This window comes from Pteropus vampyrus, unplaced genomic scaffold (genome assembly GCF_000151845.1).
Source record: "Pteropus vampyrus isolate Shadow unplaced genomic scaffold, Pvam_2.0 Scaffold1000003238, whole genome shotgun sequence".
NCBI lineage: Eukaryota > Metazoa > Chordata > Mammalia > Chiroptera > Pteropodidae > Pteropus > Pteropus vampyrus.
Genome location: NW_011917640.1, coordinates 1 through 72,089, shown reverse-complemented (window position 1 = coordinate 72,089; position 72,089 = coordinate 1). Strand labels below are relative to the sequence as shown.

The following is a 72,089-nucleotide window of genomic DNA, read 5'->3' as shown; positions in this document are numbered from 1 at the left end:
CGCTTCTCCAGGCTCAAGGCGCACTCCATGGCCCCCAGGCCGTTCTCCCATTCCTGTGGCTCAGGTTTCCTGATGTTGCGCAGGCGGATGCGGCCTCCACGCTGGTTCTGCAGCCACAGCAGCTTCTCCGCGGACTCCCTCTCCTTGCTCGACTGCTGCAGGAAGAACTGGCCGAAGTGCTTCAGGGCCACGTCCTCGCGGTCGAAGTGGAAGGCCATGGACTCGTACACGTAGGAGGCGTAGAGCTCCAGGTTGACCTGGTTGTTGATGGCGGCCTCACAGTCGGGGTGGTAGTTCTGGCGCACACACGGCGACGGCGATGGCGATGGCGGTGGCGGCGGCGGCTTCGGCGGCGGCGGCGGCGGCGGGGTCGTCATGGTTGGCGGCGCTGGCGCGGGGGGCACGAAGGCCGAGGCAGCCGGGAAGCAGGAGCTGCCGGGTGGGCGGCAGCGGAGGCGGGGCCTCTGGGCGTCCCAGGGGTGGGCGACCAGGGCGGCCAGAGAAGACCTGCTGAGGTATTAGGCCGCGCTGGCCGTTAGCTCTGAAACGGGCCGGAAGAGGAAAACCGTTACTCCAGCGTCGCGGGGGCGGGGGGAGGAGGGGGCTCTGAGCGGGCCGCGTGTCATCGACGTGTTCCGGGTTCCATCGGAGCCTGGGTGGGGCAGGGAGAGTCTGCCCTGAGCGCCTGACATCTAATGAGTTTTCAGTTTTTCGATAATATTTCTGTTTCGCTAGAACTTTATCTGTCCTCTAATTGTCTCCAGCTATAGAAAACGTTTAATATTTTATAAATCCATTTTCTTCCCTTAAAATCGTGAGAATGTGAATTTCGATTTTTGACAAACTTCCCTCCCGTTTCCTGTATCGTGTCTGGGTTTCCCACACACTTCGCCCCCGAAATCGTTCTGGATTGTTTTTTCATTTTTATTAATCTTTTCTTCTCTTTTCTTTCTTTTCTCTTCTTTCTTTTTTTTTTCTTTTTCCATCGTCACCTTAGATTTTACTTTCCCCATATATCGGGCAAAACTTTGTTCATTTATATTTGTGGATAAAGGACTCGCTCGATCAGCCTAGGTAATTAGTACGATCTGACCTAGAGCTGTGACGTCGCTTTCACTAGTAGGCATCTGCTTAAAGCGGGAGGGCAGAAAGTGTCCGTTATTTAGGGCCATTCTCCTTTGGGGGTACGCGGCATGGAGCCTACAGGTAAGACAGGGACGCTTCCTGTCGCCAAAATAAATATGATATTTCTGACATTGGGAGACTAGTGTTTTTCCCTTCTACGTAGATGTGTCCTATTGTTTCCCTTCTGTGCAGGTCTGCAGTCGTCTTAAAGTCATCCGCTGTCTTTGGGGTGTACTTTGGGGAGATTAAAGGGGTCAAATGCCACAAGCGCTTAGGGGTGGCGGAGGGTCAGAGCAGGGTAGGGTAAAACAGATCTGCTGTTCACAGAGTAGCTCTTTAATCTCACAGTCGAGCAAGGACCCTCCACAGTGTCGCAATTTTCATTTACTCTGTTCTTAGAGTTTCTCTGAACGTGATCAGGTTTTCCATGGCAGATGTTTCAAATTCTCCGAATTAACCAGTTTGCTAGCCTCCTCTTTTCCTACCTTTCAACAACTCCTCTCCATTTCCGGTCTCGCGATGGCACTCTTTCGTGTGCGCGCGCGCATGCACAGATAGTTTTTGTGTTCGGTTTACCAACATGATTCAATTGTTTTTTTAAAATAAAAATGAAAACGCCCACTTTCTGAATAGGCAATACATTTACACAGTTCGAAATCCACGGTGGTCTCCGCCGTCAACCATTGGATATTGTTTCTGATAACCAGGAGGAGAAACAGGATGAAAAAGAGGAAATCATACTCATGTTAAGAAAAAAGCATAGAGTCAGAATGAAGAAACTTTAGAGACATATTCTTTAGTTGCACGTTCTTTTTCCTAGTGCACATAGAGCATTTACCAAGATAGACCATATTCTAGGCCACAACGCAAGGTTCCGTAAATAGTAGTACATTATTCATACCATGAAAGGTACGTTCTCCGATGACAGTGAAATTGGATGAGAAATCGTTAACATAAAGATATCAGTAGAAACACCCAAATATTTGGAAGCTAATGATACATTTTCAAACAACCGAAGGCTCGAAGAAGATATCAAAGGGAAAGTAGAAATTATTTAGAATTGAATGAAAGCGACAACACAGCTTAACACTTGTGAGTTGTAAAGTAGTACTTGCGTGTTGATTCATAACATTAAATTCCTGTATGAGAACAGAAGAAATGTCTCACATCCATTATCTAAGCTTTTACCTCTTAAAAGTAGAAAAAGAAGACTAAAATACACCCAATTCAAGCAGAAGGAAGGAAATTATAAAGATATGAGCAGAAAACAGTGAAATAGAAAGCAAAGAAAACAATAGATTAAGTCAATGACATCGAAGTAGGTACTTTGAGAAAATCAAACAAACAAAAAGGTAAATCTTTAGGTAGGCCAATCATCGTGGGTGTGTGTGGGGGGAGGCGGGGTGTGGGGCGGGTGGTGAGGAGGGAGAGAGAGAGAGAAGACACAATTACCAGTTTCAGGAATGAGAGAGAAAACATCACTACGGATCCCACATTCAAAGGATGATAAGGGAATATAACTGTGATATGGGGTTATAAAGAAATATCCATTTTAGTTTTCATGCCCAGCTCCCGGCCAGAGGTCCTAAAACCCTTGTGATGTTCTAAGTGATAAGAGTAACAGAAGCATGTTTGGTTGCAATACTTGGTTTTTGTCCCCAGTTCCTGAAAGCTCTGGAGCGGTCAAGGTGAAAGGAGCATCTTTTGTTATTTGTAACAAACTCCTTTCAGCCACCCCTGAGTGCATGATAATGAGGCGACTTTTGGGAAGCCCCTAAAGATGGAGGGCTGGTTGCCAGGGGAACCAATCATGAGATTAGAGAGTTGGAGCTTTCAGTCCTTCATCCTGACTTTTGGAAGGGAGGGGAGCTGGAGGCTGAGTTAATCACAGATGGCCAGTGATTTTATTAATCACGCCGATTGTAATGTGGCCTCCATTAAAACCCTAATCAAAAGGGTTCAGAAAGCTTCTGGGTTGGTGAACATGGGGAGGTGCTGGGAGGGTGGATGCAACCAGGGAGGGCATGGATCCTCAATGCCCCTTGTCCCTAGACCTTGCCCTGCGCATCTCTTCCATGCGGCTGATCCTGAGTTGTATCCTGTTACAATAAACTAGTAAACTAGTAAGTAAACTGTTTTCCTGAGTTCTGTGAGCCTTTCTAGAATTTATCATACCTGAGGAGGTTAGAGGAACTTCCAGTCTCTAGCCTCTCGGTCAGAAGATAGACAGGTGAGAACCTAGACCTGCAATCGGTGCCTGAATTGGGGGGTCGGGGGCAACTGTATGGGACTGAGTCCTTCACCTGTGGGATCTGCGCAAAGTCTAGGTAGGTGGTGCCGTAGCTGAAGTTTCGGACTCCCCGTTGGTATCTAGAAAGATGGAGAATCAGTCGGTGTGAGGAGAAAAAAAAATACACATTTGTTGTCAGATGTGTTTTCTTCGGTGATAAACAACTGTATGCCAATAAACGCAACAACATAGGTGAAGTTAAACTGCGGGTTAAGCTAACATATGAACTTAGATAACAAAAAAAGTCTAACTAAAAGTGGTACTAAAAGAAATCGACATTGCTAAGTTGCGTACACACAGGGACCAAGAAGAAAAATATACCGTGAATGGCCCTGTATCTATCGCGTACCCTGCATTTTTACTTACTCGCCCCACAAAGAAAACTCCGGGCCCACATGGCTTTACCGAGGAACTCTGCTAAACATTTAAGTAATAAATAAGCAAAGTATACAAACTCTTTTAGAAAACTGAAGAGGAAGGAATATTTCCCAGCATATCCTATGAGGTCAGCATTACTCTCATACCAAAACCGGGCAAAACGTACAAGACAACTGCAAACCGGTATTCTTCATAAACATAGGTACAGATAATCTTAACAATGTTTTAGGAAATTGAGTCCAATAATGTACGCGAGAATAATATAGTATGATGAAGTGGGGTTCATCCCAGGAAAGCAAGGCTGGTTCAACATTCGAAAGTCAGTCAGCATAATTCATCATATTAACGGGCTAAAGAAAAATGTAATGTAAGCATCTCGATACATTCATAAAAAAAAAATAGACAAATTCAATTACCCATGCCTGGTTTTTAAAAACATCTTAGCAAACTAAGAATAGGAGAGAACATTCCCAACCTCATATAGGGCTTCTGTTGAAAACCTACACCCAGCATCATGCTTACTTGTAGAAGGTTGAATGATTTCCACCCTGTGATCAGCAACAAGGCAAGGATATCCACTCTTGCCACTCCTAATCAACATTGAACTGGAGGTCTTAGTGTGTGAAATTAGGCAAGACAAAGGAATAAGAGGCACGCAGATTGGAAATGAAGAAATAAAACGGTCTCTAGTGCAGGCAACATCATTGTCTACATAGAAAATCTTGAAGTGTGTATAAGGAAGCTGCCGGAACAAACAAATGAGTTTAATAAGATCTTAGAATATAAAGCCTACACACACACACGCACACGCGCGCACACACACACACACACACACACACACACATATCCTGTATATATTATATATATACATATATATATATATATATAAACCCCTCTTATTTCTGTATATTAGCAATATCTACGTGAAAAAGGAAAATACATAGCATTTAGAAGGGCACCCAGAAAAGCCCACATGAAATACTTAGCTGTAAATCTTATGAAGTGTGTGAAGTTACGTACATTGAAAAGTACAAAGTACTGATGAAAAACACTAAAGACCACCTCAACCAAAGGAGAGGTGTACTGTGTTCATGGATTAGAGTGCTCCACATTGTTATGTCAATGTCCACCAAAACTGATCCACATCTTCCGCACAATTCCAATGAAAATCCAAGCAGGACATTTTGTAGAAACAGGTAAGCTGACTATTAAATTAATGTGGAGTGGCGATAAAAGTAGAACAGCTAAAACAAATTTTGAAAAGAACAAAGTTGGTAGACTCACGCGGTCTGCTTTCAAGCCTTATTATACAACTACCATAATCAGACCAGCGTGGTACCGACAAAAATGTATATAGAGGTGAATGGAACAGGCATGAACCCACATCCGAACGGTCATTTAATTTCTGACGAAGGTGAAAAGGCGATTCAGTAAAGAAAGACATTCTTTTCAGCAAATGGTGTTGAACCAAGTCGACATCCCTATGCAAAATATAAACAAGCGAAATTCATCTCATCCAACACATAAAAATTAACTCCGGGTGGGCCATGCACCTAAATGTAAAACATGAAACCGTAAAACTTCTTGAGAAAGCGTAGGAGGCAATCTCTGAGATCTCGGGTGAGACAAATATGTATTAGACACTGCGCCAAAGCATGACCCATAAAAGAAGAAAATGATAAATTGGACTTCCTCAAAATTAAGAACTTATGATCTCAGAAAGGCACCATTAAGAGAATGAAAGGACGATGCACGGACCAGGAGAAAATATGTGTAAATCACATCTCTGATAAGGAACTTTTATCCAGAATATGTAAAGAATTCTCGATCATAAGGAAAAAAAAAGGGGGGGAAACACGGGAGTGCAAGACGTGAACGCACATTTCGCAAAATATATGGACGACAACTAAGCGTATGGAACGATGCTCAGAATCGTTAGTCACTAGAGAATTTCAAACCAAACCGCAATGAGATATCACTACACAATTATTAGCATGTCTAAACTTGAAACACTTAAAATAAGGATGCAGAACACCTGGAACTTCCGTATGTTGCTGGCGAGATTTAAAAACTGGGACAGCCACATTGGAATATGGTTTGGCAGTTTCTTATACAGTTCAACATACATTTACCATAGTACTCGTCGATCCTAGTCCCAGGTATTTATTTAACTGAAACGAAAACCTACATGCACACCAAAACCTCTATGTGGGTGTTTACGCCTGCTTTTTTGTAATTGCCACAGCCTGTATAAAGCAAATATCCTTCAACTGATGAATAGGATAAACCAACCATGTTATATCCATATAATGGAATTCCACTCCACAATCAAAAGGAATGAATTACTAACCCATGCAACGGCGTAGATGAATCGCTACCGGATTAGGTCAAGTGAAAGAAGGCAGACTCAAAAGGAAACACGCTGTGCGTTTTCATGTATACGACATTCTGGAAAAGGCAAAAGTATAGACACAGAAAGCAGATAAGTTTTCCGGATGTGGGAGGAGAGATTCACTGTCCGGGCACACAAGATGGGGGGCTTCTGGGAGTGACGGATCTGTTCTATATCTTGATCGTTGTGGTCGTTACACAACTGTGTGCTTTTGTCAAAACTCTCAGAACTGGACATTGAAAAATGTGAATGCCATCGAATGTAAATTTTACCTTGATTGGAAAACCAACTAAATCATAGCGACAAAAGAGAAGAAACTAGGCTTTTAGCCAGGGAAACACATACACACGCGCACACTCACATGTATAACCTAAGAGCACGTAGAGGACATATTCAAATAAGTATACCTTCATGTACGATAATATGAATGGCATCCATAGACGCCCTAGGAAGACATTAAACCCATGATAAACATTTGTAATGAAAATCGTACCTGTGCTGAAAACTTTCGGTAGTCTGGGTTAATTGTTCCTCATTTTCTAGATAAAAGTGTCATGTGATACAGACCGAAAAGCGCCTAACCTATTCCATCCACATCGAAATATGGATAAAGAATACTTTCACGGTGTACTTGTACCTTTTAAAATAATGTTGACCGCTTGAAATTTAGTGACATATAAAAAGCATTAATTTCGGTTTTAGACAAATGAAACAGTGACTGATGCACGTTTTGCAGTTTGATGACTTTTGTGTAGTCTTTTTGGCCTCATCTTCATCGTAAGTGGGGATTAATAGGCGGATTTGACGATCGTGTTTTGTTTTGATTTTGTTTGTTTGTTTTTTCTTTTCTGTTTATGTTTTGCCCTGCTTTTGTAGAGAAAATTAATCAATATTTCTTCTGGATAGGGGAAAAATCTGGAGCAGAAACTCAAACCTGTAGATAATTAAATCAGTGGCGCCTGTAGCATTTTGTAAAATTCGGGGTTAGCATATGGGCTAAACACGAATTAACTTAAAGGAAATCCTCGATCGTGCAAATTATTTTCATTTGCATGTGACTCCCGAATATATAGTACTCTTCATAGAAGATCGTTTTCATGGGGGAACTGCAGAGCATTTTAGACAATAGCCTTGTGCAAAGAACACCAGATCGGAGACAAGGAGCTACACAAGATTAATAGAGAAATCAAGCCCCAAGGAGACATAAGATTTGAAAAGTCCATTTGATAACTCTATACAGACTAAGGATGAGAAGAGCTAATGAGGACCTATCTACCGTTTGGCAGGCACTGAGCTGTGAACAAACTCTGTCTCTCTTGAACTTCAGAATAGCAAATCTATAAAAGGGGACCGTTTATATAAGTAAAATTGACAAGCATTATTGGTCCCATTTTACACATTGGGAAACCAAGATCCAACGGGGTAACTAAATCGCCTAAAGCCGTATAGCTAGTGGCAGAGCTAGAAGTAACTTCCAGTCTCCCTAATGCAAAATGACATTGGCCCTTAAAGATACAATTTTTTTTTTAAATCTCCATGACTATTTTATAACTACCAATGTGTACTTCTTAATCCCGCCCCCTTTTGGCCCGAGCCCCCAAACCCTCTCCCATCTGGTAACTCTCAAAATGTTCTCTGTATCTATGAGTTTGTTTCTGTTGTCTTTATTTTGTTTTTTAGATTCCAGACGTAAGTGAAGTCACGTGGCATTTGTCTTTGTCTGACTGACTCCACTCAGCACGATACCCTCTGTGTCTACGCATGTTGTCGCGGATGTAACGATTTCATTCTTTTCTTTATTATTTATTTATTTTAGATGGCTGAACAATATTCCATTGTGTATATGTAGCACCTCTTCTTTATCCATGCGCCTACCGATGGACACCCAGGTCGCCTCCATATATTGGCTATGGTAAATATTTACATGTGTTGTAAACAATGCTGCAATAAACGTATGGATTCACATGTCCCTTCAGAGTAGTTTTCTGGGTTTCCTTGGATAAATAACCGGAAGTGGGATGACTGGGTCCTTCTTTGTCTAGCGTCATAGCTTTTGTTTTAAAGTCTATTTGGTCTGGTATAAGTATTGCTACCCCGGCTTTTTTGTTGTCGTTGTCTCCATTTTCATGAGATATCTTTTTCCATCCCTTTACTTGACAGCCTGGGCGTGTCTTTCGATACGAAGCGAAAGAAAAAGAAAGAACAACCTAGAGAAGCAGGTCTATCATTTCCTTGGGAAATCTTTTTACTGAGAAATAATTTCTTTCTACCCATAGCCACGAAGACAAGGTAATGAGCTACCTCTTCTCCACATCGTGCAAGGAGAAGCCGGAGGGCACGCTGAGGTTAGGGACAGGCTGGTCTTGAGGTAAACTCTGAGCAGACACAGGTGGTCACATTGTGGAATGAGGCCACGGCCCAGGTGGGGCCAGCAGCTCCCTGCTGTTCCAACACCTCGACCCATCCTCTAACATTAGCTGCCCTGGGCTCGGGGCTGGCTGGGCCATGCTCTCTCTACGCTCTCATTCTGGTGAGCTCATCCGGTCCCATGACCTCAACGCCCTCTATAGTTGATGTCTCCCCTACGAGTATGGATTTCCAGACCCGAGATCCCACCTGAGCGCCAGATTCATTCTTCTGGCTACCTGCATGACGTTTGCACTTGGACGTCTAACGGGCATCTCAGATTTTACAGGACGTGCCTTACCCACCCATCTACCCAGCCGTACCCTCTGCAAACATCCCCAGATTGATAAATAGCACTACCACCAACCCGGTGTTGGAGACCGAACACTAGATCCTAGCTTGATTTCCCCGTTTCCCAATCCTCACCTCTGGTCCATAAGGAAATCTTGTCAACTCGTCCAATCCATCTGGAATTGGTCTACAGCTCTCGATTTCCTCAGTCCGGCCACCATCGCCTCTCACCTGGACCAGCTATAATATCTCCTAACTGGTTTCCCACCTTCAACTCTCCCCCACCCTCTACATTGTGCAAAGCCGTGAGTCACTGTCTTAACGCTGGGCTTGGTGGTGGTGGTGGTGGAGGAGTTATTCTACTTAATATTCAATATCAGAAATTTGAACTTCAGACTTGACCTTATCTTTATTCAACCCTTCTAATGAGGTATTTTGTGTGCTTTTGCTACCGTGTTACCATGGTGGGAAAGAAAAAAAAGAGAGAGAGAGAGAGTACAATTGAAGGGAAAACAAAAAGAGAAACAAAAACAAAAACCCGTATTTGGATGTTTTGTCAGGGCGATGAGCATGTCCGGCATGGCGACCTAGGAAGTCACTCCCATGTCTACGGGAAAGTCCACCTGACGCTCATGGCCCTTTATTGCTGTTGCCCAGGACGGGCTTATCAAAGAGGCCCTCTACTATTCAGACTTCCAAAGCCTTCATGTCGCTACCCAGCAGCGACAAACTAACATTTGCATCATTACGTGAGCTAAAATATTTCAGGCAAAGTCGGAAGACACCTTTTATTTTAATCCTGTCCAATCCCATTCTTCACTTCTTCCTTAGGGGCAACCGGTATCATGAATTCGATACCGCGTTCTTACACTTTAACTATGCACGAGCGCCCACATTCCCCAGGGCCTCAGACCACCTACCTCACCGCACCCCGATCTACCACATTGTTTGTAGGGAGACGATTGATTTTGTGTTTTCCAGGGTCCCACGGAATACCTTCTCCCTCCGTCCATGGAGATCCCGAGTCGGAGCAGAGACTCCTGGATACCAGCTTAAACCTTCGAAGGTGAGGGTTCCGCACACACCAATCAAGCACAGACCTTTATTTATTTAGGAAGCAGTAACTTTATTGGAAGAAAACAACTTGTGAACATTTCGCAAGGGCAATACCGCAAGATGAATGCTCGGCTTGGTCACCACCGGAAGTCGTGGCTGTGGGAAAGGCAGTCCAGGCTCAGTTCTTCTTGCCGCTGTCGCCCAGGGTGAGCTTGTCAAAGAGGTAGTCCGCCAGGCCAGCTTCCGGGGACCCCATCTTGCGCAGGTTGGTGATATGGTCCCCCAACTCTTTGATGAACTTCGCCTTCTCGTGCAGGTAGTGACGCGTCAGGAAGTCGCACAGGTGGGCGTCGTTCTTGTCGGTGGCCAGCCGGTGCAGATCAAGCAGGCTCTGGTTCACGCGCTTCTCCAGGCTCAAGGCGCACTCCATGGCCCCCAGGCCGTTCTCCCATTCCTGTGGCTCAGGTTTCCTGATGTTGCGCAGGCGGATGCGGCCTCCACGCTGGTTCTGCAGCCACAGCAGCTTCTCCGCGGACTCCCTCTCCTTGCTCGACTGCTGCAGGAAGAACTGGCCGAAGTGCTTCAGGGCCACGTCCTCGCGTTCGAAGTACAAGGCCATGGACTCGTACACGTAGGAGGCGTAGAGCTCCAGGTTGACCTGGTTGTTGATGGCGGCCTCACAGTCGGGGTGGTAGTTCTGGCGCACACACGGCGACGGCGATGGCGATGGCGGTGGCGGCGGCGGCGGCGGCGGCGGCGGCGGCGGCGGGGTCGTCATGGTTGGCGGCGCTGGCGCGGGGGGCACGAAGGCCGAGGCAGCCGGGAAGCAGGAGCTGCCGGGTGGGCGGCAGCGGAGGCGGGGCCTCTGGGCGTCCCAGGGGTGGGCGACCAGGGCGGCCAGAGAAGACCTGCTGAGGTATTAGGCCGCGCTGGCCGTTAGCTCTGAAACGGGCCGGAAGAGGAAAACCGTTACTCCAGCGTCGCGGGGGCGGGGGGAGGAGGGGGCTCTGAGCGGGCCGCGTGTCATCGACGTGTTCCGGGTTCCATCGGAGCCTGGGTGGGGCAGGGAGAGTCTGCCCTGAGCGCCTGACATCTAATGAGTTTTCAGTTTTTCGATAATATTTCTGTTTCGCTAGAACTTTATCTGTCCTCTAATTGTCTCCGGCTATAGAAAACGTTTAATATTTTATAGATCCATTTTCTTCCCTTAAAATCGTGAGAATGTGAATTTCGATTTTTGACAAACTTCCCTCCCGTTTCCTGTATCGTGTCTGGGTTTCCCACACACTTCGCCCCCGAAATCGTTCTGGATTGTTTTTTCATTTTTATTAATCTTTTCTTTTCTTTTCTTTCTTTTCTCTTTTTTCTTTTTTTTTCTTTTTCCATCGTCACCTTAGATTTTACTTTCCCCATATATCGGGCAAAACTTTGTTCATTTATATTTGTGGATAAAGGACTCGCTCGATCAGCCTAGGTAATTAGTACGATCTGACCTAGAGCTGTGACGTCGCTTTCACTAGTAGGCATCTGCTTAAAGCGGGAGGGCAGAAAGTGTCCGTTATTTAGGGCCATTCTCCTTTGGGGGTACGCGGCATGGAGCCTACAGGTAAGACAGGGACGCTTCCTGTCGCCAAAATAAATATGATATTTCTGACATTGGGAGACTAGTGTTTTTCCCTTCTACGTAGATGTGTCCTATTGTTTCCCTTCTGTGCAGGTCTGCAGTCGTCTTAAAGTCATCCGCTGTCTTTGGGGTGTACTTTGGGGAGATTAAAGGGGTCAAATGCCACAAGCGCTTAGGGGTGGCGGAGGGTCAGAGCAGGGTAGGGTAAAACAGATCTGCTGTTCACAGAGTAGCTCTTTAATCTCACAGTCGAGCAAGGACCCTCCACAGTGTCGCAATTTTCATTTACTCTGTTCTTAGAGTTTCTCTGAACGTGATCAGGTTTTCCATGGCAGATGTTTCAAATTCTCCGAATTAACCAGTTTGCTAGCCTCCTCTTTTCCTACCTTTCAACAACTCCTCTCCATTTCCGGTCTCGCGATGGCACTCTTTCGTGAGCGCGCGCGCATGCACAGATAGTTTTTGTGTTCGGTTTACCAACATGATTCAATTGTTTTTTTAAAATAAAAATGAAAACGCCCACTTTCTGAATAGGCAATACATTTACACAGTTCGAAATCCACGGTGGTCTCCGCCGTCAACCATTGGATATTGTTTCTGATAACCAGGAGGAGAAACAGGATGAAAAAGAGGAAATCATACTCATGTTAAGAAAAAAGCATAGAGTCAGAATGAAGAAACTTTAGAGACATATTCTTTAGTTGCACGTTCTTTTTCCTAGTGCACATAGAGCATTTACCAAGATAGACCATATTCTAGGCCACAACGCAAGGTTCCGTAAATAGTAGTACATTATTCATACCATGAAAGGTACGTTCTCCGATGACAGTGAAATTGGATGAGAAATCATTAACATAAAGATATCAGTAGAAACACCCAAATATTTGGAAGCTAATGATACATTTTCAAACAACCGAAGGCTCGAAGAAGATATCAAAGGGAAAGTAGAAATTATTTAGAATTGAATGAAAGCGAAAACACAGCTTAACACTTGTGAGTTGTAAAGTAGTACTTGCGTGTTGATTCATAACATTAAATTCCTGTATGAGAACAGAAGAAATGTCTCGCATCCATTATCTAAGCTTTTACCTCTTAAAAGTAGAAAAAGAAGACTAAAATACACCCAATTCAAGCAGAAGGAAGGAAATTATAAAGATATGAGCAGAAAACAGTGAAATAGAAAGCAAAGAAAACAATAGATTAAGTCAATGACATCGAAGTAGGTACTTTGAGAAAATCAAACAAACAAAAAGGTAAATCTTTAGGTAGGCCAAGCATCGTGGGTGTGTGGGGGGGGAGGCGGGGTGTGGGGCGGGTGGTGAGGAGGGAGAGAGAGAGAGAAGACACAATTACCAGTTTCAGGAATGAGAGAGAAAACATCACTACGGATCCCACATTCAAAGGATGATAAGGGAATATAACTGTGATATGGGGTTATAAAGAAATATCCATTTTAGTTTTCATGCCCAGCTCCCGGCCAGAGGTCCTAAAACCCTTGTGATGTTCTAAGTGATAAGAGTAACAGAAGCATGTTTGGTTGTAATACTTGGTTTTTGTCCCCAGTACCTGAAAGCTCTGGAGCGGTCAAGGTGAAAGAAGCATCTTTTGTTATTTGTAACAAACTCCTTTCAGCCACCCCTGAGTGCATGATAATGAGGCGACTTTTGGGAAGCCCCTAAAGATGGAGGGCTGGTTGCCAGGGGAACCAATCATGAGATTAGAGAGTTGGAGCTTTCAGTCCTTCATCCTGACTTTTGGAAGGGAGGGGAGCTGGAGGCTGAGTTAATCACAGATGGCCAGTGATTTTATTAATCACGCCGATTGTAATGTGGCCTCCATTAAAACCCTAATCAAAAGGGTTCAGAAAGCTTCTGGGTCGGTGAACATGGGGAGGTGCTGGGAGGGTGGATGCAACCAGGGAGGGCATGGATCCTCAATGCCCCTTGTCCCTAGACCTTGCCCTGCGCATCTCTTCCATGCGGCTGATCCTGAGTTGTATCCTGTTACAATAAACTAGTAAACTAGTAAGTAAACTGTTTTCCTGAGTTCTGTGAGCCTTTCTAGAATTTATCATACCTGAGGAGGTTAGAGGAACTTCCAGTCTCTAGCCTCTCGGTCAGAAGATAGACAGGTGAGAACCTAGACCTGCAATCGGTGCCTGAATTGGGGGGTCGGGGGCAACTGTATGGGACTGAGTCCTTCACCTGTGGGATCTGCGCAAAGTCTAGGTAGGTGGTGCCGTAGCTGAAGTTTCGGACTCCCTGTTGGTATCTAGAAAGATGGAGAATCAGTCGGTGTGAGGAGAAAAAAAAATACACATTTGTTGTCAGAAGTGTTTTCTTCGGTGATAAACAACTGTATGCCAATAAACGCAACAACATAGGTGAAGTTAAACTGCGGGTTAAGCTAACATATGAACTTAGATAACAAAAAAATTCTAACTAAAAGTGGTACTAAAAGAAATCGACATTGCTAAGTTGCGTACACACAGGTACCAAGAAGAAAAATATACCGTGAATGGCCCTGTATCTATCGCGTACCCTGCATTTTTACTTACTCGCCCCACAAAGAAAACTCCGGGCCCACATGGCTTTACCGAGGAACTCTGCTAAACATTTAAGTAATAAATAAGCAAAGTATACAAACTCTTTTAGAAAACTGAAGAGGAAGGAATATTTCCCAGCATATCCTATGAGGTCAGCATTACTCTCATACCAAAACCGGGCAAAACGTACAAGACAACTGCAAACCGGAATTCTTCATAAACATAGGTACAGATAATCTTAACAATGTTTTAGGAAATTGAGTCCAATAATGTACGCGAGAATAATATAGTATGATGAAGTGGGGTTCATCCCAGGAAAGCAAGGCTGGTTCAACATTCGAAAGTCAGTCAGCGTAATTCATCATATTAACGGGCTAAAGAAAAACGTAATGTAAGCATCTCGATACATTCATAAAAAAAAAATAGACAAATTCAATTACCCATGCCTGGTTTTTAAAAACATCTTAGCAAACTAAGAATAGGAGAGAACATTCCCAACCTCATATAGGGCTTCTGTTGAAAACCTACACCCAGCATCATGCTTACTTGTAGAAGGTTGAATGATTTCCACCCTGTGATCAGCAACAAGGCAAGGATATCCACTCTTGCCACTCCTAATCAACATTGAACTGGAGGTCTTAGTGTGTGAAATTAGGCAAGACAAAGGAATAAGAGGCACGCAGATTGGAAATGAAGAAATAAAACGGTCTCTAGTGCAGGCAACATCATTGTCTACATAGAAAATCTTGAAGTGTGTATAAGGAAGCTGCCGGAACAAACAAATGAGTTTAATAAGATCTTAGAATATAAAGCCTACACACACACGCACGCGCGCACACACACACACACACACACACACACATATCCTGTATATATTATATATATACATATATATATATATATAAACCCCTCTTATTTCTGTATATTAGCAATATCTAAGTGAAAAAGGAAAATACATAGCATTTAGAAGGGCACCCAGAAAAGCCCACATGAAATACTTAGCTGTAAATCTTATGAAGTGTGTGAAGTTACGTACATTGAAAAGTACAAAGTACTGATGAAAAACACTAAAGACCACCTCAACCAAAGGAGAGGTGTACTGTGTTCATGGATTACAGTGCTCCACATTGTTATGTCAATTTCCACCAAAACTCATCCACATCTTCCGCACAATTCCAATGAAAATCCAAGCAGGACATTTTGTAGAAACAGGTAAGCTGACTATTAAATTAATGTGGAGTGGCGATAAAAGTAGAACAGCTAAAACAAATTTTGAAAAGAACAAAGTTCTAGACTCACGCGGTCTGCTTTCAAGCCTTATTATACAACTACCATAATCAGACCAGCGTGGTACCGACAAAAATGTATATAGAGGTGAATGGAACAGGCATGAACCCACATCCGAACGGTCATGTAATTTCTGACGAAGGTGAAAAGGCGATTCAGTAAAGAAAGACATTCTTTTCAGCAAATGGTGTTGAACCAAGTCGACATCCCTATGCAAAATATAAACAAGCGAAATTCATCTCATCCAACACATAAAAATTAACTCGGGGTGGGCCATGCACCTAAATGTAAAACATGAAACCGTAAAACTTCTTGAGAAAGCGTAGGAGGCAATCTCTGAGATCTCGGGTGAGACAAATATGTATTAGACACTGCGCCAAAGCATGACCCATAAAAGAAGAAAATGATAAATTGGACTTCCTCAAAATTAAGAACTTATGATCTCAGAAAGGCACCATTAAGAGAATGAAAGGACGATGCACGGACCAGGAGAAAATATGTGTAAATCACATCTCTGATAAGGAACTTTTATCCAGAATATGTAAAGAATTCTCGATCATAAGGAAAAAAAAAGGGGGGGAAACACGGGAGTGCAAGACGTGAACGCACATTTCGCAAAATATATGGACGACAACTAAGCGTATGGAACGATGCTCAGAATCGTTAGTCACTAGAGAATTTCAAACCAAACCGCAATGAGATATCACTACACAATTATTAGCATGTCTAAACTTGAAACACTTAAAATAAGGATGCAGAACACCTGGAACTTCCGTATGTTGCCGGCGAGATTTAAAAACTGGGACAGCCACATTGGAATATGGTTTGGCAGTTTCTTATACAGTTCAACATACATTTACCATAGTCCTCGTCGATCCTAGTCCCAGGTATTTATTTAACTGAAACGAAAACCTACGTGCACACCAAAACCTCTATGTGGGTGTTTACGCCTGCTTTTTTGTAATTGCCACAGCCTGTATAAAGCAAATATCCTTCAACTGATGAATAGGATAAACCAACCATGTTATATCCATATAATGGAATTCCACTCCACAATCAAAAGGAATGAATTACTAACCCATGCAACGGCATAGATGAATCGCTACCGGATTAGGTCAAGTGAAAGAAGGCAGACTCAAAAGGAAACACGCTGTGCGTTTTCATGTATACGACATTCTGGAAAAGGCAAAAGTATAGACACAGAAAGCAGATAAGTTTTCCGGATGTGGGAGGAGAGATTCACTGTCCGGGCACACAAGATGGGGGGCTTCTGGGAGTGACGGATCTGTTCTATATCTTGATCGTTGTGGTCGTTACACAACTGTGTGCTTTTGTCAAAACTCTCAGAACTGGACATTGAAAAATGTGAATGCCATCGAATGTAAATTTTACCTTGATTGGAAAACCAACTAAATCATAGCGACAAAAGAGAAGAAACTAGGCTTTTAGCCAGGGAAACACATACACACGCGCACACTCACATGTATAACCTAAGAGCACGTAGAGGACATATTCAAATAAGTATACCTTCATGTACGATAATATGAATGGCATCCATAGACGCCCTAGGAAGACATTAAACCCATGATAAACATTTGTAATGAAAATCGTACCTGTGCTGAAAACTTTCGGTAGTCTGGGTTAATTGTTCCTCGTTTTCTAGATAAAAGTGTCATGTGATACAGACCGAAAAGCGCCTAACCTATTCCATCCACATCGAAATATGGATAAAGAATACTTTCACGGTGTACTTGTACCTTTTAAAATAATGTTGACCGCTTGAAATTTAGTGACATATAAAAAGCATTAATTTCGGTTTTAGACAAATGAAACAGTGACTGATGCACGTTTTGCAGTTTGATGACTTTTGTGTAGTCTTTTTGGCCTCATCTTCATCGTAAGTGGGGATTAATAGGCGGATTTGACGATCGTGTTTTGTTTTGATTTTGTTTGTTTGTTTTTTCTTTTCTGTTTATGTTTTGCCCTGCTTTTGTAGAGAAAATTAATCAATATTTCTTCTGGATAGGGGAAAAATCTGGAGCAGAAACTCAAACCTGTAGATAATTAAATCAGTGGCGCCTGTAGCATTTTGTAAAATTCGGGGTTAGCATATGGGCTAAACACGAATTAACTTAAAGGAAATCCTCGGTCGTGCAAATTATTTTCATTTGCATGTGACTCCCGAATATATAGTACTCTTCATAGAAGATCGTTTTCATGGGGGAACTGCAGAGCATTTTAGACAATAGCCTTGTGCAAAGAACACCAGATCGGAGACAAGGAGCTACACAAGATTAATAGAGAAATCAAGCCCCAAGGAGACATAAGATTTGAAAAGTCCATTTGATAACTCTATACAGACTAAGGATGAGAAGAGCTAATGAGGACCTATCTACCGTTTGGCAGGCACTGAGCTGTGAACAAACTCTGTCTCTCTTGAACTTCAGAATAGCAAATCTATAAAAGGGGACCGTTTATATAAGTAAAATTGACAAGCATTATTGGTCCCATTTCACACATTGGGAAACCAAGATCCAACGGGGTAACTAAATCGCCTAAAGCCGTATAGCTAGTGGCAGAGCTAGAAGTAACTTCCAGTCTCCCTAATGCAAAATGACATTGGCCCTTAAAGATACAATTTTTTTTTTAAATCTCCATGACTATTTTATAACTACCAATGTGTACTTCTTAATCCCGCCCCCTTTTGGCCCGAGCCCCCAAACCCTCTCCCATCTGGTAACTCTCAAAATGTTCTCTGTATCTATGAGTTTGTTTCTGTTGTCTTTATTTTGTTTTTTAGATTCCAGACGTAAGTGAAGTCACGTGGCATTTGTCTTTGTCTGACTGACTCCACTCAGCACGATACCCTCTGTGTCTACGCATGTTGTCGCGGATGTAACGATTTCATTCTTTTCTTTATTATTTATTTATTTTAGATGGCTGAACAATATTCCATTGTGTATATGTAGCACCTCTTCTTTATCCATGCGCCTACTGATGGACACCCAGGTCGCCTCCATATATTGGCTATGGTAAATATTTACATGTGTTGTAAACAATGCTGCAATAAACGTATGGATTCACATGTCCCTTCAGAGTAGTTTTCTGGGTTTCCTTGGATAAATAACCGGAAGTGGGATGACTGGGTCCTTCTTTGTCTAGCGTCATAGCTTTTGTTTTAAAGTCTATTTGGTCTGGTATAAGTATTGCTACCCCGGCTTTTTTGTTGTCGTTGTCTCCATTTTCATGAGATATCTTTTTCCATCCCTTTACTTGACAGCCTGGGCGTGTCTTTCGATACGAAGCGAAAGAAAAAGAAAGAACAACCTAGAGAAGCAGGTCTATCATTTCCTTGGGAAATCTTTTTACTGAGAAATAATTTCTTTCTACCCATAGCCACGAAGACAAGGTAATGAGCTACCTCTTCTCCACATCGTGCAAGGAGAAGCCGGAGGGCACGCTGAGGTTAGGGACAGGCTGGTCTTGAGGTAAACTCTGAGCAGACACAGGTGGTCACATTGTGGAATGAGGCCACGGCCCAGGTGGGGCCAGCAGCTCCCTGCTGTTCCAACACCTCGACCCATCCTCTAACATTAGCTGCCCTGGGCTCGGGGCTGGCTGGGCCATGCTCTCTCTACGCTCTCATTCTGGTGAGCTCATCCGGTCCCATGACCTCAACGCCCTCTATAGTTGATGTCTCCCCTACGAGTATGGATTTCCAGACCCGAGATCCCACCTGAGCGCCAGATTCATTCTTCTGGCTACCTGCATGACGTTTGCACTTGGACGTCTAACGGGCATCTCAGATTTTACAGGACGTGCCTTACCCACCCATCTACCCAGCCGTACCCTCTGCAAACATCCCCAGATTGATAAATAGCACTACCACCAACCCGGTGTTGGAGACCGAACACTAGATCCTAGCTTGATTTCCCCGTTTCCCAATCCTCACCTCTGGTCCATAAGGAAATCTTGTCAACTCGTCCAATCCATCTGGAATTGGTCTACAGCTCTCGATTTCCTCAGTCCGGCCACCATCGCCTCTCACCTGGACCAGCTATAATATCTCCTAACTGGTTTCCCACCTTCAACTCTCCCCCATCCTCTACATTGTGCAAAGCCGTGAGTCACTGTCTTAACGCTGGGCTTGGTGGTGGTGGTGGTGGTGGAGGAGTTATTCTACTTAATATTCAATATCAGAAATTTGAACTTCAGACTTGACCTTATCTTTTTTCAACCCTTCTAATGAGGTATTTTGTGTGCTTTTGCTACCGTGTTACCATGGTGGGAAAGAAAAAAGAGAGAGAGAGAGAGAGAGTACAATTGAAGGGAAAACAAAAAGAAAAACAAAAACAAAAACCCGTATTTGGATGTTTTGTCAGGGCGATGAGCATGTCCGGCATGGCGACCTAGGAAGTCACTCCCATGTCTACGGGAAAGTCCACCTGACGCTCATTGCCCTTTATTGCTGTTGCCCAGGACGGGCTTATCAAAGAGGCCCTCTACTATTCAGACTTCCAAAGCCTTCATGTCGCTACCCAGCAGCGACAAACTAACATTTGCATCATTACGTGAGCTAAAATATTTCAGGCAAAGTCGGAAGACACCTTTTATTTTAATCCTGTCCAATCCCATTCTTCACTTCTTCCTTAGGGGCAACCGGTATCATGAATTCGATACCGCGTTCTTACACTTTAACTATGCACGAGCGCCCACATTCCCCAGGGCCTCAGACCACCTACCTCACCGCACCCCGATCTACCACATTGTTTGTAGGGGGACGATTGATTTTGTGTTTTCCAGGGTCCCACGGAATACCTTCTCCCTCCGTCCATGGAGATCCCGAGTCGGAGCAGAGACTCCTGGATACCAGCTTAAACCTTCGAAGGTGAGGGTTCCGCACACACCAATCAAGCAGAGACCTTTATTTATTTAGGAAGCAGTAACTTTATTGGAAGAAAACAACTTGTGAACATTTCGCAAGGGCAATACCGCAAGATGAATGCTCGGCTTGGTCACCACCGGAAGTCGTGGCTGTGGGAAAGGCAGTCCAGGCTCAGTTCTTCTTGCCGCTGTCGCCCAGGGTGAGCTTGTCAAAGAGGTAGTCCGCCAGGCCAGCTTCCGGGGACCCCATCTTGCGCAGGTTGGTGATATGGTCCCCCAACTCTTTGATGAACTTCGCCTTCTCGTGCAGGTAGTGACGCGTCAGGAAGTCGCACAGGTGGGCGTCGTTCTTGTCGGTGGCCAGCCGGTGCAGATCAAGCAGGCTCTGGTTCACGCGCTTCTCCAGGCTCAAGGCGCACTCCATGGCCCCCAGGCCGTTCTCCCATTCCTGTGGCTCAGGTTTCCTGATGTTGCGCAGGCGGATGCGGCCTCCACGCTGGTTCTGCAGCCACAGCAGCTTCTCCGCGGACTCCCTCTCCTTGCTCGACTGCTGCAGGAAGAACTGGCCGAAGTGCTTCAGGGCCACGTCCTCGCGGTCGAAGTGGAAGGCCATGGACTCGTACACGTAGGAGGCGTAGAGCTCCAGGTTGACCTGGTTGTTGATGGCGGCCTCACAGTCGGGGTGGTAGTTCTGGCGCACACACGGCGACGGCGATGGCGACGGCGGTGGCGGCGGCGGCGGCGGCGGCGGCGGCGGCGGCGGCGGGGTCGTCATGGTTGGCGGCGCTGGCGCGGGGGGCACGAAGGCCGAGGCAGCCGGGAAGCAGGAGCTGCCGGGTGGGCGGCAGCGGAGGCGGGGCCTCTGGGCGTCCCAGGGGTGGGCGACCAGGGCGGCCAGAGAAGACCTGCTGAGGTATTAGGCCGCGCTGGCCGTTAGCTCTGAAACGGGCCGGAAGAGGAAAACCGTTACTCCAGCGTCGCGGGGGCGGGGGGAGGAGGGGGCTCTGAGCGGGCCGCGTGTCATCGACGTGTTCCGGGTTCCATCGGAGCCTGGGTGGGGCAGGGAGAGTCTGCCCTGAGCGCCTGACATCTAATGAGTTTTCAGTTTTTCGATAATATTTCTGTTTCGCTAGAACTTTATCTGTCCTCTAATTGTCTCCGGCTATAGAAAACGTTTAATATTTTATAGATCCATTTTCTTCCCTTAAAATCGTGAGAATGTGAATTTCGATTTTTGACAAACTTCCCTCCCGTTTCCTGTATCGTGTCTGGGTTTCCCACACACTTCGCCCCCGAAATCGTTCTGGATTGTTTTTTCATTTTTATTAATCTTTTCTTTTCTTTTCTTTCTTTTCTCTTTTTTCTTTTTTTTTCTTTTTCCATCGTCACCTTAGATTTTACTTTCCCCATATATCGGGCAAAACTTTGTTCATTTATATTTGTGGATAAAGGACTCGCTCGATCAGCCTAGGTAATTAGTACGATCTGACCTAGAGCTGTGACGTCGCTTTCACTAGTAGGCATCTGCTTAAAGCGGGAGGGCAGAAAGTGTCCGTTATTTAGGGGCATTCTCCTTTGGGGGTACGCGGCATGGAGCCTACAGGTAAGACAGGGACGCTTCCTGTCGCCAAAATAAATATGATATTTCTGACATTGGGAGACTAGTGTTTTTCCCTTCTACGTAGATGTGTCCTATTGTTTCCCTTCTGTGCAGGTCTGCAGTCGTCTTAAAGTCATCCGCTGTCTTTGGGGTGTACTTTGGGGAGATTAAAGGGGTCAAATGCCACAAGCGCTTAGGGGTGGCGGAGGGTCAGAGCAGGGTAGGGTAAAACAGATCTGCTGTTCACAGAGTAGCTCTTTAATCTCACAGTCGAGCAAGGACCCTCCACAGTGTCGCAATTTTCATTTACTCTGTTCTTAGAGTTTCTCTGAACGTGATCAGGTTTTCCATGGCAGATGTTTCAAATTCTCCGAATTAACCAGTTTGCTAGCCTCCTCTTTTCCTACCTTTCAACAACTCCTCTCCATTTCCGGTCTCGCGATGGCACTCTTTCGTGTGCGCGCGCGCATGCACAGATAGTTTTTGTGTTCGGTTTACCAACATGATTCAATTGTTTTTTTAAAATAAAAATGAAAACGCCCACTTTCTGAATAGGCAATACATTTACACAGTTCGAAATCCACGGTGGTCTCCGCCGTCAACCATTGGATATTGTTTCTGATAACCAGGAGGAGAAACAGGATGAAAAAGAGGAAATCATACTCATGTTAAGAAAAAAGCATAGAGTCAGAATGAAGAAACTTTAGAGACATATTCTTTAGTTGCACGTTCTTTTTCCTAGTGCACATAGAGCATTTACCAAGATAGACCATATTCTAGGCCACAACGCAAGGTTCCGTAAATAGTAGTACATTATTCATACCATGAAAGGTACGTTCTCCGATGACAGTGAAATTGGATGAGAAATCATTAACATAAAGATATCAGTAGAAACACCCAAATATTTGGAAGCTAATGATACATTTTCAAACAACCGAAGGCTCGAAGAAGATATCAAAGGGAAAGTAGAAATTATTTAGAATTGAATGAAAGCGACAACACAGCTTAACACTTGTGAGTTGTAAAGTAGTACTTGCGTGTTGATTCATAACATTAAATTCCTGTATGAGAACAGAAGAAATGTCTCGCATCCATTATCTAAGCTTTTACCTCTTAAAAGTAGAAAAAGAAGACTAAAATACACCCAATTCAAGCAGAAGGAAGGAAATTATAAAGATATGAGCAGAAAACAGTGAAATAGAAAGCAAAGAAAACAATAGATTAAGTCAATGACATCGAAGTAGGTACTTTGAGAAAATCAAACAAACAAAAAGGTAAATCTTTAGGTAGGCCAAGCATCGTGGGTGTGTGGGGGGGGGAGGCGGGGTGTGGGGCGGGTGGTGAGGAGGGAGAGAGAGAGAGAAGACACAATTACCAGTTTCAGGAATGAGAGAGAAAACATCACTACGGATCCCACATTCAAAGGATGATAAGGGAATATAACTGTGATATGGGGTTATAAAGAAATATCCATTTTAGTTTTCATGCCCAGCTCCCGGCCAGAGGTCCTAAAACCCTTGTGATGTTCTAAGTGATAAGAGTAACAGAAGCATGTTTGGTTGTAATACTTGGTTTTTGTCCCCAGTTCCTGAAAGCTCTGGAGCGGTCAAGGTGAAAGGAGCATCTTTTGTTATTTGTAACAAACTCCTTTCAGCCACCCCTGAGTGCATGATAATGAGGCGACTTTTGGGAAGCCCCTAAAGATGGAGGGCTGGTTGCCAGGGGAACCAATCATGAGATTAGAGAGTTGGAGCTTTCAGTCCTTCATCCTGACTTTTGGAAGGGAGGGGAGCTGGAGGCTGAGTTAATCACAGATGGCCAGTGATTTTATTAATCACGCCGATTGTAATGTGGCCTCCATTAAAACCCTAATCAAAAGGGTTCAGAAAGCTTCTGGGTCGGTGAACATGGGGAGGTGCTGGGAGGGTGGATGCAACCAGGGAGGGCATGGATCCTCAATGCCCCTTGTCCCTAGACCTTGCCCTGCGCATCTCTTCCATGCGGCTGATCCTGAGTTGTATCCTGTTACAATAAACTAGTAAACTAGTAAGTAAACTGTTTTCCTGAGTTCTGTGAGCCTTTCTAGAAATTTATCATACCTGAGGAGGTTAGAGGAACTTCCAGTCTCTAGCCTCTCGGTCAGAAGATAGACAGGTGAGAACCTAGACCTGCAATCGGTGCCTGAATTGGGGGGTCGGGGGCAACTGTATGGGACTGAGTCCTTCACCTGTGGGATCTGCGCAAAGTCTAGGTAGGTGGTGCCGTAGCTGAAGTTTCGGACTCCCCGTTGGTATCTAGAAAGATGGAGAATCAGTCGGTGTGAGGAGAAAAAAAAATACACATTTGTTGTCAGAAGTGTTTTCTTCGGTGATAAACAACTGTATGCCAATAAACGCAACAACATAGGTGAAGTTAAACTGCGGGTTAAGCTAACATATGAACTTAGATAACAAAAAAATTCTAACTAAAAGTGGTACTAAAAGAAATCGACATTGCTAAGTTGCGTACACACAGGTACCAAGAAGAAAAATATACCGTGAATGGCCCTGTATCTATCGCGTACCCTGCATTTTTACTTACTCGCCCCACAAAGAAAACTCCGGGCCCACATGGCTTTACCGAGGAACTCTGCTAAACATTTAAGTAATAAATAAGCAAAGTATACAAACTCTTTTAGAAAACTGAAGAGGAAGGAATATTTCCCAGCATATCCTATGAGGTCAGCATTACTCTCATACCAAAACCGGGCAAAACGTACAAGACAACTGCAAACCGGTATTCTTCATAAACATAGGTACAGATAATCTTAACAATGTTTTAGGAAATTGAGTCCAATAATGTACGCGAGAATAATATAGTATGATGAAGTGGGGTTCATCCCAGGAAAGCAAGGCTGGCTCAACATTCGAAAGTCAGTCAGCGTAATTCATCATATTAACGGGCTAAAGAAAAACGTAATGTAAGCATCTCGATACATTCATAAAAAAAAAATAGACAAATTCAATTACCCATGCCTGGTTTTTAAAAACATCTTAGCAAACTAAGAATAGGAGAGAACATTCCCAACCTCATATAGGGCTTCTGTTGAAAACCTACACCCAGCATCATGCTTACTTGTAGAAGGTTGAATGATTTCCACCCTGTGATCAGCAACAAGGCAAGGATATCCACTCTTGCCACTCCTAATCAACATTGAACTGGAGGTCTTAGTGTGTGAAATTAGGCAAGACAAAGGAATAAGAGGCACGCAGATTGGAAATGAAGAAATAAAACGGTCTCTAGTGCAGGCAACATCATTGTCTACATAGAAAATCTTGAAGTGTGTATAAGGAAGCTGCCGGAACAAACAAATGAGTTTAATAAATCTTAGAATATAAAGCCTACACACACACGCACACGCGCGCGCACACACACTCACACACACACACATATCCTGTATATATTATATATATACATATGTATATATATAAACCCCTCTTATTTCTGTATATTAGCAATATCTAAGTGAAAAAGGAAAATACATAGCATTTAGAAGGGCACCCAGAAAAGCCCACATGAAATACTTAGCTGTAAATCTTATGAAGTGTGTGAAGTTACGTACATTGAAAAGTACAAAGTACTGATGAAAAACACTAAAGACCACCTCAACCAAAGGAGAGGTGTACTGTGTTCATGGATTAGAGTGCTCCACATTGTTATGTCAATGTCCACCAAAACTGATCCACATCTTCCGCACAATTCCAATGAAAATCCAAGCAGGACATTTTGTAGAAACAGGTAAGCTGACTATTAAATTAATGTGGAGTGGCGATAAAAGTAGAACAGCTAAAACAAATTTTGAAAAGAACAAAGTTCTAGACTCACGCGGTCTGCTTTCAAGCCTTATTATACAACTACCATAATCAGACCAGCGTGGTACCGACAAAAATGTATATAGAGGTGAATGGAACAGGCATGAACCCACATCCGAACGGTCATGTAATTTCTGACGAAGGTGAAAAGGCGATTCAGTAAAGAAAGACATTCTTTTCAGCAAATGGTGTTGAACCAAGTCGACATCCCTATGCAAAATATAAACAAGCGAAATTCATCTCATCCAACACATAAAAATTAACTCGGGGTGGGCCATGCACCTAAATGTAAAACATGAAACCGTAAAACTTCTTGAGAAAGCGTAGGAGGCAATCTCTGAGATCTCGGGTGAGACAAATATGTATTAGACACTGCGCCAAAGCATGACCCATAAAAGAAGAAAATGATAAATTGGACTTCCTCAAAATTAAGAACTTATGATCTCAGAAAGGCACCATTAAGAGAATGAAAGGACGATGCACGGACCAGGAGAAAATATGTGTAAATCACATCTCTGATAAGGAACTTTTATCCAGAATATGTAAAGAATTCTCGATCATAAGGAAAAAAAAAGGGGGGGAAACACGGGAGTGCAAGACGTGAACGCACATTTCGCAAAATATATGGACGACAACTAAGCGTATGGAACGATGCTCAGAATCGTTAGTCACTAGAGAATTTCAAACCAAACCGCAATGAGATATCACTACACAATTATTAGCATGTCTAAACTTGAAACACTTAAAATAAGGATGCAGAACACCTGGAACTTCCGTATGTTGCCGGCGAGATTTAAAAACTGGGACAGCCACATTGGAATATGGTTTGGCAGTTTCTTATACAGTTCAACATACATTTACCATAGTCCTCGTCGATCCTAGTCCCAGGTATTTATTTAACTGAAACGAAAACCTACGTGCACACCAAAACCTCTATGTGGGTGTTTACGCCTGCTTTTTTGTAATTGCCACAGCCTGTATAAAGCAAATATCCTTCAACTGATGAATAGGATAAACCAACCATGTTATATCCATATAATGGAATTCCACTCCACAATCAAAAGGAATGAATTACTAACCCATGCAACGGCATAGATGAATCGCTACCGGATTAGGTCAAGTGAAAGAAGGCAGACTCAAAAGGAAACACGCTGTGCGTTTTCATGTATACGACATTCTGGAAAAGGCAAAAGTATAGACACAGAAAGCAGATAAGTTTTCCGGATGTGGGAGGAGAGATTCACTGTCCGGGCACACAAGATGGGGGGCTTCTGGGAGTGACGGATCTGTTCTATATCTTGATCGTTGTGGTCGTTACACAACTGTGTGCTTTTGTCAAAACTCTCAGAACTGGACATTGAAAAATGTGAATGCCATCGAATGTAAATTTTACCTTGATTGGAAAACCAACTAAATCATAGCGACAAAAGAGAAGAAACTAGGCTTTTAGCCAGGGAAACACATACACACGCGCACACTCACATGTATAACCTAAGAGCACGTAGAGGACATATTCAAATAAGTATACCTTCATGTACGATAATATGAATGGCATCCATAGACGCCCTAGGAAGACATTAAACCCATGATAAACATTTGTAATGAAAATCGTACCTGTGCTGAAAACTTTCGGTAGTCTGGGTTAATTGTTCCTCGTTTTCTAGATAAAAGTGTCATGTGATACAGACCGAAAAGCGCCTAACCTATTCCATCCACATCGAAATATGGATAAAGAATACTTTCACGGTGTACTTGTACCTTTTAAAATAATGTTGACCGCTTGAAATTTAGTGACATATAAAAAGCATTAATTTCGGTTTTAGACAAATGAAACAGTGACTGATGCACGTTTTGCAGTTTGATGACTTTTGTGTAGTCTTTTTGGCCTCATCTTCATCGTAAGTGGGGATTAATAGGCGGATTTGACGATCGTGTTTTGTTTTGATTTTGTTTGTTTGTTTTTTCTTTTCTGTTTATGTTTTGCCCTGCTTTTGTAGAGAAAATTAATCAATATTTCTTCTGGATAGGGGAAAAATCTGGAGCAGAAACTCAAACCTGTAGATAATTAAATCAGTGGCGCCTGTAGCATTTTGTAAAATTCGGGGTTAGCATATGGGCTAAACAGGAATTAACTTAAAGGAAATCCTCGATCGTGCAAATTATTTTCATTTGCATGTGACTCCCGAATATATAGTACTCTTCATAGAAGATCGTTTTCATGGGGGAACTGCAGAGCATTTTAGACAATAGCCTTGTGCAAAGAACACCAGATCGGAGACAAGGAGCTACACAAGATTAATAGAGAAATCAAGCCCCAAGGAGACATAAGATTTGAAAAGTCCATTTGATAACTCTATACAGACTAAGGATGAGAAGAGCTAATGAGGACCTATCTACCGTTTGGCAGGCACTGAGCTGTGAACAAACTCTGTCTCTCTTGAACTTCAGAATAGCAAATCTATAAAAGGGGACCGTTTATATAAGTAAAATTGACAAGCATTATTGGTCCCATTTTACACATTGGGAAACCAAGATCCAACGGGGTAACTAAATCGCCTAAAGCCGTATAGCTAGTGGCAGAGCTAGAAGTAACTTCCAGTCTCCCTAATGCAAAATGACATTGGCCCTTAAAGATACAATTTTTTTTTTTAAATCTCCATGACTATTTTATAACTACCAATGTGTACTTCTTAATCCCGCCCCCTTTTGGCCCGAGCCCCCAAACCCTCTCCCATCTGGTAACTCTCAAAATGTTCTCTGTATCTATGAGTTTGTTTCTGTTGTCTTTATTTTGTTTTTTAGATTCCAGACGTAAGTGAAGTCACGTGGCATTTGTCTTTGTCTGACTGACTCCACTCAGCACGATACCCTCTGTGTCTACGCATGTTGTCGCGGATGTAACGATTTCATTCTTTTCTTTATTATTTATTTATTTTAGATGGCTGAACAATATTCCATTGTGTATATGTAGCACCTCTTCTTTATCCATGCGCCTACTGATGGACACCCAGGTCGCCTCCATATATTGGCTATGGTAAATATTTACATGTGTTGTAAACAATGCTGCAATAAACGTATGGATTCACATGTCCCTTCAGAGTAGTTTTCTGGGTTTCCTTGGATAAATAACCGGAAGTGGGATGACTGGGTCCTTCTTTGTCTAGCGTCATAGCTTTTGTTTTAAAGTCTATTTGGTCTGGTATAAGTATTGCTACCCCGGCTTTTTTGTTGTCGTTGTCTCCATTTTCATGAGATATCTTTTTCCATCCCTTTACTTGACAGCCTGGGCGTGTCTTTCGATACGAAGCGAAAGAAAAAGAAAGAACAACCTAGAGAAGCAGGTCTATCATTTCCTTGGGAAATCTTTTTACTGAGAAATAATTTCTTTCTACCCATAGCCACGAAGACAAGGTAATGAGCTACCTCTTCTCCACATCGTGCAAGGAGAAGCCGGAGGGCACGCTGAGGTTAGGGACAGGCTGGTCTTGAGGTAAACTCTGAGCAGACACAGGTGGTCACATTGTGGAATGAGGCCACGGCCCAGGTGGGGCCAGCAGCTCCCTGCTGTTCCAACACCTCGACCCATCCTCTAACATTAGCTGCCCTGGGCTCGGGGCTGGCTGGGCCATGCTCTCTCTACGCTCTCATTCTGGTGAGCTCATCCGGTCCCATGACCTCAACGCCCTCTATAGTTGATGTCTCCCCTACGAGTATGGATTTCCAGACCCGAGATCCCACCTGAGCGCCAGATTCATTCTTCTGGCTACCTGCATGACGTTTGCACTTGGACGTCTAACGGGCATCTCAGATTTTACAGGACGTGCCTTACCCACCCATCTACCCAGACGTACCCTCTGCAAACATCCCCAGATTGATAAATAGCACTACCACCAACCCGGTGTTGGAGACCGAACACTAGATCCTAGCTTGATTTCCCCGTTTCCCCATCCTCACCTCTGGTCCATAAGGAAATCTTGTCAACTCGTCCAATCCATCTGGAATTGGTCTACAGCTCTCGATTTCCTCAGTCCGGCCACCATCGCCTCTCACCTGGACCAGCTATAATATCTCCTAACTGGTTTCCCACCTTCAACTCTCCCCCATCCTCTACATTGTGCAAAGCCGTGAGTCATTGTCTTAACACTGGGCTTGGTGGTGGTGGTGGTGGTGGAGGAGTGATTCTACTTAATATTCAATATCAGAAATTTGAACTTCAGACTTGACCTTATCTTTTTTCAACCCTTCTAATGAGGTATTTTGTGTGCTTTTGCTACCGTGTTACCATGGTGGGAAAGAAAAAAGAGAGAGAGAGAGAGAGAGTACAATTGAAGGGAAAACAAAAAGAAAAACAAAAACAAAAACCCGTATTTGGATGTTTTGTCAGGGCGATGAGCATGTCCGGCATGGCGACCTAGGAAGTCACTCCCATGTCTACGGGAAAGTCCACCTGACGCTCATTGCCCTTTATTGCTGTTGCCCAGGACGGGCTTATCAAAGAGGCCCTCTACTATTCAGACTTCCAAAGCCTTCATGTCGCTACCCAGCAGCGACAAACTAACATTTGCATCATTACGTGAGCTAAAATATTTCAGGCAAAGTCGGAAGACACCTTTTATTTTAATCCTGTCCAATCCCATTCTTCACTTCTTCCTTAGGGGCAACCGGTATCATGAATTCGATACCGCGTTCTTATACTTTAACTATGCACGAGCGCCCACATTCCCCAGGGCCTCAGACCACCTACCTCACCGCACCCCGATCTACCACATTGTTTGTAGGGGGACGATTGATTTTGTGTTTTCCAGGGTCCCACGGAATACCTTCTCCCTCCGTCCATGGAGATCCCGAGTTGGAGCAGAGACTCCTGGATACCAGCTTAAACCTTCGAAGGTGAGGGTTCCGCACACACCAATCAAGCAGAGACCTTTATTTATTTAGGAAGCAGTAACTTTATTGGAAGAAAACAACTTGTGAACATTTCGCAAGGGCAATACCGCAAGATGAATGCTCGGCTTGGTCACCACCGGAAGTCGTGGCTGTGGGAAAGGCAGTCCAGGCTCAGTTCTTCTTGCCGCTGTCGCCCAGGGTGAGCTTGTCAAAGAGGTAGTCCGCCAGGCCAGCTTCTGGGGACCCCATCTTGCGCAGGTTGGTGATATGGTCCCCCAACTCTTTGATGAACTTCGCCTTCTCGTGCAGGTAGTGACGCGTCAGGAAGTCGCACAGGTGGGCGTCGTTCTTGTCGGTGGCCAGCCGGTGCAGATCAAGCAGGCTCTGGTTCACGCGCTTCTCCAGGCTCAAGGCGCACTCCATGGCCCCCAGGCCGTTCTCCCATTCCTGTGGCTCAGGTTTCCTGATGTTGCGCAGGCGGATGCGGCCTCCACGCTGGTTCTGCAGCCACAGCAGCTTCTCCGCGGACTCCCTCTCCTTGCTCGACTGCTGCAGGAAGAACTGGCCGAAGTGCTTCAGGGCCACGTCCTCGCGGTCGAAGTGGAAGGCCATGGACTCGTACACGTAGGAGGCGTAGAGCTCCAGGTTGACCTGGTTGTTGATGGCGGCCTCACAGTCGGGGTGGTAGTTCTGGCGCACACACGGCGACGGCGATGGCGACGGCGGTGGCGGCGGCGGCGGCGGCGGCGGCGGCGGCGGGGTCGTCATGGTTGGCGGCGCTGGCGCGGGGGGCACGAAGGCCGAGGCAGCCGGGAAGCAGGAGCTGCCGGGTGGGCGGCAGCGGAGGCGGGGCCTCTGGGCGTCCCAGGGGTGGGCGACCAGGGCGGCCAGAGAAGACCTGCTGAGGTATTAGGCCGCGCTGGCCGTTAGCTCTGAAACGGGCCGGAAGAGGAAAACCGTTACTCCAGCGTCGCGGGGGCGGGGGGAGGAGGGGGCTCTGAGCGGGCCGCGTGTCATCGACGTGTTCCGGGTTCCATCGGAGCCTGGGTGGGGCAGGGAGAGTCTGCCCTGAGCGCCTGACATCTAATGAGTTTTCAGTTTTTCGATAATATTTCTGTTTCGCTAGAACTTTATCTGTCCTCTAATTGTCTCCGTCTATAGAAAACGTTTAATATTTTATAGATCCATTTTCTTCCCTTAAAATCGTGAGAATGTGAATTTCGATTTTTGACAAACTTCCCTCCCGTTTCCTGTATCGTGTCTGGGTTTCCCACACACTTCGCCCCCGAAATCGTTCTGGATTGTTTTTTCATTTTTATTAAACTTTTCTTTTCTTTTCTTTCTTTTCTTTCTTTTCTCTTTTTTCTTTTTTTTTCTTTTTCCATCGTCACCTTAGATTTTACTTTCCCCATATATCGGGCAAAACTTTGTTCATTTATATTTGTGGATAAAGGACTCGCTCGATCAGCCTAGGTAATTAGTACGATCTGACCTAGAGCTGTGACGTCGCTTTCACTAGTAGGCATCTGCTTAAAGCGGGAGGGCAGAAAGTGTCCGTTATTTAGGGGCATTCTCCTTTGGGGGTACGCGGCATGGAGCCTACAGGTAAGACAGGGACGCTTCCTGTCGCCAAAATAAATATGATATTTCTGACATTGGGAGACTAGTGTTTTTCCCTTCTACGTAGATGTGTCCTATTGTTTCCCTTCTGTGCAGGTCTGCAGTCGTCTTAAAGTCATCCGCTGTCTTTGGGGTGTACTTTGGGGAGATTAAAGGGGTCAAATGCCACAAGCGCTTAGGGGTGGCGGAGGGTCAGAGCAGGGTAGGGTAAAACAGATCTGCTGTTCACAGAGTAGCTCTTTAATCTCACAGTCGAGCAAGGACCCTCCACAGTGTCGCAATTTTCATTTACTCTGTTCTTAGAGTTTCTCTGAACGTGATCAGGTTTTCCATGGCAGATGTTTCAAATTCTCCGAATTAACCAGTTTGCTAGCCTCCTCTTTTCCTACCTTTCAACAACTCCTCTCCATTTCCGGTCTCGCGATGGCACTCTTTCGTGTGTGCGCGCGCATGCACAGATAGTTTTTGTGTTCGGTTTACCAACATGATTCAATTGTTTTTTTTAAAATAAAAATGAAAACGCCCACTTTCTGAATAGGCAATACATTTACAGTTCGAAATCCACAGTGGTCTCCGCCGTCAACCATTGGATATTGTTTCTGATAACCAGGAGGAGAAACAGGATGAAAAAGAGGAAATCATACTCATGTTAAGAAAAAAGCATAGAGTCAGAATGAAGAAACTTTAGAGACATATTCTTTAGTTGCACGTTCTTTTTCCTAGTGCACATAGAGCATTTACCAAGATAGACCATATTCTAGGCCACAACACAAGGTTCCGTAAATAGTAGTACATTATTCATACCATGAAAGGTACGTTCTCCGATGACAGTGAAATTGGATGAGAAATCGTTAACATAAAGATATCAGTAGAAACACCCAAATATTTGGAAGCTAATGATACATTTTCAAACAACCGAAGGCTCGAAGAAGATATCAAAGGGAAAGTAGAAATTATTTAGAATTGAATGAAAGCGACAACACAGCTTAACACTTGTGAGTTGTAAAGTAGTACTTGCGTGTTGATTCATAACATTAAATTCCTGTATGAGAACAGAAGAAATGTCTCGCATCCATTATCTAAGCTTTTACCTCTTAAAAGTAGAAAAAGAAGACTAAAATACACCCAATTCAAGCAGAAGGAAGGAAATTATAAAGATATGAGCAGAAAACAGTGAAATAGAAAGCAAAGAAAACAATAGATTAAGTCAATGACATCGAAGTAGGTACTTTGAGAAAATCAAACAAACAAAAAGGTAAATCTTTAGGTAGGCCAATCATCGTGGGTGTGTGGGGGGGGAGGCGGGGTGTGGGGCGGGTGGTGAGGAGGGAGAGAGAGAGAGAAGACACAATTACCAGTTTCAGGAATGAGAGAGAAAACATCACTACGGATCCCACATTCAAAGGATGATAAGGGAATATAACTGTGATATGGGGTTATAAAGAAATATCCATTTTAGTTTTCATGCCCAGCTCCCGGCCAGAGGTCCTAAAACCCTTGTGATGTTCTAAGTGATAAGAGTAACAGAAGCATGTTTGGTTGTAATACTTGGTTTTTGTCCCCAGTTCCTGAAAGCTCTGGAGCGGTCAAGGTGAAAGGAGCATCTTTTGTTATTTGTAACAAACTCCTTTCAGCCACCCCTGAGTGCATGATAATGAGGCGACTTTTGGGAAGCCCCTAAAGATGGAGGGCTGGTTGCCAGGGGAACCAATCATGAGATTAGAGAGTTGGAGCTTTCAGTCCTTCATCCTGACTTTTGGAAGGGAGGGGAGCTGGAGGCTGAGTTAATCACAGATGGCCAGTGATTTTATTAATCACGCCGATTGTAATGTGGCCTCCATTAAAACCCTAATCAAAAGGGTTCAGAAAGCTTCTGGGTTGGTGAACATGGGGAGGTGCTGGGAGGGTGGATGCAACCAGGGAGGGCATGGATCCTCAATGCCCCTTGTCCCTAGACCTTGCCCTGCGCATCTCTTCCATGCGGCTGATCCTGAGTTGTATCCTGTTACAATAAACTAGTAAACTAGTAAGTAAACTGTTTTCCTGAGTTCTGTGAGCCTTTCTAGAATTTATCATACCTGAGGAGGTTAGAGGAACTTCCAGTCTCTAGCCTCTCGGTCAGAAGATAGACAGGTGAGAACCTAGACCTGCAATCGGTGCCTGAATTGGGGGGTCGGGGGCAACTGTATGGGACTGAGTCCTTCACCTGTGGGATCTGCGCAAAGTCTAGGTAGGTGGTGCCGTAGCTGAAGTTTCGGACTCCCCGTTGGTATCTAGAAAGATGGAGAATCAGTCGGTGTGAGGAGAAAAAAAAATACACATTTGTTGTCAGAAGTGTTTTCTTCGGTGATAAACAACTGTATGCCAATAAACGCAACAACATAGGTGAAGTTAAACTGCGGGTTAAGCTAACATATGAACTTAGATAACAAAAAAATTCTAACTAAAAGTGGTACTAAAAGAAATCGACATTGCTAAGTTGCGTACACACAGGTACCAAGAAGAAAAATATACCGTGAATGGCCCTGTATCTATCGCGTACCCTGCATTTTTACTTACTCGCCCCACAAAGAAAACTCCGGGCCCACATGGCTTTACCGAGGAACTCTGCTAAACATTTAAGTAATAAATAAGCAAAGTATACAAACTCTTTTAGAAAACTGAAGAGGAAGGAATATTTCCCAGCATGTCCTATGAGGTCAGCATTACTCTCATACCAAAACCGGGCAAAACGTACAAGACAACTGCAAACCGGTATTCTTCATAAACATAGGTAGAGATAATCTTAACAATGTTTTAGGAAATTGAGTCCAATAATGTACGCGAGAATAATATAGTATGATGAAGTGGGGTTCATCCCAGGAAAGCAAGGCTGGTTCAACATTCGAAAGTCAGTCAGCGTAATTCATCATATTAACGGGCTAAAGAAAAACGTAATGTAAGCATCTCGATACATTCATAAAAAAAAAATAGACAAATTCAATTACCCATGCCTGGTTTTTAAAAACATCTTAGCAAACTAAGAATAGGAGAGAACATTCCCAACCTCATATAGGGCTTCTGTTGAAAACCTACACCCAGCATCATGCTTACTTGTAGAAGGTTGAATGATTTCCACCCTGTGATCAGCAACAAGGCAAGGATATCCACTCTTGCCACTCCTAATCAACATTGAACTGGAGGTCTTAGTGTGTGAAATTAGGCAAGACTAGTGCAGGCAACATCATTGTCTACATAGAAAATCTTGAAGTGTGTATAAGGAAGCTGCCGGAACAAACAAATGAGTTTAATAAGATCTTAGAATATAAAGCCTACACACACACGCACGCGCGCACACACACACACACACACACACACACACACACGCACACGCGCGCGCACACACACACACACACACACACATATCCTGTATATATTATATATATACATATATATATATATATAAACCCCTCTTATTTCTGTATATTAGCAATATCTAAGTGAAAAAGGAAAATACATAGCATTTAGAAGGGCACCCAGAAAAGCCCACATGAAATACTTAGCTGTAAATCTTATGAAGTGTGTGAAGTTACGTACATTGAAAAGTACAAAGTACTGATGAAAAACACTAAAGACCACCTCAACCAAAGGAGAGGTGTACTGTGTTCATGGATTAGAGTGCTCCACATTGTTATGTCAATGTCCACCAAAACTGATCCACATCTTCCGCACAATTCCAATGAAAATCCAAGCAGGACATTTTGTAGAAACAGGTAAGCTGACTATTAAATTAATGTGGAGTGGCGATAAAAGTAGAACAGCTAAAACAAATTTTGAAAAGAACAAAGTTGGTAGACTCACGCGGTCTGCTTTCAAGCCTTATTATACAACTACCATAATCAGACCAGCGTGGTACCGACAAAAATGTATATAGAGGTGAATGGAACAGGCATGAACCCACATCCGAACGGTCAATTAATTTCTGACGAAGGTGAAAAGGCGATTCAGTAAAGAAAGACATTCTTTTCAGCAAATGGTGTTGAACCAAGTCGACATCCCTATGCAAAATATAAACAAGCCAAATTCATCTCATCCAACACATAAAAATTAACTCGGGGTGGGCCATGCACCTAAATGTAAAACATGAAACCGTAAAACTTCTTGAGAAAGCGTAGGAGGCAATCTCTGAGATCTCGGGTGAGACAAATATGTATTAGACACTGCGCCAAAGCATGACCCATAAAAGAAGAAAATGATAAATTGGACTTCCTCAAAATTAAGAACTTATGATCTCAGAAAGGCACCATTAAGAGAATGAAAGGACGATGCACGGACCAGGAGAAAATATGTGTAAATCACATCTCTGATAAGGAACTTTTATCCAGAATATGTAAAGAATTCTCGATCATAAGGAAAAAAAAAGGGGGGGAAACACGGGAGTGCAAGACGTGAACGCACATTTCGCAAAATATATGGACGACAACTAAGCGTATGGAACGATGCTCGGAATCGTTAGTCACTAGAGAATTTCAAACCAAACCGCAATGAGATATCACTACACAATTATTAGCATGTCTAAACTTGAAACACTTAAAATAAGGATGCAGAACACCTGGAACTTCCGTATGTTGCCGGCGAGATTTAAAAACTGGGACAGCCACATTGGAATATGGTTTGGCAGTTTCTTATACAGTTCAACATACATTTACCATAGTCCTCGTCGATCCTAGTCCCAGGTATTTATTTAACTGAAACGAAAACCTACGTGCACACCAAAACCTCTATGTGGGTGTTTACGCCTGCTTTTTTGTAATTGCCACAGCCTGTATAAAGCAAATATCCTTCAACTGATGAATAGGATAAACCAACCATGTTATATCCATATAATGGAATTCCACTCCACAATCAAAAGGAATGAATTACTAACCCATGCAACGGCGTAGATGAATCGCTACCGGATTAGGTCAAGTGAAAGAAGGCAGACTCAAAAGGAAACACGCTGTGCGTTTTCATGTATACGACATTCTGGAAAAGGCAAAAGTATAGACACAGAAAGCAGATAAGTTTTCCGGATGTGGGAGGAGAGATTCACTGTCCGGGCACACAAGATGGGGGGCTTCTGGGAGTGACGGATCTGTTCTATATCTTGATCGTTGTGGTCGTTACACAACTGTGTGCTTTTGTCAAAACTCTCAGAACTGGACATTGAAAAATGTGAATGCCATCGAATGTAAATTTTACCTTGATTGGAAAACCAACTAAATCATAGCGACAAAAGAGAAGAAACTAGGCTTTTAGCCAGGGAAACACATACACACGCGCACACTCACATGTATAACCTAAGAGCACGTAGAGGACATATTCAAATAAGTATACCTTCATGTACGATAATATGAATGGCATCCATAGACGCCCTAGGAAGACATTAAACCCATGATAAACATTTGTAATGAAAATCGTACCTGTGCTGAAAACTTTCGGTAGTCTGGGTTAATTGTTCCTCATTTTCTAGATAAAAGTGTCATGTGATACAGACCGAAAAGCGCCTAACCTATTCCATCCACATCGAAATATGGATAAAGAATACTTTCACGGTGTACTTGTACCTTTTAAAATAATGTTGACCGCTTGAAATTTAGTGACATATAAAAAGCATTAATTTCGGTTTTAGACAAATGAAACAGTGACTGATGCACGTTTTGCAGTTTGATGACTTTTGTGTAGTCTTTTTGGCCTCATCTTCATCGTAAGTGGGGATTAATAGGCGGATTTGACGATCGTGTTTTGTTTTGATTTTGTTTGTTTGTTTTTTCTTTTCTGTTTATGTTTTGCCCTGCTTTTGTAGAGAAAATTAATCAATATTTCTTCTGGATAGGGGAAAAATCTGGAGCAGAAACTCAAACCTGTAGATAATTAAATCAGTGGCGCCTGTAGCATTTTGTAAAATTCGGGGTTAGCATATGGGCTAAACACGAATTAACTTAAAGGAAATCCTCGGTCGTGCAAATTATTTTCATTTGCATGTGACTCCCGAATATATAGTACTCTTCATAGAAGATCGTTTTCATGGGGGAACTGCAGAGCATTTTAGACAATAGCCTTGTGCAAAGAACACCAGATCGGAGACAAGGAGCTACACAAGATTAATAGAGAAATCAAGCCCCAAGGAGACATAAGATTTGAAAAGTCCATTTGATAACTCTATACAGACTAAGGATGAGAAGAGCTAATGAGGACCTATCTACCGTTTGGCAGGCACTGAGCTGTGAACAAACTCTGTCTCTCTTGAACTTCAGAATAGCAAATCTATAAAAGGGGACCGTTTATATAAGTAAAATTGACAAGCATTATTGGTCCCATTTTACACATTGGGAAACCAAGATCCAACGGGGTAACTAAATCGCCTAAAGCCGTATAGCTAGTGGCAGAGCTAGAAGTAACTTCCAGTCTCCCTAATGCAAAATGACATTGGCCCTTAAAGATACAATTTTTTTTTTTAAATCTCCATGACTATTTTATAACTACCAATGTGTACTTCTTAATCCCGCCCCCTTTTGGCCCGAGCCCCCAAACCCTCTCCCATCTGGTAACTCTCAAAATGTTCTCTGTATCTATGAGTTTGTTTCTGTTGTCTTTATTTTGTTTTTTAGATTCCAGACGTAAGTGAAGTCACGTGGCATTTGTCTTTGTCTGACTGACTCCACTCAGCACGATACCCTCTGTGTCTACGCATGTTGTCGCGGATGTAACGATTTCATTCTTTTCTTTATTATTTATTTATTTTAGATGGCTGAACAATATTCCATTGTGTATATGTAGCACCTCTTCTTTATCCATGCGCCTACTGATGGACACCCAGGTCGCCTCCATATATTGGCTATGGTAAATATTTACATGTGTTGTAAACAATGCTGCAATAAACGTATGGATTCACATGTCCCTTCAGAGTAGTTTTCTGGGTTTCCTTGGATAAATAACCGGAAGTGGGATGACTGGGTCCTTCTTTGTCTAGCGTCATAGCTTTTGTTTTAAAGTCTATTTGGTCTGGTATAAGTATTGCTACCCCGGCTTTTTTGTTGTCGTTGTCTCCATTTTCATGAGATATCTTTTTCCATCCCTTTACTTGACAGCCTGGGCGTGTCTTTCGATACGAAGCGAAAGAAAAAGAAAGAACAACCTAGAGAAGCAGGTCTATCATTTCCTTGGGAAATCTTTTTACTGAGAAATAATTTCTTTCTACCCATAGCCACGAAGACAAGGTAATGAGCTACCTCTTCTCCACATCGTGCAAGGAGAAGCCGGAGGGCACGCTGAGGTTAGGGACAGGCTGGTCTTGAGGTAAACTCTGAGCAGACACAGGTGGTCACATTGTGGAATGAGGCCACGGCCCAGGTGGGGCCAGCAGCTCCCTGCTGTTCCAACACCTCGACCCATCCTCTAACATTAGCTGCCCTGGGCTCGGGGCTGGCTGGGCCATGCTCTCTCTACGCTCTCATTCTGGTGAGCTCATCCGGTCCCATGACCTCAACGCCCTCTATAGTTGATGTCTCCCCTACGAGTATGGATTTCCAGACCCGAGATCCCACCTGAGCGCCAGATTCATTCTTCTGGCTACCTGCATGACGTTTGCACTTGGACGTCTAACGGGCATCTCAGATTTTACAGGACGTGCCTTACCCACCCATCTACCCAGCCGTACCCTCTGCAAACATCCCCAGATTGATAAATAGCACTACCACCAACCCGGTGTTGGAGACCGAACACTAGATCCTAGCTTGATTTCCCCGTTTCCCAATCCTCACCTCTGGTCCATAAGGAAATCTTGTCAACTCGTCCAATCCATCTGGAATTGGTCTACAGCTCTCGATTTCCTCAGTCCGGCCACCATCGCCTCTCACCTGGACCAGCTATAATATCTCCTAACTGGTTTCCCACCTTCAACTCTCCCCCATCCTCTACATTGTGCAAAGCCGTGAGTCATTGTCTTAACGCTGGGCTTGGTGGTGGTGGTGGTGGTGGAGGAGTTATTCTACTTAATATTCAATATCAGAAATTTGAACTTCAGACTTGACCTTATCTTTTTTCAACCCTTCTAATGAGGTATTTTGTGTGCTTTTGCTACCGTGTTACCATGGTGGGAAAGAAAAAAGAGAGAGAGAGAGAGAGAGTACAATTGAAGGGAAAACAAAAAGAAAAACAAAAACAAAAACCCGTATTTGGATGTTTTGTCAGGGCGATGAGCATGTCCGGCACGGCGACCTAGGAAGTCACTCCCATGTCTACGGGAAAGTCCACCTGACGCTCATTGCCCTTTATTGCTGTTGCCCAGGACGGGCTTATCAAAGAGGCCCTCTACTATTCAGACTTCCAAAGCCTTCATGTCGCTACCCAGCAGCGACAAACTAACATTTGCATCATTACGTGAGCTAAAATATTTCAGGCAAAGTCGGAAGACACCTTTTATTTTAATCCTGTCCAATCCCATTCTTCACTTCTTCCTTAGGGGCAACCGGTATCATGAATTCGATACCGCGTTCTTACACTTTAACTATGCACGAGCGCCCACATTCCCCAGGGCCTCAGACCACCTACCTCACCGCACCCCGATCTACCACATTGTTTGTAGGGGGACGATTGATTTTGTGTTTTCCAGGGTCCCACGGAATACCTTCTCCCTCCGTCCATGGAGATCCCGAGTCGGAGCAGAGACTCCTGGATACCAGCTTAAACCTTCGAAGGTGAGGGTTCCGCACACACCAATCAAGCAGAGACCTTTATTTATTTAGGAAGCAGTAACTTTATTGGAAGAAAACAACTTGTGAACATTTCGCAAGGGCAATACCGCAAGATGAATGCTCGGCTTGGTCACCACCGGAAGTCGTGGCTGTGGGAAAGGCAGTCCAGGCTCAGTTCTTCTTGCCGCTGTCGCCCAGGGTGAGCTTGTCAAAGAGGTAGTCCGCCAGGCCAGCTTCCGGGGACCCCATCTTGCGCAGGTTGGTGATATGGTCCCCCAACTCTTTGATGAACTTCGCCTTCTCGTGCAGGTAGTGACGCGTCAGGAAGTCGCACAGGTGGGCGTCGTTCTTGTCGGTGGCCAGCCGGTGCAGATCAAGCAGGCTCTGGTTCACGCGCTTCTCCAGGCTCAAGGCGCACTCCATGGCCCCCAGGCCGTTCTCCCATTCCTGTGGCTCAGGTTTCCTGATGTTGCGCAGGCGGATGCGGCCTCCACGCTGGTTCTGCAGCCACAGCAGCTTCTCCGCGGACTCCCTCTCCTTGCTCGACTGCTGCAGGAAGAACTGGCCGAAGTGCTTCAGGGCCACGTCCTCGCGGTCGAAGTGGAAGGCCATGGACTCGTACACGTAGGAGGCGTAGAGCTCCAGGTTGACCTGGTTGTTGATGGCGGCCTCACAGTCGGGGTGGTAGTTCTGGCGCACACACGGCGACGGCGATGGCGACGGCGGTGGCGGTGGCGGCGGCGGCGGCGGCGGCGGGGTCGTCATGGTTGGCGGCGCTGGCGCGGGGGGCACGAAGGCCGAGGCAGCCGGGAAGCAGGAGCTGCCGGGTGGGTGGCAGCGGAGGCGGGGCCTCTGGGCGTCCCAGGGGTGGGCGACCAGGGCGGCCAGAGAAGACCTGCTGAGGTATTAGGCCGCGCTGGCCGTTAGCTCTGAAACGGGCCGGAAGAGGAAAACCGTTACTCCAGCGTCGCGGGGGCGGGGGGAGGAGGGGGCTCTGAGCGGGCCGCGTGTCATCGACGTGTTCCGGGTTCCATCGGAGCCTGGGTGGGGCAGGGAGAGTCTGCCCTGAGCGCCTGACATCTAATGAGTTTTCAGTTTTTCGATAATATTTCTGTTTCGCTAGAACTTTATCTGTCCTCTAATTGTCTCCGTCTATAGAAAACGTTTAATATTTTATAAATCCATTTTCTTCCCTTAAAATCGTGAGAATGTGAATTTCGATTTTTGACAAACTTCCCTCCCGTTTCCTGTATCGTGTCTGGGTTTCCCACACACTTCGCCCCCGAAATCGTTCTGGATTGTTTTTTCATTTTTATTAATCTTTTCTTTTCTTTTCTTTCTTTTCTCTTTTTTCTTTTTTTTTCTTTTTCCATCGTCACCTTAGATTTTACTTTCCCCATATATCGGGCAAAACTTTGTTCATTTATATTTGTGGATAAAGGACTCGCTCGATCAGCCTAGGTAATTAGTACGATCTGACCTAGAGCTGTGACGTCGCTTTCACTAGTAGGCATCTGCTGAAAGTGTCCGTTATTTAGGGGCATTCTCCTTTGGGGGTACGCGGCATGGAGCCTACAGGTAAGACAGGGACGCTTCCTGTCGCCAAAATAAATATGATATTTCTGACATTGGGAGACTAGTGTTTTTCCCTTCTACGTAGATGTGTCCTATTGTTTCCCTTCTGTGCAGGTCTGCAGTCGTCTTAAAGTCATCCGCTGTCTTTGGGGTGTACTTTGGGGAGATTAAAGGGGTCAAATGCCACAAGCGCTTAGGGGTGGCGGAGGGTCAGAGCAGGGTAGGGTAAAACAGATCTGCTGTTCACAGAGTAGCTCTTTAATCTCACAGTCGAGCAAGGACCCTCCACAGTGTCGCAATTTTCATTTACTCTGTTCTTAGAGTTTCTCTGAACGTGATCAGGTTTTCCATGGCAGATGTTTCAAATTCTCCGAATTAACCAGTTTGCTAGCCTCCTCTTTTCCTACCTTTCAACAACTCCTCTCCATTTCCGGTCTCGCGATGGCACTCTTTCGTGTGCGCGCGCGCATGCACAGATAGTTTTTGTGTTCGGTTTACCAACATGATTCAATTGTTTTTTTTAAAATAAAAATGAAAACGCCCACTTTCTGAATAGGCAATACATTTACACAGTTCGAAATCCACGGTGGTCTCCGCCGTCAACCATTGGATATTGTTTCTGATAACCAGGAGGAGAAACAGGATGAAAAAGAGGAAATCATACTCATGTTAAGAAAAAAGCATAGAGTCAGAATGAAGAAACTTTAGAGACATATTCTTTAGTTGCACGTTCTTTTTCCTAGTGCACATAGAGCATTTACCAAGATAGACCATATTCTAGGCCACAACGCAAGGTTCCGTAAATAGTAGTACATTATTCATACCATGAAAGGTACGTTCTCCGATGACAGTGAAATTGGATGAGAAATCATTAACATAAAGATATCAGTAGAAACACCCAAATATTTGGAAGCTAATGATACATTTTCAAACAACCGAAGGCTCGAAGAAGATATCAAAGGGAAAGTAGAAATTATTTAGAATTGAATGAAAGCGACAACACAGCTTAACACTTGTGAGTTGTAAAGTAGTACTTGCGTGTTGATTCATAACATTAAATTCCTGTATGAGAACAGAAGAAATGTCTCGCATCCATTATCTAAGCTTTTACCTCTTAAAAGTAGAAAAAGAAGACTAAAATACACCCAATTCAAGCAGAAGGAAGGAAATTATAAAGATATGAGCAGAAAACAGTGAAATAGAAAGCAAAGAAAACAATAGATTAAGTCAATGACATCAAAGTAGGTACTTTGAGAAAATCAAACAAACAAAAAGGTAAATCTTTAGGTAGGCCAAGCATCGTGGGTGTGTGGGGGGGGAGGCGGGGTGTGGGGCGGGTGGTGAGGAGGGAGAGAGAGAGAGAAGACACAATTACCAGTTTCAGGAATGAGAGAGAAAACATCACTACGGATCCCACATTCAAAGGATGATAAGGGAATATAACTGTGATATGGGGTTATAAAGAAATATCCATTTTAGTTTTCATGCCCAGCTCCCGGCCAGAGGTCCTAAAACCCTTGTGATGTTCTAAGTGATAAGAGTAACAGAAGCATGTTTGGTTGTAATACTTGGTTTTTGTCCCCAGTTCCTGAAAGCTCTGGAGCGGTCAAGGTGAAAGGAGCATCTTTTGTTATTTGTAACAAACTCCTTTCAGCCACCCCTGAGTGCATGATAATGAGGCGACTTTTGGGAAGCCCCTAAAGATGGAGGGCTGGTTGCCAGGGGAACCAATCATGAGATTAGAGAGTTGGAGCTTTCAGTCCTTCATCCTGACTTTTGGAAGGGAGGGGAGCTGGAGGCTGAGTTAATCACAGATGGCCAGTGATTTTATTAATCACGCCGATTGTAATGTGGCCTCCATTAAAACCCTAATCAAAAGGGTTCAGAAAGCTTCTGGGTCGGTGAACATGGGGAGGTGCTGGGAGGGTGGATGCAACCAGGGAGGGCATGGATCCTCAATGCCCCTTGTCCCTAGACCTTGCCCTGCGCATCTCTTCCATGCGGCTGATCCTGAGTTGTATCCTGTTACAATAAACTAGTAAACTAGTAAGTAAACTGTTTTCCTGAGTTCTGTGAGCCTTTCTAGAAATTTATCATACCTGAGGAGGTTAGAGGAACTTCCAGTCTCTAGCCTCTCGGTCAGAAGATAGACAGGTGAGAACCTAGACCTGCAATCGGTGCCTGAATTGGGGGGTCGGGGGCAACTGTATGGGACTGAGTCCTTCACCTGTGGGATCTGCGCAAAGTCTAGGTAGGTGGTGCCGTAGCTGAAGTTTCGGACTCCCCGTTGGTATCTAGAAAGATGGAGAATCAGTCGGTGTGAGGAGAAAAAAAAATACACATTTGTTGTCAGAAGTGTTTTCTTCGGTGATAAACAACTGTATGCCAATAAACGCAACAACATAGGTGAAGTTAAACTGCGGGTTAAGCTAACATATGAACTTAGATAACAAAAAAATTCTAACTAAAAGTGGTACTAAAAGAAATCGACATTGCTAAGTTGCGTACACACAGGTACCAAGAAGAAAAATATACCGTGAATGGCCCTGTATCTATCGCGTACCCTGCATTTTTACTTACTCGCCCCACAAAGAAAACTCCGGGCCCACATGGCTTTACCGAGGAACTCTGCTAAACATTTAAGTAATAAATAAGCAAAGTATACAAACTCTTTTAGAAAACTGAAGAGGAAGGAATATTTCCCAGCATGTCCTATGAGGTCAGCATTGCTCTCATACCAAAACCGGGCAAAACGTACAAGACAACTGCAAACCGGTATTCTTCATAAACATAGGTACAGATAATCTTAACAATGTTTTAGGAAATTGAGTCCAATAATGTACGCGAGAATAATATAGTATGATGAAGTGGGGTTCATCCCAGGAAAGCAAGGCTGGCTCAACATTCGAAAGTCAGTCAGCGTAATTCATCATATTAACGGGCTAAAGAAAAACGTAATGTAAGCATCTCGATACATTCATAAAAAAAAAATAGACAAATTCAATTACCCATGCCTGGTTTTTAAAAACATCTTAGCAAACTAAGAATAGGAGAGAACATTCCCAACCTCATATAGGGCTTCTGTTGAAAACCTACACCCAGCATCATGCTTACTTGTAGAAGGTTGAATGATTTCCACCCTGTGATCAGCAACAAGGCAAGGATATCCACTCTTGCCACTCCTAATCAACATTGAACTGGAGGTCTTAGTGTGTGAAATTAGGCAAGACAAAGGAATAAGAGGCACGCAGATTGGAAATGAAGAAATAAAACGGTCTCTAGTGCAGGCAACATCATTGTCTACATAGAAAATCTTGAAGTGTGTCGGAACAAACAAATGAGTTTAATAAGATCTTAGAATATAAAGCCTACACACACACGCACACGCGCGCACACACACACACACACACACACACACACATATCCTGTATATATTATATATATACATATATATATATATATATAAACCCCTCTTATTTCTGTATATTAGAAATATCTAAGTGAAAAAGGAAAATACATAGCATTTAGAAGGGCACCCAGAAAAGCCCACATGAAATACTTAGCTGTAAATCTTATGAAGTGTGTGAAGTTACGTACATTGAAAAGTACAAAGTACTGATGAAAAACACTAAAGACCACCTCAACCAAAGGAGAGGTGTACTGTGTTCATGGATTAGAGTGCTCCACATTGTTATGTCAATGTCCACCAAAACTGATCCACATCTTCCGCACAATTCCAATGAAAATCCAAGCAGGACATTTTGTAGAAACAGGTAAGCTGACTATTAAATTAATGTGGAGTGGCGATAAAAGTAGAACAGCTAAAACAAATTTTGAAAAGAACAAAGTTCTAGACTCACGCGGTCTGCTTTCAAGCCTTATTATACAACTACCATAATCAGACCAGCGTGGTACCGACAAAAATGTATATAGAGGTGAATGGAACAGGCATGAACCCACATCCGAACGGTCATTTAATTTCTGACGAAGGTGAAAAGGCGATTCAGTAAAGAAAGACATTCTTTTCAGCAAATGGTGTTGAACCAAGTCGACATCCCTATGCAAAATATAAACAAGCGAAATTCATCTCATCCAACACATAAAAATTAACTCGGGGTGGGCCATGCACCTAAATGTAAAACATGAAACCGTAAAACTTCTTGAGAAAGCGTAGGAGGCAATCTCTGAGATCTCGGGTGAGACAAATATGTATTAGACACTGCGCCAAAGCATGACCCATAAAAGAAGAAAATGATAAATTGGACTTCCTCAAAATTAAGAACTTATGATCTCAGAAAGGCACCATTAAGAGAATGAAAGGACGATGCACGGACCAGGAGAAAATATGTGTAAATCACATCTCTGATAAGGAACTTTTATCCAGAATATGTAAAGAATTCTCGATCATAAGGAAAAAAAAAGGGGGGGAAACACGGGAGTGCAAGACGTGAACGCACATTTCGCAAAATATATGGACGACAACTAAGCGTATGGAACGATGCTCGGAATCGTTAGTCACTAGAGAATTTCAAACCAAACCGCAATGAGATATCACTACACAATTATTAGCATGTCTAAACTTGAAACACTTAAAATAAGGATGCAGAACACCTGGAACTTCCGTATGTTGCCGGCGAGATTTAAAAACTGGGACAGCCACATTGGAATATGGTTTGGCAGTTTCTTATACAGTTCAACATACATTTACCATAGTCCTCGTCGATCCTAGTCCCAGGTATTTATTTAACTGAAACGAAAACCTACGTGCACACCAAAACCTCTATATGGGTGTTTACGCCTGCTTTTTTGTAATTGCCACAGCCTGTATAAAGCAAATATCCTTCAACTGATGAATAGGATAAACCAACCATGTTATATCCATATAATGGAATTCCACTCCACAATCAAAAGGAATGAATTACTAACCCATGCAACGGCATAGATGAATCGCTACCGGATTAGGTCAAGTGAAAGAAGGCAGACTCAAAAGGAAACACGCTGTGCGTTTTCATGTATACGACATTCTGGAAAAGGCAAAAGTATAGACACAGAAAGCAGATAAGTTTTCCGGATGTGGGAGGAGAGATTCACTGTCCGGGCACACAAGATGGGGGGCTTCTGGGAGTGACGGATCTGTTCGATATCTTGATCGTTGTGGTCGTTACACAACTGTGTGCTTTTGTCAAAACTCTCAGAACTGGACATTGAAAAATGTGAATGCCATCGAATGTAAATTTTACCTTGATTGGAAAACCAACTAAATCATAGCGACAAAAGAGAAGAAACTAGGCTTTTAGCCAGGGAAACACATACACACGCGCACACTCACATGTATAACCTAAGAGCACGTAGAGGACATATTCAAATAAGTATACCTTCATGTACGATAATATGAATGGCATCCATAGACGCCCTAGGAAGACATTAAACCCATGATAAACATTTGTAATGAAAATCGTACCTGTGCTGAAAACTTTCGGTAGTCTGGGTTAATTGTTCCTCGTTTTCTAGATAAAAGTGTCATGTGATACAGACCGAAAAGCGCCTAACCTATTCCATCCACATCGAAATATGGATAAAGAATACTTTCACGGTGTACTTGTACCTTTTAAAATAATGTTGACCGCTTGAAATTTAGTGACATATAAAAAGCATTAATTTCGGTTTTAGACAAATGAAACAGTGACTGATGCACGTTTTGCAGTTTGATGACTTTTGTGTAGTCTTTTTGGCCTCATCTTCATCGTAAGTGGGGATTAATAGGCGGATTTGACGATCGTGTTTTGTTTTGATTTTGTTTGTTTGTTTTTTCTTTTCTGTTTATGTTTTGCCCTGCTTTTGTAGAGAAAATTAATCAATATTTCTTCTGGATAGGGGAAAAATCTGGAGCAGAAACTCAAACCTGTAGATAATTAAATCAGTGGCGCCTGTAGCATTTTGTAAAATTCGGGGTTAGCATATGGGCTAAACACGAATTAACTTAAAGGAAATCCTCGGTCGTGCAAATTATTTTCATTTGCATGTGACTCCCGAATATATAGTACTCTTCATAGAAGATCGTTTTCATGGGGGAACTGCAGAGCATTTTAGACAATAGCCTTGTGCAAAGAACACCAGATCGGAGACAAGGAGCTACACAAGATTAATAGAGAAGGAGACATAAGATTTGAAAAGTCCATTTGATAACTCTATACAGACTAAGGATGAGAAGAGCTAATGAGGACCTATCTACCGTTTGGCAGGCACTGAGCTGTGAACAAACTCTGTCTCTCTTGAACTTCAGAATAGCAAATCTATAAAAGGGGACCATTTATATAAGTAAAATTGACAAGCATTATTGGTCCCATTTTACACATTGGGAAACCAAGATCCAACGGGGTAACTAAATCGCCTAAAGCCGTATAGCTAGTGGCAGAGCTAGAAGTAACTTCCAGTCTCCCTAATGCAAAATGACATTGGCCCTTAAAGATACAATTTTTTTTTTAAATCTCCATGACTATTTTATAACTACCAATGTGTACTTCTTAATCCCGCCCCCTTTTGGCCCGAGCCCCCAAACCCTCTCCCATCTGGTAACTCTCAAAATGTTCTCTGTATCTATGAGTTTGTTTCTGTTGTCTTTATTTTGTTTTTTAGATTCCAGACGTAAGTGAAGTCACGTGGCATTTGTCTTTGTCTGACTGACTCCACTCAGCACGATACCCTCTGTGTCTACGCATGTTGTCGCGGATGTAACGATTTCATTCTTTTCTTTATTATTTACTTATTTTAGATGGCTGAACAATATTCCATTGTGTATATGTAGCACCTCTTCTTTATCCATGCGCCTACTGATGGACACCCAGGTCGCCTCCATATATTGGCTATGGTAAATATTTACATGTGTTGTAAACAATGCTGCAATAAACGTATGGATTCACATGTCCCTTCAGAGTAGTTTTCTGGGTTTCCTTGGATAAATAACCGGAAGTGGGATGACTGGGTCCTTCTTTGTCTAGCGTCATAGCTTTTGTTTTAAAGTCTATTTGGTCTGGTATAAGTATTGCTACCCCGGCTTTTTTGTTGTCGTTGTCTCCATTTTCATGAGATATCTTTTTCCATCCCTTTACTTGACAGCCTGGGCGTGTCTTTCGATACGAAGCGAAAGAAAAAGAAAGAACAACCTAGAGAAGCAGGTCTATCATTTCCTTGGGAAATCTTTTTACTGAGAAATAATTTCTTTCTACCCATAGCCACGAAGACAAGGTAATGAGCTACCTCTTCTCCACATCGTGCAAGGAGAAGCCGGAGGGCACGCTGAGGTTAGGGACAGGCTGGTCTTGAGGTAAACTCTGAGCAGACACAGGTGGTCACATTGTGGAATGAGGCCACGGCCCAGGTGGGGCCAGCAGCTCCCTGCTGTTCCAACACCTCGACCCATCCTCTAACATTAGCTGCCCTGGGCTCGGGGCTGGCTGGGCCATGCTCTCTCTACGCTCTCATTCTGGTGAGCTCATCCGGTCCCATGACTTCAACGCCCTCTATAGTTGATGTCTCCCCTACGAGTATGGATTTCCAGACCCGAGATCCCACCTGAGCGCCAGATTCATTCTTCTGGCTACCTGCATGACGTTTGCACTTGGACGTCTAACGGGCATCTCAGATTTTACAGGACGTGCCTTACCCACCCATCTACCCAGCCGTACCCTCTGCAAACATCCCCAGATTGATAAATAGCACTACCACCAACCCGGTGTTGGAGACCGAACACTAGATCCTAGCTTGATTTCCCCGTTTCCCAATCCTCACCTCTGGTCCATAAGGAAATCTTGTCAACTCGTCCAATCCATCTGGAATTGGTCTACAGCTCTCGATTTCCTCAGTCCGGCCACCATCGCCTCTCACCTGGACCAGCTATAATATCTCCTAACTGGTTTCCCACCTTCAACTCTCCCCCATCCTCTACATTGTGCAAAGCCGTGAGTCATTGTCTTAACGCTGGGCTTGGTGGTGGTGGTGGTGGTGGAGGAGTTATTCTACTTAATATTCAATATCAGAAATTTGAACTTCAGACTTGACCTTATCTTTTTTCAACCCTTCTAATGAGGTATTTTGTGTGCTTTTGCTACCGTGTTACCATGGTGGGAAAGAAAAAAGAGAGAGAGAGAGAGAGAGTACAATTGAAGGGAAAACAAAAAGAAAAACAAAAACAAAAACCCGTATTTGGATGTTTTGTCAGGGCGATGAGCATGTCCGGCATGGCGACCTAGGAAGTCACTCCCATGTCTACGGGAAAGTCCACCTGACGCTCATTGCCCTTTATTGCTGTTGCCCAGGACGGGCTTATCAAAGAGGCCCTCTACTATTCAGACTTCCAAAGCCTTCATGTCGCTACCCAGCAGCGACAAACTAACATTTGCATCATTACGTGAGCTAAAATATTTCAGGCAAAGTCGGAAGACACCTTTTATTTTAATCCTGTCCAATCCCATTCTTCACTTCTTCCTTAGGGGCAACCGGTATCATGAATTCGATACCGCGTTCTTATACTTTAACTATGCACGAGCGCCCACATTCCCCAGGGCCTCAGACCACCTACCTCACCGCACCCCGATCTACCACATTGTTTGTAGGGGGACGATTGATTTTGTGTTTTCCAGGGTCCCACGGAATACCTTCTCCCTCCGTCCATGGAGATCCCGAGTCGGAGCAGAGACTCCTGGATACCAGCTTAAACCTTCGAAGGTGAGGGTTCCGCACACACCAATCAAGCAGAGACCTTTATTTATTTAGGAAGCAGTAACTTTATTGGAAGAAAACAACTTGTGAACATTTCGCAAGGGCAATACCGCAAGATGAATGCTCGGCTTGGTCACCACCGGAAGTCGTGGCTGTGGGAAAGGCAGTCCAGGCTCAGTTCTTCTTGCCGCTGTCGCCCAGGGTGAGCTTGTCAAAGAGGTAGTCCGCCAGGCCAGCTTCCGGGGACCCCATCTTGCGCAGGTTGGTGATATGGTCCCCCAACTCTTTGATGAACTTCGCCTTCTCGTGCAGGTAGTGACGCGTCAGGAAGTCGCACAGGTGGGCGTCGTTCTTGTCGGTGGCCAGCCGGTGCAGATCAAGCAGGCTCTGGTTCACGCGCTTCTCCAGGCTCAAGGCGCACTCCATGGCCCCCAGGCCGTTCTCCCATTCCTGTGGCTCAGGTTTCCTGATGTTGCGCAGGCGGATGCGGCCTCCACGCTGGTTCTGCAGCCACAGCAGCTTCTCCGCGGACTCCCTCTCCTTGCTCGACTGCTGCAGGAAGAACTGGCCGAAGTGCTTCAGGGCCACGTCCTCGCGGTCGAAGTGGAAGGCCATGGACTCGTACACGTAGGAGGCGTAGAGCTCCAGGTTGACCTGGTTGTTGATGGCGGCCTCACAGTCGGGGTGGTAGTTCTGGCGCACACACGGCGACGGCGATGGCGACGGCGGTGGCGGCGGCGGCGGCGGCGGCGGCGGCGGCGGGGTCGTCATGGTTGGCGGCGCTGGCGCGGGGGGCACGAAGGCCGAGGCAGCCGGGAAGCAGGAGCTGCCGGGTGGGCGGCAGCGGAGGCGGGGCCTCTGGGCGTCCCAGGGGTGGGCGACCAGGGCGGCCAGAGAAGACCTGCTGAGGTATTAGGCCGCGCTGGCCGTTAGCTCTGAAACGGGCCGGAAGAGGAAAACCGTTACTCCAGCGTCGCGGGGGCGGGGGGAGGAGGGGGCTCTGAGCGGGCCGCGTGTCATCGACGTGTTCCGGGTTCCATCGGAGCCTGGGTGGGGCAGGGAGAGTCTGCCCTGAGCGCCTGACATCTAATGAGTTTTCAGTTTTTCGATAATATTTCTGTTTCGCTAGAACTTTATCTGTCCTCTAATTGTCTCCGGCTATAGAAAACGTTTAATATTTTATAGATCCATTTTCTTCCCTTAAAATCGTGAGAATGTGAATTTCGATTTTTGACAAACTTCCCTCCCGTTTCCTGTATCGTGTCTGGGTTTCCCACACACTTCGCCCCCGAAATCGTTCTGGATTGTTTTTTCATTTTTATTAATCTTTTCTTTTCTTTTCTTTCTTTTCTCTTTTTTCTTTTTTTTTCTTTTTCCATCGTCACCTTAGATTTTACTTTCCCCATATATCGGGCAAAACTTTGTTCATTTATATTTGTGGATAAAGGACTCGCTCGATCAGCCTAGGTAATTAGTACGATCTGACCTAGAGCTGTGACGTCGCTTTCACTAGTAGGCATCTGCTTAAAGCGGGAGGGCAGAAAGTGTCCGTTATTTAGGGGCATTCTCCTTTGGGGGTACGCGGCATGGAGCCTACAGGTAAGACAGGGACGCTTCCTGTCGCCAAAATAAATATGATATTTCTGACATTGGGAGACTAGTGTTTTTCCCTTCTACGTAGATGTGTCCTATTGTTTCCCTTCTGTGCAGGTCTGCAGTCGTCTTAAAGTCATCCGCTGTCTTTGGGGTGTACTTTGGGGAGATTAAAGGGGTCAAATGCCACAAGCGCTTAGGGGTGGCGGAGGGTCAGAGCAGGGTAGGGTAAAACAGATCTGCTGTTCACAGAGTAGCTCTTTAATCTCACAGTCGAGCAAGGACCCTCCACAGTGTCGCAATTTTCATTTACTCTGTTCTTAGAGTTTCTCTGAACGTGATCAGGTTTTCCATGGCAGATGTTTCAAATTCTCCGAATTAACCAGTTTGCTAGCCTCCTCTTTTCCTACCTTTCAACAACTCCTCTCCATTTCCGGTCTCGCGATGGCACTCTTTCGTGTGCGCGCGCGCAGGCACAGATAGTTTTTGTGTTCGGTTTACCAACATGATTCAATTGTTTTTTTTAAAATAAAAATGAAAACGCCCACTTTCTGAATAGGCAATACATTTACACAGTTCGAAATCCACGGTGGTCTCCGCCGTCAACCATTGGATATTGTTTCTGATAACCAGGAGGAGAAACAGGATGAAAAAGAGGAAATCATACTCATGTTAAGAAAAAAGCATAGAGTCAGAATGAAGAAACTTTAGAGACATATTCTTTAGTTGCACGTTCTTTTTCCTAGTGCACATAGAGCATTTACCAAGATAGACCATATTCTAGGCCACAACGCAAGGTTCCGTAAACAGTAGTACATTATTCATACCAGGAAAGGTACGTTCTCCGATGACAGTGAAATTGGATGAGAAATCATTAACATAAAGATATCAGTAGAAACACCCAAATATTTGGAAGCTAATGATACATTTTCAAACAACCGAAGGCTCGAAGAAGATATCAAAGGGAAAGTAGAAATTATTTAGAATTGAATGAAAGCGACAACACAGCTTAACACTTGTGAGTTGTAAAGTAGTACTTGCGTGTTGATTCATAACATTAAATTCCTGTATGAGAACAGAAGAAATGTCTCGCATCCATTATCTAAGCTTTTACCTCTTAAAAGTAGAAAAAGAAGACTAAAATACACCCAATTCAAGCAGAAGGAAGGAAATTATAAAGATATGAGCAGAAAACAGTGAAATAGAAAGCAAAGAAAACAATAGATTAAGTCAATGACATCGAAGTAGGTACTTTGAGAAAATCAAACAAACAAAAAGGTAAATCTTTAGGTAGGCCAATCATCGTGGGTGTGTGGGGGGGGAGGCGGGGTGTGGGGCGGGTGGTGAGGAGGGAGAGAGAGAGAGAAGACACAATTACCAGTTTCAGGAATGAGAGAGAAAACATCACTACGGATCCCACATTCAAAGGATGATAAGGGAATATAACTGTGATATGGGGTTATAAAGAAATATCCATTTTAGTTTTCATGCCCAGCTCCCGGCCAGAGGTCCTAAAACCCTTGTGATGTTCTAAGTGATAAGAGTAACAGAAGCATGTTTGGTTGTAATACTTGGTTTTTGTCCCCAGTTCCTGAAAGCTCTGGAGCGGTCAAGGTGAAAGGAGCATCTTTTGTTATTTGTAACAAACTCCTTTCAGCCACCCCTGAGTGCATGATAATGAGGCGACTTTTGGGAAGCTCCTAAAGATGGAGGGCTGGTTGCCAGGGGAACCAATCATGAGATTAGAGAGTTGGAGCTTTCAGTCCTTCATCCTGACTTTTGGAAGGGAGGGGAGCTGGAGGCTGAGTTAATCACAGATGGCCAGTGATTTTATTAATCACGCCGATTGTAATGTGGCCTCCATTAAAACCCTAATCAAAAGGGTTCAGAAAGCTTCTGGGTCGGTGAACATGGGGAGGTGCTGGGAGGGTGGATGCAACCAGGGAGGGCATGGATCCTCAATGCCCCTTGTCCCTAGACCTTGCCCTGCGCATCTCTTCCATGCGGCTGATCCTGAGTTGTATCCTGTTACAATAAACTAGTAAACTAGTAAGTAAACTGTTTTCCTGAGTTCTGTGAGCCTTTCTAGAAATTTATCATACCTGAGGAGGTTAGAGGAACTTCCAGTCTCTAGCCTCTCGGTCAGAAGATAGACAGGTGAGAACCTAGACCTGCAATCGGTGCCTGAATTGGGGGGTCGGGGGCAACTGTGTGGGACTGAGTCCTTCACCTGTGGGATCTGCGCAAAGTCTAGGTAGGTGGTGCCGTAGCTGAAGTTTCGGACTCCCCGTTGGTATCTAGAAAGATGGAGAATCAGTCGGTGTGAGGAGAAAAAAAAATACACATTTGTTGTCAGAAGTGTTTTCTTCGGTGATAAACAACTGTATGCCAATAAACGCAACAACATAGGTGAAGTTAAACTGCGGGTTAAGCTAACATATGAACTTAGATAACAAAAAAATTCTAACTAAAAGTGGTACTAAAAGAAATCGACATTGCTAAGTTGCGTACACACAGGGACCAAGAAGAAAAATATACCGTGAATGGCCCTGTATCTATCGCGTACCCTGCATTTTTACTTACTCGCCCCACAAAGAAAACTCCGGGCCCACATGGCTTTACCGAGGAACTCTGCTAAACATTTAAGTAATAAATAAGCAAAGTATACAAACTCTTTTAGAAAACTGAAGAGGAAGGAATATTTCCCAGCATGTCCTATGAGGTCAGCATTGCTCTCATACCAAAACCGGGCAAAACGTACAAGACAACTGCAAACCGGTATTCTTCATAAACATAGGTACAGATAATCTTAACAATGTTTTAGGAAATTGAGTCCAATAATGTACGCGAGAATAATATAGTATGATGAAGTGGGGTTCATCCCAGGAAAGCAAGGCTGGTTCAACATTCGAAAGTCAGTCAGCGTAATTCATCATATTAACGGGCTAAAGAAAAACGTAATGTAAGCATCTCGATACATTCATAAAAAGAAAAAATAGACAAATTCAATTACCCATGCCTGGTTTTTAAAAACATCTTAGCAAACTAAGAATAGGAGAGAACATTCCCAACCTCATATAGGGCTTCTGTTGAAAACCTACACCCAGCATCATGCTTACTTGTAGAAGGTTGAATGATTTCCACCCTGTGATCAGCAACAAGGCAAGGATATCCACTCTTGCCACTCCTAATCAACATTGAACTGGAGGTCTTAGTGTGTGAAATTAGGCAAGACAAAGGAATAAGAGGCACGCAGATTGGAAATGAAGAAATAAAACGGTCTCTAGTGCAGGCAACATCATTGTCTACATAGAAAATCTTGAAGTGTGTATAAGGAAGCTGCCGGAACAAACAAATGAGTTTAATAAGATCTTAGAATATAAAGCCTACACACACACGCACACGCGCGCGCACACACACACACACACACACACATATCCTGTATATATTATATATATACATATGTATATATATAAACCCCTCTTATTTCTGTATATTAGCAATATCTAAGTGAAAAAGGAAAATACATAGCATTTAGAAGGGCACCCAGAAAAGCCCACATGAAATACTTAGCTGTAAATCTTATGAAGTGTGTGAAGTTACGTACATTGAAAAGTACAAAGTACTGATGAAAAACACTAAAGACCACCTCAACCAAAGGAGAGGTGTACTGTGTTCATGGATTAGAGTGCTCCACATTGTTATGTCAATTTCCACCAAAACTCATCCACATCTTCCGCACAATTCCAATGAAAATCCAAGCAGGACATTTTGTAGAAACAGGTAAGCTGACTATTAAATTAATGTGGAGTGGCGATAAAAGTAGAACAGCTAAAACAAATTTTGAAAAGAACAAAGTTGGTAGACTCACGCGGTCTGCTTTCAAGCCTTATTATACAACTACCATAATCAGACCAGCGTGGTACCGACAAAAATGTATATAGCGGTGAATGGAACAGGTATGAACCCACATCCGAACGGTCATTTAATTTCTGACGAAGGTGAAAAGGCGATTCAGTAAAGAAAGACATTCTTTTCAGCAAATGGTGTTGAACCAAGTCGACATCCCTATGCAAAATATAAACAAGCGAAATTCATCTCATCCAACACATAAAAATTAACTCGGGGTGGGCCATGCACCTAAATGTAAAACATGAAACCGTAAAACTTCTTGAGAAAGCGTAGGAGGCAATCTCTGAGATCTCGGGTGAGACAAATATGTATTAGACACTGCGCCAAAGCATGACCCATAAAAGAAGAAAATGATAAATTGGACTTCCTCAAAATTAAGAACTTATGATCTCAGAAAGGCACCATTAAGAGAATGAAAGGACGATGCACGGACCAGGAGAAAATATGTGTAAATCACATCTCTGATAAGGAACTTTTATCCAGAATATGTAAAGAATTCTCGATCATAAGGAAAAAAAAGGGGGGGAAACACGGGAGTGCAAGACGTGAACGCACATTTCGCAAAATATATGGACGACAACTAAGCGTATGGAACGATGCTCAGAATCGTTAGTCACTAGAGAATTTCAAACCAAACCGCAATGAGATATCACTACACAATTATTAGCATGTCTAAACTTGAAACACTTAAAATAAGGATGCAGAACACCTGGAACTTCCGTATGTTGCCGGCGAGATTTAAAAACTGGGACAGCCACATTGGAATATGGTTTGGCAGTTTCTTATACAGTTCAACATACATTTACCATAGTACTCGTCGATCCTAGTCCCAGGTATTTATTTAACTGAAACGAAAACCTACATGCACACCAAAACCTCTATGTGGGTGTTTACGCCTGCTTTTTTGTAATTGCCACAGCCTGTATAAAGCAAATATCCTTCAACTGATGAATAGGATAAACCAACCATGTTATATCCATATAATGGAATTCCACTCCACAATCAAAAGGAATGAATTACTAACCCATGCAACGGCATAGATGAATCGCTACCGGATTAGGTCAAGTGAAAGAAGGCAGACTCAAAAGGAAACACGCTGTGCGTTTTCATGTATACGACATTCTGGAAAAGGCAAAAGTATAGACACAGAAAGCAGATAAGTTTTCCGGATGTGGGAGGAGAGATTCACTGTCCGGGCACACAAGATGGGGGGCTTCTGGGAGTGACGGATCTGTTCTATATCTTGATCGTTGTGGTCGTTACACAACTGTGTGCTTTTGTCAAAACTCTCAGAACTGGACATTGAAAAATGTGAATGCCATCGAATGTAAATTTTACCTTGATTGGAAAACCAACTAAATCATAGCGACAAAAGAGAAGAAACTAGGCTTTTAGCCAGGGAAACACATACACACGCGCACACTCACATGTATAACCTAAGAGCACGTAGAGGACATATTCAAATAAGTATACCTTCATGTACGATAATATGAATGGCATCCATAGACGCCCTAGGAAGACATTAAACCCATGATAAACATTTGTAATGAAAATCGTACCTGTGCTGAAAACTTTCGGTAGTCTGGGTTAATTGTTCCTCGTTTTCTAGATAAAAGTGTCATGTGATACAGACCGAAAAGCGCCTAACCTATTCCATCCACATCGAAATATGGATAAAGAATACTTTCACGGTGTACTTGTACCTTTTAAAATAATGTTGACCGCTTGAAATTTAGTGACATATAAAAAGCATTAATTTCGGTTTTAGACAAATGAAACAGTGACTGATGCACGTTTTGCAGTTTGATGACTTTTGTGTAGTCTTTTTGGCCTCATCTTCATCGTAAGTGGGGATTAATAGGCGGATTTGACGATCGTGTTTTGTTTTGATTTTGTTTGTTTGTTTTTTCTTTTCTGTTTATGTTTTGCCCTGCTTTTGTAGAGAAAATTAATCAATATTTCTTCTGGATAGGGGAAAAATCTGGAGCAGAAACTCAAACCTGTAGATAATTAAATCAGTGGCGCCTGTAGCATTTTGTAAAATTCGGGGTTAGCATATGGGCTAAACACGAATTAACTTAAAGGAAATCCTCGATCGTGCAAATTATTTTCATTTGCATGTGACTCCCGAATATATAGTACTCTTCATAGAAGATCGTTTTCATGGGGGAACTGCAGAGCATTTTAGACAATAGCCTTGTGCAAAGAACACCAGATCGGAGACAAGGAGCTACACAAGATTAATAGAGAAATCAAGCCCCAAGGAGACATAAGATTTGAAAAGTCCATTTGATAACTCTATACAGACTAAGGATGAGAAGAGCTAATGAGGACCTATCTACCGTTTGGCAGGCACTGAGCTGTGAACAAACTCTGTCTCTCTTGAACTTCAGAATAGCAAATCTATAAAAGGGGACCGTTTATATAAGTAAAATTGACAAGCATTATTGGTCCCATTTCACACATTGGGAAACCAAGATCCAACGGGGTAACTAAATCGCCTAAAGCCGTATAGCTAGTGGCAGAGCTAGAAGTAACTTCCAGTCTCCCTAATGCAAAATGACATTGGCCCTTAAAGATACAATTTTTTTTTTAAATCTCCATGACTATTTTATAACTACCAATGTGTACTTCTTAATCCCGCCCCCTTTTGGCCCGAGCCCCCAAACCCTCTCCCATCTGGTAACTCTCAAAATGTTCTCTGTATCTATGAGTTTGTTTCTGTTGTCTTTATTTTGTTTTTTAGATTCCAGACGTAAGTGAAGTCACGTGGCATTTGTCTTTGTCTGACTGACTCCACTCAGCACGATACCCTCTGTGTCTACGCATGTTGTCGCGGATGTAACGATTTCATTCTTTTCTTTATTATTTACTTATTTTAGATGGCTGAACAATATTCCATTGTGTATATGTAGCACCTCTTCTTTATCCATGCGCCTACTGATGGACACCCAGGTCGCCTCCATATATTGGCTATGGTAAATATTTACATGTGTTGTAAACAATGCTGCAATAAACGTATGGATTCACATGTCCCTTCAGAGTAGTTTTCTGGGTTTCCTTGGATAAATAACCGGAAGTGGGATGACTGGGTCCTTCTTTGTCTAGCGTCATAGCTTTTGTTTTAAAGTCTATTTGGTCTGGTATAAGTATTGCTACCCCGGCTTTTTTGTTGTCGTTGTCTCCATTTTCATGAGATATCTTTTTCCATCCCTTTACTTGACAGCCTGGGCGTGTCTTTCGATACGAAGCGAAAGAAAATGAAAGAACAACCTAGAGAAGCAGGTCTATCATTTCCTTGGGAAATCTTTTTACTGAGAAATAATTTCTTTCTACCCATAGCCACGAAGACAAGGTAATGAGCTACCTCTTCTCCACATCGTGCAAGGAGAAGCCGGAGGGCACGCTGAGGTTAGGGACAGGCTGGTCTTGAGGTAAACTCTGAGCAGACACAGGTGGTCACATTGTGGAATGAGGCCACGGCCCAGGTGGGGCCAGCAGCTCCCTGCTGTTCCAACACCTCGACCCATCCTCTAACATTAGCTGCCCTGGGCTCGGGGCTGGCTGGGCCATGCTCTCTCTACGCTCTCATTCTGGTGAGCTCATCCGGTCCCATGACCTCAACGCCCTCTATAGTTGATGTCTCCCCTACGAGTATGGATTTCCAGACCCGAGATCCCACCTGAGCGCCAGATTCATTCTTCTGGCTACCTGCATGACGTTTGCACTTGGACGTCTAACGGGCATCTCAGATTTTACAGGACGTGCCTTACCCACCCATCTACCCAGCCGTACCCTCTGCAAACATCCCCAGATTGATAAATAGCACTACCACCAACCCGGTGTTGGAGACCGAACACTAGATCCTAGCTTGATTTCCCCGTTTCCCAATCCTCACCTCTGGTCCATAAGGAAATCTTGTCAACTCGTCCAATCCATCTGGAATTGGTCTACAGCTCTCGATTTCCTCAGTCCGGCCACCATCGCCTCTCACCTGGACCAGCTATAATATCTCCTAACTGGTTTCCCACCTTCAACTCTCCCCCACCCTCTACATTGTGCAAAGCCGTGAGTCACTGTCTTAACGCTGGGCTTGGTGGTGGTGGTGGTGGTGGAGGAGTTATTCTACTTAATATTCAATATCAGAAATTTGAACTTCAGACTTGACCTTTTCTTTTTTCAACCCTTCTAATGAGGTATTTTGTGTGCTTTTGCTACCGTGTTACCATGGTGGGAAAGAAAAAAAAGAGAGAGAGAGAGAGAGAGTACAATTGAAGGGAAAACAAAAAGAGAAACAAAAACAAAAACCCGTATTTGGATGTTTTGTCAGGGCGATGAGCATGTCCGGCATGGCGACCTAGGAAGTCACTCCCATGTCTACGGGAAAGTCCACCTGACGCTCATTGCCCTTTATTGCTGTTGCCCAGGACGGGCTTATCAAAGAGGCCCTCTACTATTCAGACTTCCAAAGCCTTCATGTCGCTACCCAGCAGCGACAAACTAACATTTGCATCATTACGTGAGCTAAAATATTTCAGGCAAAGTCGGAAGACACCTTTTATTTTAATCCTGTCCAATCCCATTCTTCACTTCTTCCTTAGGGGCAACCGGTATCATGAATTCGATACCGCGTTCTTATACTTTAACTATGCACGAGCGCCCACATTCCCCAGGGCCTCAGACCACCTACCTCACCGCACCCCGATCTACCACATTGTTTGTAGGGGGACGATTGATTTTGTGTTTTCCAGGGTCCCACGGAATACCTTCTCCCTCCGTCCATGGAGATCCCGAGTCGGAGCAGAGACTCCTGGATACCAGCTTAAACCTTCGAAGGTGAGGGTTCCGCACACACCAATCAAGCAGAGACCTTTATTTATTTAGGAAGCAGTAACTTTATTGGAAGAAAACAACTTGTGAACATTTCGCAAGGGCAATACCGCAAGATGAATGCTCGGCTTGGTCACCACCGGAAGTCGTGGCTGTGGGAAAGGCAGTCCAGGCTCAGTTCTTCTTGCCGCTGTCGCCCAGGGTGAGCTTGTCAAAGAGGTAGTCCGCCAGGCCAGCTTCCGGGGACCCCATCTTGCGCAGGTTGGTGATATGGTCCCCCAACTCTTTGATGAACTTCGCCTTCTCGTGCAGGTAGTGACGCGTCAGGAAGTCGCACAGGTGGGCGTCGTTCTTGTCGGTGGCCAGCCGGTGCAGATCAAGCAGGCTCTGGTTCACGCGCTTCTCCAGGCTCAAGGCGCACTCCATGGCCCCCAGGCCGTTCTCCCATTCCTGTGGCTCAGGTTTCCTGATGTTGCGCAGGCGGATGCGGCCTCCACGCTGGTTCTGCAGCCACAGCAGCTTCTCCGCGGACTCCCTCTCCTTGCTCGACTGCTGCAGGAAGAACTGGCCGAAGTGCTTCAGGGCCACGTCCTCGCGGTCGAAGTGGAAGGCCATGGACTCGTACACGTAGGAGGCGTAGAGCTCCAGGTTGACCTGGTTGTTGATGGCGGCCTCACAGTCGGGGTGGTAGTTCTGGCGCACACACGGCGACGGCGATGGCGACGGCGGTGGCGGCGGCGGCGGCGGCGGCGGCGGCGGCGGGGTCGTCATGGTTGGCGGCGCTGGCGCGGGGGGCACGAAGGCCGAGGCAGCCGGGAAGCAGGAGCTGCCGGGTGGGCGGCAGCGGAGGCGGGGCCTCTGGGCGTCCCAGGGGTGGGCGACCAGGGCGGCCAGAGAAGACCTGCTGAGGTATTAGGCCGCGCTGGCCGTTAGCTCTGAAACGGGCCGGAAGAGGAAAACCGTTACTCCAGCGTCGCGGGGGCGGGGGGAGGAGGGGGCTCTGAGCGGGCCGCGTGTCATCGACGTGTTCCGGGTTCCATCGGAGCCTGGGTGGGGCAGGGAGAGTCTGCCCTGAGCGCCTGACATCTAATGAGTTTTCAGTTTTTCGATAATATTTCTGTTTCGCTAGAACTTTATCTGTCCTCTAATTGTCTCCGGCTATAGAAAACGTTTAATATTTTATAGATCCATTTTCTTCCCTTAAAATCGTGAGAATGTGAATTTCGATTTTTGACAAACTTCCCTCCCGTTTCCTGTATCGTGTCTGGGTTTCCCACACACTTCGCCCCCGAAATCGTTCTGGATTGTTTTTTCATTTTTATTAATCTTTTCTTTTCTTTTCTTTCTTTTCTCTTTTTTCTTTTTTTTTCTTTTTCCATCGTCACCTTAGATTTTACTTTCCCCATATATCGGGCAAAACTTTGTTCATTTATATTTGTGGATAAAGGACTCGCTCGATCAGCCTAGGTAATTAGTACGATCTGACCTAGAGCTGTGACGTCGCTTTCACTAGTAGGCATCTGCTTAAAGCGGGAGGGCAGAAAGTGTCCGTTATTTAGGGGCATTCTCCTTTGGGGGTACGCGGCATGGAGCCTACAGGTAAGACAGGGACGCTTCCTGTCGCCAAAATAAATATGATATTTCTGACATTGGGAGACTAGTGTTTTTCCCTTCTACGTAGATGTGTCCTATTGTTTCCCTTCTGTGCAGGTCTGCAGTCGTCTTAAAGTCATCCGCTGTCTTTGGGGTGTACTTTGGGGAGATTAAAGGGGTCAAATGCCACAAGCGCTTAGGGGTGGCGGAGGGTCAGAGCAGGGTAGGGTAAAACAGATCTGCTGTTCACAGAGTAGCTCTTTAATCTCACAGTCGAGCAAGGACCCTCCACAGTGTCGCAATTTTCATTTACTCTGTTCTTAGAGTTTCTCTGAACGTGATCAGGTTTTCCATGGCAGATGTTTCAAATTCTCCGAATTAACCAGTTTGCTAGCCTCCTCTTTTGCTACCTTTCAACAACTCCTCTCCATTTCCGGTCTCGCGATGGCACTCTTTCGTGTGTGCGCGCGCATGCACAGATAGTTTTTGTGTTCGGTTTACCAACATGATTCAATTGTTTTTTTTAAAATAAAAATGAAAACGCCCACTTTCTGAATAGGCAATACATTTACACAGTTCGAAATCCACGGTGGTCTCCGCCGTCAACCATTGGATATTGTTTCTGATAACCAGGAGGAGAAACAGGATGAAAAAGAGGAAATCATACTCATGTTAAGAAAAAAGCATAGAGTCAGAATGAAGAAACTTTAGAGACATATTCTTTAGTTGCACGTTCTTTTTCCTAGTGCACATAGAGCATTTACCAAGATAGACCATATTCTAGGCCACAACACAAGGTTCCGTAAACAGTAGTACATTATTCATACCAGGAAAGGTACGTTCTCCGATGACAGTGAAATTGGATGAGAAATCATTAACATAAAGATATCAGTAGAAACACCCAAATATTTGGAAGCTAATGATACATTTTCAAACAACCGAAGGCTCGAAGAAGATATCAAAGGGAAAGTAGAAATTATTTAGAATTGAATGAAAGCGACAACACAGCTTAACACTTGTGAGTTGTAAAGTAGTACTTGCGTGTTGATTCATAACATTAAATTCCTGTATGAGAACAGAAGAAATGTCTCCCATCCATTATCTAAGCTTTTACCTCTTAAAAGTAGAAAAAGAAGACTAAAATACACCCAATTCAAGCAGAAGGAAGGAAATTATAAAGATATGAGCAGAAAACAGTGAAATAGAAAGCAAAGAAAACAATAGATTAAGTCAATGACATCGAAGTAGGTACTTTGAGAAAATCAAACAAACAAAAAGGTAAATCTTTAGGTAGGCCAATCATCGTGGGTGTGTGGGGGGGGAGGCGGGGTGTGGGGCGGGTGGTGAGGAGGGAGAGAGAGAGAGAAGACACAATTACCAGTTTCAGGAATGAGAGAGAAAACATCACTACGGATCCCACATTCAAAGGATGATAAGGGAATATAACTGTGATATGGGGTTATAAAGAAATATCCATTTTAGTTTTCATGCCCAGCTCCCGGCCAGAGGTCCTAAAACCCTTGTGATGTTCTAAGTGATAAGAGTAACAGAAGCATGTTTGGTTGCAATACTTGGTTTTTGTCCCCAGTTCCTGAAAGCTCTGGAGCGGTCAAGGTGAAAGGAGCATCTTTTGTTATTTGTAACAAACTCCTTTCAGCCACCCCTGAGTGCATGATAATGAGGCGACTTTTGGGAAGCCCCTAAAGATGGAGGGCTGGTTGCCAGGGGAACCAATCATGAGATTAGAGAGTTGGAGCTTTCAGTCCTTCATCCTGACTTTTGGAAGGGAGGGGAGCTGGAGGCTGAGTTAATCACAGATGGCCAGTGATTTTATTAATCACGCCGATTGTAATGTGGCCTCCATTAAAACCCTAATCAAAAGGGTTCAGAAAGCTTCTGGGTTGGTGAACATGGGGAGGTGCTGGGAGGGTGGATGCAACCAGGGAGGGCATGGATCCTCAATGCCCCTTGTCCCTAGACCTTGCCCTGCGCATCTCTTCCATGCGGCTGATCCTGAGTTGTATCCTGTTACAATAAACTAGTAAACTAGTAAGTAAACTGTTTTCCTGAGTTCTGTGAGCCTTTCTAGAAATTTATCATACCTGAGGAGGTTAGAGGAACTTCCATTCTCTAGCCTCTCGGTCAGAAGGTAGACAGGTGAGAACCTAGACCTGCAATCGGTGCCTGAATTGGGGGGTCGGGGGCAACTGTATGGGACTGAGTCCTTCACCTGTGGGATCTGCGCAAAGTCTAGGTAGGTGGTGCCGTAGCTGAAGTTTCGGACTCCCCGTTGGTATCTAGAAAGATGGAGAATCAGTCGGTGTGAGGAGAAAAAAAAATACACATTTGTTGTCAGAAGTGTTTTCTTCGGTGATAAACAACTGTATGCCAATAAACGCAACAACATAGGTGAAGTTAAACTGCGGGTTAAGCTAACATATGAACTTAGATAACAAAAAAATTCTAACTAAAAGTGGTACTAAAAGAAATCGACATTGCTAAGTTGCGTACACACAGGTACCAAGAAGAAAAATATACCGTGAATGGCCCTGTATCTATCGCGTACCCTGCATTTTTACTTACTCGCCCCACAAAGAAAACTCCGGGCCCACATGGCTTTACCGAGGAACTCTGCTAAACATTTAAGTAATAAATAAGCAAAGTATACAAACTCTTTTAGAAAACTGAAGAGGAAGGAATATTTCCCAGCATGTCCTATGAGGTCAGCATTACTCTCATACCAAAACCGGGCAAAACGTACAAGACAACTGCAAACCGGAATTCTTCATAAACATAGGTACAGATAATCTTAACAATGTTTTAGGAAATTGAGTCCAATAATGTACGCGAGAATAATATAGTATGATGAAGTGGGGTTCATCCCAGGAAAGCAAGGCTGGTTCAACATTCGAAAGTCAGTCAGCGTAATTCATCATATTAACGGGCTAAAGAAAAACGTAATGTAAGCATCTCGATACATTCATAAAAAAAAAATAGACAAATTCAATTACCCATGCCTGGTTTTTAAAAACATCTTAGCAAACTAAGAATAGGAGAGAACATTCCCAACCTCATATAGGGCTTCTGTTGAAAACCTACACCCAGCATCATGCTTACTTGTAGAAGGTTGAATGATTTCCACCCTGTGATCAGCAACAAGGCAAGGATATCCACTCTTGCCACTCCTAATCAACATTGAACTGGAGGTCTTAGTGTGTGAAATTAGGCAAGACAAAGGAATAAGAGGCACGCAGATTGGAAATGAAGAAATAAAACGGTCTCTAGTGCAGGCAACATCATTGTCTACATAGAAAATCTTGAAGTGTGTATAAGGAAGCTGCCGGAACAAACAAATGAGTTTAATAAGATCTTAGAATATAAAGCCTACACACACACGCACGCGCGCACACACACACACACACACACACACACATATCCTGTATATATTATATATATACATATATATATATATATATATATATATATATATATATATATATATATATATATATATATATATAAACCCCTCTTATTTCTGTATATTAGCAATATCTAAGTGAAAAAGGAAAATACATAGCATTTAGAAGGGCACCCAGAAAAGCCCACATGACGTACATTGAAAAGTACAAAGTACTGATGAAAAACACTAAAGACCACCTCAACCAAAGGAGAGGTGTACTGTGTTCATGGATTAGAGTGCTCAACATTGTTATGTCAATTTCCACCAAAACTGATCCACATCTTCCGCACAATTCCAATGAAAATCCAAGCAGGACATTTTGTAGAAACAGGTAAGCTGACTATTAAATTAATGTGGAGTGGCGATAAAAGTAGAACAGCTAAAACAAAGTTTGAAAAGAACAAAGTTGGTAGACTCACGCGGTCTGCTTTCAAGCCTTATTATAAAACTACCATAATCAGACCAGCGTGGTACCGACAAAAATGTATATAGAGGTGAATGGAACAGGCATGAACCCACATCCGAACGGTCATGTAATTTCTGACGAAGGTGAAAAGGCGATTCAGTAAAGAAAGACATTCTTTTCAGCAAATGGTGTTGAACCAAGTCGACATCCCTATGCAAAATATAAACAAGCGAAATTCATCTCATCCAACACATAAAAATTAACTCGGGGTGGGCCATGCACCTAAATGTAAAACATGAAACCGTAAAACTTCTTGAGAAAGCGTAGGAGGCAATCTCTGAGATCTCGGGTGAGACAAATATGTATTAGACACTGCGCCAAAGCATGACCCATAAAAGAAGAAAATGATAAATTGGACTTCCTCAAAATTAAGAACTTATGATCTCAGAAAGGCACCATTAAGAGAATGAAAGGACGATGCACGGACCAGGAGAAAATATGTGTAAATCACATCTCTGATAAGGAACTTTTATCCAGAATATGTAAAGAATTCTCGATCATAAGGAAAAAAAAAGGGGGGGAAACACGGGAGTGCAAGACGTGAACGCACATTTCGCAAAATATATGGACGACAACTAAGCGTATGGAACGATGCTCAGAATCGTTAGTCACTAGAGAATTTCAAACCAAACCGCAATGAGATATCACTACACAATTATTAGCATGTCTAAACTTGAAACACTTAAAATAAGGATGCAGAACACCTGGAACTTCCGTATGTTGCCGGCGAGATTTAAAAACTGGGACAGCCACATTGGAATATGGTTTGGCAGTTTCTTATACAGTTCAACATACATTTACCATAGTACTCGTCGATCCTAGTCCCAGGTATTTATTTAACTGAAACGAAAACCTACATGCACACCAAAACCTCTATGTGGGTGTTTACGCCTGCTTTTTTGTAATTGCCACAGCCTGTATAAAGCAAATATCCTTCAACTGATGAATAGGATAAACCAACCATGTTATATCCATATAATGGAATTCCACTCCACAATCAAAAGGAATGAATTACTAACCCATGCAACGGCATAGATGAATCGCTACCGGATTAGGTCAAGTGAAAGAAGGCAGACTCAAAAGGAAACACGCTGTGCGTTTTCATGTATACGACATTCTGGAAAAGGCAAAAGTATAGACACAGAAAGCAGATAAGTTTTCCGGATGTGGGAGGAGAGATTCACTGTCCGGGCACACAAGATGGGGGGCTTCTGGGAGTGACGGATCTGTTCTATATCTTGATCGTTGTGGTCGTTACACAACTGTGTGCTTTTGTCAAAACTCTCAGAACTGGACATTGAAAAATGTGAATGCCATTGAATGTAAATTTTACCTTGATTGGAAAACCAACTAAATCATAGCGACAAAAGAGAAGAAACTAGGCTTTTAGCCAGGGAAACACATACACACGCGCACACTCACATGTATAACCTAAGAGCACGTAGAGGACATATTCAAATAAGTATACCTTCATGTACGATAATATGAATGGCATCCATAGACGCCCTAGGAAGACATTAAACCCATGATAAACATTTGTAATGAAAATCGTACCTGTGCTGAAAACTTTCGGTAGTCTGGGTTAATTGTTCCTCATTTTCTAGATAAAAGTGTCATGTGATACAGACCGAAAAGCGCCTAACCTATTCCATCCACATCGAAATATGGATAAAGAATACTTTCACGGTGTACTTGTACCTTTTAAAATAATGTTGACCGCTTGAAATTTAGTGACATATAAAAAGCATTAATTTCGGTTTTAGACAAAAGAAACAGTGACTGATGCACGTTTTGCAGTTTGATGACTTTTGTGTAGTCTTTTTGGCCTCATCTTCATCGTAAGTGGGGATTAATAGGCGGATTTGACGATCGTGTTTTGTTTTGATTTTGTTTGTTTGTTTTTTCTTTTCTGTTTATGTTTTGCCCTGCTTTTGTAGAGAAAATTAATCAATATTTCTTCTGGATAGGGGAAAAATCTGGAGCAGAAACTCAAACCTGTAGATAATTAAATCAGTGGCGCCTGTAGCATTTTGTAAAATTCGGGGTTAGCATATGGGCTAAACACGAATTAACTTAAAGGAAATCCTCGATCGTGCAAATTATTTTCATTTGCATGTGACTCCCGAATATATAGTACTCTTCATAGAAGATCGTTTTCATGGGGGAACTGCAGAGCATTTTAGACAATAGCCTTGTGCAAAGAACACCAGATCGGAGACAAGGAGCTACACAAGATTAATAGAGAAATCAAGCCCCAAGGAGACATAAGATTTGAAAAGTCCATTTGATAACTCTATACAGACTAAGGATGAGAAGAGCTAATGAGGACCTATCTACCGTTTGGCAGGCACTGAGCTGTGAACAAACTCTGTCTCTCTTGAACTTCAGAATAGCAAATCTATAAAAGGGGACCGTTTATATAAGTAAAATTGACAAGCATTATTGGTCCCATTTCACACATTGGGAAACCAAGATCCAACGGGGTAACTAAATCGCCTAAAGCCATATAGCTAGTGGCAGAGCTAGAAGTAACTTCCAGTCTCCCTAATGCAAAATGACATTGGCCCTTAAAGATACAATTTTTTTTTTTAATCTCCATGACTATTTTATAACTACCAATGTGTACTTCTTAATCCCGCCCCCTTTTGGCCGAGCCCCCAAACCCTCTCCCATCTGGTAACTCTCAAAATGTTCTCTGTATCTATGAGTTTGTTTCTGTTGTCTTTATTTTGTTTTTTAGATTCCAGACGTAAGTGAAGTCACGTGGCATTTGTCTTTGTCTGACTGACTCCACTCAGCACGATACCCTCTGTGTCTACGCATGTTGTCGCGGATGTAACGATTTCATTCTTTTCTTTATTATTTATTTATTTTAGATGGCTGAACAATATTCCATTGTGTATATGTAGCACCTCTTCTTTATCCATGCGCCTACTGATGGACACCCAGGTCGCCTCCATATATTGGCTATGGTAAATATTTACATGTGTTGTAAACAATGCTGCAATAAACGTATGGATTCACATGTCCCTTCAGAGTAGTTTTCTGGGTTTCCTTGGATAAATAACCGGAAGTGGGATGACTGGGTCCTTCTTTGTCTAGCGTCATAGCTTTTGTTTTAAAGTCTATTTGGTCTGGTATAAGTATTGCTACCCCGGCTTTTTTGTTGTCGTTGTCTCCATTTTCATGAGATATCTTTTTCCATCCCTTTACTTGACAGCCTGGGCGTGTCTTTCGATACGAAGCGAAAGAAAATGAAAGAACAACCTAGAGAAGCAGGTCTATCATTTCCTTGGGAAATCTTTTTACTGAGAAATAATTTCTTTCTACCCATAGCCACGAAGACAAGGTAATGAGCTACCTCTTCTCCACATCGTGCAAGGAGAAGCCGGAGGGCACGCTGAGGTTAGGGACAGGCTGGTCTTGAGGTAAACTCTGAGCAGACACAGGTGGTCACATTGTGGAATGAGGCCACGGCCCAGGTGGGGCCAGCAGCTCCCTGCTGTTCCAACACCTCGACCCATCCTCTAACATTAGCTGCCCTGGGCTCGGGGCTGGCTGGGCCATGCTCTCTCTACGCTCTCATTCTGGTGAGCTCATCCGGTCCCATGACCTCAACGCCCTCTATAGTTGATGTCTCCCCTACGAGTATGGATTTCCAGACCCAAGATCCCACCTGAGCGCCAGATTCATTCTTCTGGCTACCTGCATGACGTTTGCACTTGGACGTCTAACGGGCATCTCAGATTTTACAGGACGTGCCTTACCCACCCATCTACCCAGCCGTACCCTCTGCAAACATCCCCAGATTGATAAATAGCACTACCACCAACCCGGTGTTGGAGACCGAACACTAGATCCTAGCTTGATTTCCCCGTTTCCCAATCCTCACCTCTGGTCCATAAGGAAATCTTGTCAACTCGTCCAATCCATCTGGAATTGGTCTACAGCTCTCGATTTCCTCAGTCCGGCCACCATCGCCTCTCACCTGGACCAGCTATAATATCTCCTAACTGGTTTCCCACCTTCAACTCTCCCCCACCCTCTACATTGTGCAAAGCCGTGAGTCACTGTCTTAACGCTGGGCTTGGTGGTGGTGGTGGTGGAGGAGTTATTCTACTTAATATTCAATATCAGAAATTTGAACTTCAGACTTGACCTTATCTTTTTTCAACCCTTCTAATGAGGTATTTTGTGTGCTTTTGCTACCGTGTTACCGTGGTGGGAAAGAAAAAAAAAGAGAGAGAGAGAGAGACAGAGAGAGAGAGAGAGAGTACAATTGAAGGGAAAACAAAAAGAGAAACAAAAACAAAAACCCGTATTTGGATGTTTTGTCAGGGCGATGAGCATGTCCGGCATGGCGACGTAGGAAGTCACTCCCATGTCTACGGGAAAGTCCACCTGACGCTCATTGCCCATTATTGCTGTTGCCCAGGACGGGCTTATCAAAGAGGCCCTCTACTATTCAGACTTCCAAAGCCTTCATGTCGCTACCCAGCAGCGACAAACTAACATTTGCATCATTACGTGAGCTAAAATATTTCAGGCAAAGTCGGAAGACACCTTTTATTTTAATCCTGTCCAATCCCATTCTTCACTTCTTCCTTAGGGGCAACCGGTATCATGAATTCGATACCGCGTTCTTACACTTTAACTATGCACGAGCGCCCACATTCCCCAGGGCCTCAGACCACCTACCTCACCGCACCCCGATCTACCACATTGTTTGTAGGGGGACGATTGATTTTGTGTTTTCCAGGGTCCCACGGAATACCTTCTCCCTCCGTCCATGGAGATCCCGAGTCGGAGCAGAGACTCCTGGATACCAGCTTAAACCTTCGAAGGTGAGGGTTCCGCACACACCAATCAAGCAGAGACCTTTATTTATTTAGGAAGCAGTAACTTTATTGGAAGAAAACAACTTGTGAACATTTCGCAAGGGCAATACCGCAAGATGAATGCTCGGCTTGGTCACCACCGGAAGTCGTGTGA

At 43.8% G+C, this 72,089-nt stretch overlaps 7 pseudogenes; all 7 read right to left on the bottom strand.

The window, feature by feature from the left end:
• The window catches only part of LOC105311334, a 600-nt pseudogene extending 223 nt beyond the window's left edge, over nt 1-377 (bottom strand).
• A 9,739-nt stretch (nt 378-10,116) lies between these two features.
• LOC105311333 lies at nt 10,117-10,716 on the bottom strand (annotated as a pseudogene).
• Nucleotides 10,717-20,450: 9,734 nt separating this feature from the next.
• LOC105311332 lies at nt 20,451-21,020 on the bottom strand (annotated as a pseudogene).
• Nucleotides 21,021-30,787: 9,767 nt separating this feature from the next.
• LOC105311331 lies at nt 30,788-31,384 on the bottom strand (annotated as a pseudogene).
• A 9,737-nt stretch (nt 31,385-41,121) lies between these two features.
• On the bottom strand, nt 41,122-41,715 carry LOC105311330 (annotated as a pseudogene).
• Nucleotides 41,716-51,417: 9,702 nt separating this feature from the next.
• Nucleotides 51,418-52,014, bottom strand: LOC105311329 (annotated as a pseudogene).
• Nucleotides 52,015-61,752: 9,738 nt separating this feature from the next.
• LOC105311328 lies at nt 61,753-62,349 on the bottom strand (annotated as a pseudogene).
• Nucleotides 62,350-72,089: the final 9,740 nt, after the last annotated feature.